General features: G+C 41.8%; 1 protein-coding gene and 2 long non-coding RNA genes across 7 annotated transcripts; 2 read left to right on the top strand and 1 right to left on the bottom strand.

Moving 5' to 3' along the window:
- The first annotated feature begins 32,964 nt into the window (after window positions 1-32,964).
- Window positions 32,965-42,574, top strand: LOC115783481 (deoxynucleoside triphosphate triphosphohydrolase SAMHD1-like). The gene is made up of 8 exons (XM_030734314.1): window positions 32,965-33,043; window positions 33,801-33,983; window positions 40,126-40,241; window positions 41,422-41,448; window positions 41,534-41,605; window positions 41,799-41,903; window positions 42,008-42,136; window positions 42,305-42,574. Exons 1-8 carry the CDS (start codon window positions 32,965-32,967, stop codon window positions 42,347-42,349), a joined length of 756 nt encoding a protein of 251 aa, XP_030590174.1. The 3' UTR covers window positions 42,350-42,574.
- Window positions 42,575-54,562: 11,988 nt separating this feature from the next.
- On the bottom strand, window positions 54,563-58,068 carry LOC115783606 (uncharacterized). 5 transcript variants are annotated; one of them, XR_004020224.1, is made up of 6 exons: window positions 57,800-58,068; window positions 57,326-57,661; window positions 56,338-56,941; window positions 55,730-55,882; window positions 55,207-55,416; window positions 54,563-54,816 (listed from the first exon to the last, which is right to left on the bottom strand). It is a non-coding gene; the product is annotated as an uncharacterized LOC115783606 (long non-coding RNA). The 5 variants fall into 5 exon arrangements; XR_004020225.1 differs by having other exon boundaries at window positions 57,326-57,506; XR_004020223.1 differs by having other exon boundaries at window positions 54,566-54,816; window positions 56,338-56,452; window positions 56,802-56,941; window positions 57,326-58,068.
- A 317-nt stretch (window positions 58,069-58,385) lies between these two features.
- LOC115782482 (uncharacterized) lies at window positions 58,386-60,366 on the top strand. Its single transcript, XR_004020151.1, has 5 exons — window positions 58,386-58,522; window positions 59,100-59,231; window positions 59,582-59,731; window positions 60,015-60,143; window positions 60,247-60,366. It is a non-coding gene; the product is annotated as an uncharacterized LOC115782482 (long non-coding RNA).
- Window positions 60,367-72,089: the final 11,723 nt, after the last annotated feature.

Here is a 72,089-nt window from a genome sequence, read left to right as displayed (position 1 = left end):
GAAGGATCCCTTCCCCATCAAAATATTTTTAATACTTTAATCCCTGATTTGTGACTAAATATAGACCTGCAGTAGAAATGTATTTAGGAGAATGCTTGTAAATATAAAGCATTACAAGATTGCACTCACGCAGCCCCTAGTTTTTCACGTGAACACTGATGACGCAACAGCAGCAGTCAGCTGATTTACGTGCAGTCTGTCTGCACAAGCGGAAAGAGGCGGAGCCGGCGCGCTCTGATGGAGCAGAAGAAATGTTTTTCTAGTGTCCAAAAGAAGCCTTTTCGTCCCTGTAACCTCCATTAAACCTTTACTGGGAAACAGCTGGAGATCCTTCATCAACCACCTGATCAGTAAGTGAAGAAATCCACCCTGTTTGTTTCACACAGGGAAAAACTGCAGTACGGAAGTTAAAATATGCAGATGAACTGTTAATATGAAAAAAAGTATTTCTTATCCAGTTACTTGGGTAATCAATATAAATAGAATACACAATTGCTAAAATAATCGATAGTTGCAGCCCTAATGAAATTTGCAACATGCTTCTCACACAGAAGCAACAGGTTTCAGGTGATAGTTATTGTTGTAAGTAAGTAAAGTTTATTTATATAGCGTTTTTCACAGACAGAAAAGCACTGTACAATAATGAAAACACAATATCACCCCCCCAGAAAAAACTATGTAAAAAACATAATAACATTACCATATTAAAAGAAAAGTAATAAAAATAAAGTCAGAAACCAGAAAGCCTGGTTAAACAGAAAAATTTTCAACTATTTTTTAAATGACGCCACAGAGTCAGCTAAATGGAGCTGGAGTGGTAAACAGTTCCAGAGCTTTGGTGCCACTGCCTAAAAAGCTCTGCCCGCCCTGGTCCTAAGTCTTGTATGTGGGACAACTAAAAGACTTTGATTTTGTTGTATGAGAGACTGTTGACTTCTTTTTTTTTTTTTTTTTTATGTTTTTAAATGCCTTGATCAATTTGAAATATTGGATTTATATCGGTATCGGCCGATATCCAAATGTAAAATATCGGTATCGGTATCGGTATCGGACATAAAAAAGTGGTATCGTGCCATCCCTAGTTAGGTCTGCATGTGTTAGGTTTGGTCACTTCCTGTTTTATTTGACAATCTTGTGTTCCTTGTGCTTTGTATCTCGGTTTACTTCCCCTTGTCGCATCAGTGTATTGTGTTCAGCTGTCTCACCTGTTGCTAATAAACTAATAAACTGTGTGTGAGTTTATAGGTTATCTGGCATGCTGAAAGGGAACAAACACATACAAATGTATAGACATTTGCATGTGTATTTTGACACCCAAATATATATTTAAATATCTACCTCAATATCAAGAAAACTTCTCCTCTGGACACGTAAATAAGCTGAATTTGATCTGATGGAAGCCAAGAGGCCTTTGGAGTATTGTGTGTAAAATATTTTTTCACCACAAAACATCTCCATCTTGACAAATGTGGTAAATGTAAGCCTATACATAACATTCCTTAGCCAGATTTGAAAGGATGCATTTTCTTGCTCAGCATTAAGACTTAATGTATAGATATAATATTGTTCTGACTTTTACTGTAAAGAAAGGGATCAATACAGTATCAACAGTCTTTGCACCAGCATTGATACAGAAAAGGGGAAATAACACCTCCTTTATATTCATGTGGATACAAGCTTTGATCAGCTATAAGGAGCTTTATTCTCACAGTCATGTAGATACCAGCCTGTTCACAAAGCAACACAAAATACTTCATGACCTTGAACACAGTTAACATTATTTTCACCTTTGCACACACTTTGTACAAGAAGGATAGAGTCAGAATGTACTATAGTACACAGAAGTTGAAATACAAATTTTCCACTACAGTTCCACCCTTTTGATTATATTTAATCATTGATAAGATGAAATTTGTATGTAAAATATAGTAGTAAAAATAATTAAAACTTCCAAAAATATCAGTGCTTACAGACCTGGAGTTTAAGTGAATACATCATGAAATGGAAAGTGAAATAGCCTCAGCTGTTTAGTAGGGAATCCTAAGGGCTTACACATCTTCATTTTTTACTGTCTGAGGAATTTGCTTTGGTCAGTTTGCCTGGCTCCTCAAGTCCTGCGTAGACCAGCTATGTGGGATAGTTGAACATATCTTCAACTTGAGCTTGAACTTGAGCTGTGGAACACATCTTGTGTGGTACCTGTGCCTAAAATGTATCTGAAGGACCTAAACAGCTACAGACGAGTGTCACTGAATTCACATCTGATAAAGACACTGGAGAGGTTAGTTCTCAGCCATCTTGGCTCTATTCCTTTTCACTCTGTACACTGCTAACTTCTGGTACAGTTCACAGTCATGTCAGCTCCAGAAGTTCTTGGATGACTCTGCAATAGTTGGCCTCATCACAAACAGTGAGGACAGCAAGTACAGAGGACTGATCTCGGACTTTGTGGATTGGTGATTAATGCAGGGAAGACAAAAGAACTGGTGGTAGCCTTCTGCAGGTGCAGGCATCCCCCTCCATCAGTGAACATCCAGGGAACACATATTGAGAGAGTGGACTCCCTCAATATTGAACTCAATACTTGGCTGTTTACGTAAATAAACTGGACTGGACTGACAAGAAAGGCCAGAGTAGGCTTCACCTACTCAGGAGACTGAGGTCATCTGGAGTACAGGGGGAACTCCTAAGGACTTTTTATGACTTAGTCGTGGTATCAGCCATTTTTATGGAGTAGCCTGCTGGGGTACCAGCATCATGACAGCAGACAGGAAGAGACTGAACAAAACCATAAAGAGGGCTGGCTTTGTCTTGGGATGTCACTTAGACCCTGTACAGGTGGTGGGAGACCAGAGGATGGAAGCAAAACTGGCATCCATACTGGGGCAGCTCCTTCAGTGAGTGACTGCAAGTGAGCAAGAGAACGTTATCGTAGGTCCTTCCTCCCTGCTGCTGTCAGACTCTTCAACTAGTACTGACCCACAGCAGACTAGTTACTATTCAGTATTTTATTCTTATTATTATTTATTTATTTATTTTTGTATTCTGGTATTTTTCCTCTCAGATTTTTGTAGAGAGGGGCTTACCATCAAGCCCTTTGGAGGGCTTAAACATCATCTTGTTCAGATTTTGAAAACAAAACATGTGTAATGCTGTTATGGATACTGTAAAAACCTCTGTACATTTGTCTTTTATCCAATGTACACTGTTTGTACTTTGAGTTTTAATCTTTTCATAAAATGATCTTGCAGATGAACTTTCCAGTGAATTGGGAATTGTGTGTCCATCCAGCTGTCAGACGATCTAAGCTGTTCTGCTTTGAATATATTTCCATCAGGTGATTTTACATAGTCCATGTGTGTTTCATTTTCCCGTTGAACACAGGGGAATTCTTTGGAAAGGAAAAGAAATGGAAATTTTTAGTCTCTGTGTCCATGCACTGGTTCTTACACAACATGGTTACAGTGTTTGTATATGCTGCTGGTCCCTCTGTAAGGTTAAGGGCAAAGTTGTTGTTTGGCCACCTATTGCTGACACTTGACAAGATGGTTTGTCCCCATTTTAAAATAATGAGTCTTTTTATCTCAGCTGTTGCTGGTTTGAATCCTACCACAAAAGACTAGAGTTGGGCCACAAAGTTCTCACTGTTTTCTGTTGGGTCTGGCAGGTGTTTTGCAGGCTCTTTCATATCATTTTCAGATCATAGTTGGTGAATTGAAACAGTATTTCCATCTGGGCCCATGATCTCAACCATGGGCAACGTGGTGATGCTGTCATCCAAACTCTTCACTCATTCCTGGATGAAATAAGTTTCCCAGTCCAGTGATATGAGGGCACAGTGCAGTTGCTTTGGAAGTATGTTGTGTGGGCTGGGGGAGGTTGGCTGATGTTGGAGCTTTTACAGTCTCAGAGTAGGGTGGAGGCAAAGCTGTGACACATTTAACCAAAACGTCGAGTCGTGTTAAATCAAACCTTTTTGAAGGCCTTGTCAAGAGTGTAGGTGCCGCATTCTGGATTTGTGTCTGAGTCAAAATTAAAAAATAAATAAAAATCCCAAACAATACAAAACTTATTGAACTTGTATTAAAATATATAGATATTAATAAAACCAGTGTTTCTGTAATTGTATGTAATGCTAATGTAAGATGGCGGCGCGCACAGACGCAGCAGCTCACGGCTCTTCCTTTCGGTGCTCTTTTTTGTACTTTTTGTATTTCATATTTGTTAGTTTTGGTGCATTTGTCTCTGCAAACAACTGCTACACACGCCAGGATCTTGTGGACATTGGCTACCGGCACAAGATATCAGTATCGAGTGATTTTCACTACACTCATAACATCCCAGACAACATAGCGAGACCGCCGGGGGCTCCGTGGATTGTTATCGGGTCTGGAAGGCGCCGCCGACGGCGGAGGGAGAGGAAGCAGAAGCGGGGCTGCAGGTCCGGCTCTATGCTGAAGCTGAAATGCCAACCACACAGGCCTCCTCTGCCGAGCCTGTATCTCTCCAACGCCAGGTCCATGGTAAATAAAACGGACAACCTAGAGTTAGAGCTGGCTGTAAATCGCTATGTTCGTGACTGCTGTGTAATGATTATCACCGAGACCTGGCTAAACCCCCACATTCCCGATGCTAGCGTGCAGCTAGCAGGCCGCACTCTGCTACGCGGAGATCGGACCAAGGACTCCGGTAAGAGCAGGGGAGGGGGTCTCTGTATTTACGTGCATGAGGACTGGTGTAACAACGGAACAATCATAGACAAACATTGTTCCCCAGACCTCGAGTACATGTCTGTAAGATGTCGGCCCTTTTTTCTACCCAGAGAGCTAACAGTAGTGATCGTCACAGCTGTGTATATAGCTCCCGATGCTAACGTTAGCATGGCGCTCTCTCTCCTGCTGAACGCCATTAACGAACAGCAGCGGGTCCACCCCGACGGTGTTCTTATTATCGCGGGAGACTTTAACAAGGCCAACTTAAAGACTGTACTCCCGAAATTCCACCAACATGTCAAATGCTCTACAAGAGGGGAGAACACTCTTGACCATGTTTACTCCAACATTAAGCAGGCTTACAGAGCCAAACCCCTCCCCCACCTCGGCCAGTCCGACCATCTTTCCCTGCTGCTCACCCCAGCATACACCCCCCTCAGACGGAGAGCCAGGCCTACTGTAAAAACACATTACAACCTGGCCTGAAAACGCACTCTCCGACCTACAGGACTGCTTTGCATACACAGACTGGGACTTATTCGAACACGAGGACCTAGAAACATTCACAGGGACGGTACTGGACTACATTAAGTTCTGTATCGGAAATGTGACTGTCAGCAAAAACATCCGGGTTTTCCCTAACCAGAAACCCTGGATGAACAGCCAGGTCCGTTCACTCCTCAAAACCCGTGATGCTGCCTTCAGGTCAGGCGACAGAGCTCTGTACAGTGCTGCTCGAGCTGACCTGAAAAGAGGAATTAAAAAAGCCAAAACGGACTACAGGAGGAGAATAGAGTTCCATCTGTCCAGCAATAACACACGGGAGGTGTGGCAGGGCATTCAGAACATCACAAACTTCAGAGGCTGTGATGTGACTGCAGGAGACCTGAGTGTGTCACTAGCAGAGGAACTTAACTGTTTCTTTGCAGTGAACCCCAGGAAGGCTACCGGACCAGACGGAGTACCTGGCAAGGTGATCAGAGCGTGTGCCCACCAGCTCACCCTGATTCTCACCAGGATTTTCAACCGCTCCCTGGCCCAAGCAGTCATCCCCCCCTGCCTAAAAACAGCCACAATCATCCCCGTGCCCAAAAGGTCATCTGTCACCAGCCTAAATGATTACCGCCCTGTGGCCCTCACACCGGTAATCATGAAGTGCTTTGAGAGGCTGGTTCTCCAGCACATCAAAGACCATCTGCCCCCCACTTTCGACACCCATCAGTTTGCATATCGTGCAAACAGATCCACAGAGGACGCCATCGCTGTAGCTTTCCACTCTGTGTTGAGCCACTTGGAGCAGCAGCAGAGCTACGCTCGCATGCTCTTTGTGGATTACAGCTCAGCGTTCAACACAATCATCCCGGACATTCTCACCACCAAACTGCACACCCTGGGCCTCCCCCCTCTCACATGTTCCTGGATCAAGGACTTCTTAACCAACCGGCCCCAGACTGTGAGACTTGGCCCCCATCTCTCCTCCACCCGCACACTGAGCACTGGCTCCCCACAGGGCTGTGTGCTGAGCCCCCTCCTGTACTGCCTCTACACCCATGACTGCAGTCCGGCCCACAATAACAACCTCATCGTCAAATTTGCTGACGACACCACAGTGGTCGGACTCATCTCGAAGGGAGATGAGGCAGCTTACAGAGAGGAGGTCTTGAAGTTGACAGCCTGGTGTTCAGAGAACAACCTGGTACTGAACACCATGAAAACCAAAGAGATCATCATCGACTTCAGGAAGCACAGGACTGACCCAGCTCCCCTCTACATCAATGGCGAGCATGTGGAGAGGGTCCACACCTTCAGGTTTCTTGGTGTCCTCATCTCTGCTGATCTCTCTTGGTCAGATAACATCACAGCTGTTATCAAGAAGGCTCAGCAGTGACTTCACTTCCTGAGGGTCCTCAGGAAGAACAACTTGGACTCAAACCTGCTGCTGACCTTCTACCGCTCATCCATTGAGAGCCTGCTGACGTACTGTATCACAGTATGGTACGGCAGCTGCACTGAGGCAGACAGGGTCAGGCTTCAGAGGGTAGTCAAGACAGCACAAAGAATCGTTGGCTGCCCTCTCCCCTCCCTGATGGACATCTACACCTCCCGCTGCATCAGCAGAGCCAGGAACATCATCAAGGACAGCTCACACCCTGGCTTTGACCTGTTTGACCTGCTGCCCTCTGGCAGGCGCTACAGGTGCATCAAAGCCAGAACAAACAGACTCAAGAACAGTTTCTTCGCCAGAGCAATCACCACCCTGAACTCACACACTCACCCACTGTAACTGTGCAATATTATATTATTCATACTGAACAATATCTGACATTCCTATATTGTGTAATATCCAGTATTCATTCACTAGTGCAATATTCATCATCTTCATTATTATATGTATACACATATTTACTTTTCTTACAATGTACAGATGCACCAATGTATGTATATATTTTTATACATTCTATTTTTTGCATATTTTACACATTGTTTATTTCTGTATATCTCTTGATTATATTGATCATACTAGATTATAATATTTTTATAATATTTTTATTTTAGAGAGTTTGATTTTCTGTTACATGGCACTGAACAGGAGTGGCCCTCCAATCTCATTGTACATCCTGTATAATGACAATAAAGGCATTCTATTCTATTCTATTCTATTCTATTCTATTCTATTCTATTCTAACAGTCTCGTAACGTCACCCATTGCTGGTTGTGTTCCCACCATTATCTCTTCCACCTTTGAGATCCATGGATGAGCACCATCTTGAAGGGTAGGGAGCTTCTCAAGTATATCTGACATGTCTGTATTCTGCCAGGGCTTGTACTCCATTGTCTGTCCCCTTATAATTACGGGACACATCTTTTCAGGCGTTTTTCTCTTCCTTAGACGTAATGTCATTGCTGATCTCTGAGATTCTTCCTTCTGAAGCTCTTTTTTCTGAGCCCTCAGTTCCTTTAGTTGATTTGTCAAAGCGGTTTGACTAGTTGAAACAGTATCTTTATCAAAGTATGACAAGCACTCATCGATACTTCTTTCAATATCTCTTAATGTCCTCTGTCTGTCTTCTTCAATTCTTGTGCTGGATGCAGATGGGAGGAACCTTCTTGAAGAAGAACCTTTGCTTTCCAATTCTTCATCACTATCTCCATCCACACTCTCCTCAGAAGTGCCGTCTTCTGAGTCATCTTTTTTCGTCATCTTTCCTCCTTTCTTTTCTGTTTTCATTAGTATCCACCTGATTTGAGGATCATATCCACCCACAGTTCTTTCCAGGTCGCTTCCCTCATCACCTTGTTCCTCCATCCTTCTGTTCCTAATCTTCAAGGTTGATGTCTTCTTTTTACTTTTAGAGCTTGGAATCAGTTTTATAGTAATCTCAGCTTGTCCCACTTCAATTACTCTGTCATTGTCATCCTTAATGTGATAGTTGCCATCCTGGTTAACCACTGGAAGCTGAGGGTATACTTTTTCAAACTTAAGCTCCTTTTCGTAAGAGGGGGGCTTGTCCACTGAACTAAGAATTTCAGCCATCAGTTTCTGCGTTGACTTTGTATTCTTCTCAATAATTTCCAGGCTTTTATTCTTCTTGTCCTTAGTTGCTTGCATCAGTTTCTGCCCTTCTTTTTCAAAAAGCTGAAGGACATCAAGTTTTATTTGCCTTTTGTGTTTTCGTCGTTCTCCTTTCTTCCCCTTCTTTTGTTCCGCTTTGTATGTAGAAACAAGCACCCGTATGGTTTGAATTACATCTAGATTTAAAGTTCCATCTTTAAGCCGGGGTTGATCAATATGTGGCCATCGTTTATGCCATTTTTCTGATGTCTTTGCAATGAGTCATTTTATTAATGAATTACTCCGTTGAACTACCTCTACTGGGGTAATTGCTTTCAAAACTTTAGTATCGTTGTCAGACATTTTAATGAATTCTCAAATTTCCCCCCCTTTTTTTTTTCTTTTCAAATAATTAATACATTTTCAATGAACTTGTTTTATTTCCAATTAATCAATTTTATTGTAATCAGACAATTTTATTTATCTGTTTATTTGTTTATCATTAAGAGTACTGGGCATAACAGGACATAGCTGGAAAGCTACCTCTACAATATCACAATAGGTTAAGGCCGACACAGGCTACAGAAGGCCTAATTAAAATAAAAAAATAAATAAACTTTTTCCCGGGATTCCCGGGAAATGGCTCGTCATTTCCCGGGATTTGATTCATGTCATTTTCGGGAAAAATATTAAACCCTAATCCACTGGCCTTCAGGCTCCGGCCAGATGTCAGTCTCCTCTGGCTGTAGCTATGCTGTCCCTCCCCTGGTCTCTCATGCAGGGCAAAGAGAAAAGACAAGGATTAGTTCAGGTATTAACATATAAATCACACATACATATAAAATCCGTCCTCCACATATCATTTTAGTATAACATCAACTGAGCAAGTTTATTACACAGTCAAGCATCTCACACACCCAAACCATTCATATCCAGCTCTCAGAATGTCCTTCTCTGTGGGGCTCATAAAAACATCTCTCTATAAACCCATTACTTTAGAATCCACTTTATTTCTTTTTCTTTTTCAAGGAACTATAAATCTAACAAAATCCCTCCAAAAAGGAATTATGGGATTCTGTCATCAAAGACCTCTTACATAGAGATTCACAAATTGTAAGAGCACAAAAAAAGATCATTAAGACATGTAAACTATAAATCCTTCAAAGAAATGTCTGAATTTCTAACAATAACAGACAACTCATGTGTTGTGTATTTTATCATTACCAATAATATAACATCTATAACCTCTATGTTTAATTACCAACCAGCAGCAATCTCATAAAGCAAGATGCCACACCCACACACACAGAAATTTTCAAAGCGTTGGAAAAATAAAAGGAAGGAGGGGAAACTCCTCCTCATAAACACACAAAGGACAAGCCCAAATTCACACACACCTCGCCTTCACAAAATGGCGAATCCACACACCCAAAAACCAAAATGGATGCTTGGCCAAAAGACCCACAAAACCACATGTGGATGATTTAAAACTCTGAGCAGACAGAGGCCTCACAGCTCTGTCTCTCCTCCTGCTCAAATCCTGCACAACCACATGTTCTATTTACAGCAATATATGTAACATACTCCAAAAAGCAATATTCACAGCAACAAATGATTATTTTCATGTACAAAACACCACTATACACACCCCTACAAATCCAGCCAGTTATCACTTTTTCAAATGTTAACACCAATTATCAAATCCCCTACTCAAACTATTCAATTTTACACAAACTTTTACTTCTCTTTAAAGCCAATTAAACTTAATTTGTTAATCACACACCACTCTGCTCTTCAGAGGAAAAGAGGGACAAAACTTTTTCTCCACAGGGGCAAACACACACACACACACACACACAGACACCCAAGAACATACACAGACATGAGAAGGGGGGGTGATAGGCTCCCTCTCACACATAGCGCACACACACACAAGCTCAAGTCGATTTCATTCATACCAATAGCATGCTTTACTAATGCCGCTTCTTTCGTTTGGACAAGACAAAGACAAAACTCACAGTGCTCAGTAGACAGAATCAATTAGCTGCACTGTAAAGGGGAATTCACTGCAAGGTGGAGGAAGCCGTTTTGCATCATTTGTAAGGGGTAAAAGAGGCACCAGAGCCTCCATTATTTTTTGGAATCAAGGTTCAGTCACCGAATCTATTTAATTCAGGCAGTTTAATTGTTACACCAACTACTTAAAAAAAAAAATTCCATTCTTGCTTGGGTCCCACCAACCACTGGAGCTCTAGTTAGTTACTTCTTCTTTTCCCCTTTAGAAAATATAGCCAACAAGCACAAGTTAATAGCAAAGGAGTTTTTATGTTTGATAACACAAAACTCAAACAAGCTGTGCCTCTTATTACTGGGGCTATCTGATGGTCACAGTATCACAAATATTGCATTTACTACCATGGAGGAAGCAAGAGTTGATCACTGTGGTGATAACTGAGATACCTATTTGGATATCAAATACAAATATTTAAATATCTATCTCAGTGTCACTGACATTTCCTCTCAACACAGAAAAAAAAGCTGGTATCAATCTGATAGGAGCCGAGACAACTTTGAAGTGGTGTGTATAAAAACATGCAAATCAGAATCTTTTATATGACTGAACATCTCCAGGTTCACTTCTACTTTAGACAGATGGGGCACTATAGAAACCCTGGCAAAATATAAAGTCTTTTCTTTCTTTTCCCTTCTACTTTTTTACATTTCATCAAATCAGCAGATCACAGATATGATCCAGAACTATTTTTGTTTAATAACTGAACATTCTGGAATTTCTGAACCACAAATTAAATCAATTTAAATTAGATAAAATAATGTTAAATATTTTGTAAAAAACATATATGGAACCACTTGATGTTGAGGAAAAAAATATGGAATCATCAAAAACAAACAAACATCACAATTACTGGAGAGTACACTCCCTGATCCTGGTTCTGCTGGAGGTTTCTTCCAGTTTGCTCTCTCAAATACAAATTCTACAAGGCACATTTTTAGAGAACAGAAAAAAATTATTCATAACTTATGTCAGGGTGATGCCACAGATGTTATTGGATAAAGACTTTTATAGACTTGTAATGTATGTGGACAATCAATTAAGGGAATTATCATTATTGTGGAACTGTGGCCAAAGTAATAATTTTTTTTTTTTTTTTTTTTTCAAGATGGCGCCGGTGAGGTCAGCAGCCGTCGTACCTGCTCCTACGCTTTTTATGCTTTGTTTGTATATATTAGGTTTAGCTCTAATTTTGGACTTTATAATTCCGCCTGCTCTGTGTCATATCACGTATGACAGACAGACTCTTTTTAATATCAGAATACAGCACTCTGGCTGTATTCTGACACCTTTTTCTCCCGACCCGACTTGGCCTCAGGAAATACTGCGTTTCCAGTGGGCCAGCTCAAACAAAGGACCCAGGTCAAGGACAAGGCCCCGAGGGAAAAGAGCCGGCGTAAGAGAGAGGCTGAGGCGCAGAGCGCACCAAACGCCACTGCCGAGCATCCTGTTGGCTAATGTCCAGTCACTGGATAACAAGCTGGACGAACTCAGGGCCAGGATACAGTTTCAGAGGGACATAAGGGACTGCAACATCATCTGTCTCACGGAGACATGGCTGACTCCCCTCATACCGGACCACGCCGTACAGCCGTCGGAGTTCTTCAGTGTTCATCGCACGGACAGAGCGAGTGAGTCTGGAAAATCAAGAGGAGGAGGTGTGTGCTAGGGTTTAATCCCGGGATCCGGGATTCCCGGGAAATGCGATCAGAACCATTTCCCGTTTCCCGGGAAACGTTAGACGGGAAACCGGGAAAAAAGTCGCGCGCGTCGATTTGACTTTCAGAAAGAAAAGAAAGCTTCAGAATGTTAAATTTAAGGAAATATTGAGAGAAGGGTTCGTTTAATGCGAAAAGCATTACTCTTCATTTCAGGCACGTTCAGCCTCCGTTTAAGGCTGGCTTCAGCCTTCATCTCAAGCGTTTTAATAGAGGTATTACACAGTTGTGCTTTTTTCCTCTTTAATTTGTTGAAATCGTAGGCAATGTGTTTACCCTAAGGTATTTTGTATTATATAATTTTATATTATTATATATTGTTATATTGCATTATATAGCCTATAAAATATGCCTGCCCTGAACAATAAAGAAATATCTGTTTAACTTCGAGTGTTTCTTTTCCTCGTTTGCAGCCGCTTACTCATGAATTAGGATACGGGCCTAATGTGTGAAGAAAGTATCATGAAATAGATTGCTTTAACATATTTCGCTTTTAAAATGGAGTTGAGTAAAATGTATATTTTTTAGGCTATAAGGATTGGCCAGTTTTTCAAAAGACGATTCACAGCGAACCTACTTTAACCCTCAGACACGGTGTTATAAATTTGCTGTTGCCAGAATGGCAATGACCAAGTTGTAGTGCATTACTCAAGGCCCTGTGTTATGCCATATTATAGTGTAGTACGGTAGTTAACTTTTCAATGACTATTACAGCGTTCCACTGGTGGAGATATAGTGCAACAGATGTCGCCACGACAGCGTGGCTGAGCCTTTATCAATGCTGTGGAGATGAACCGTATTGTTTTGCACCAGCAATTGTAAAATAGCTTGGTATAATTCCATGTACAATGGAGGAATATTCGAATTATATTTGTTAAGGGAGTGTTGAGGAACGATACAACACCGCATAGCTCGAACACTCAAATGTCGAGATGTAGGTTTTATTGCGTTAATCAAGCTGACGTTACCCCCTACTGGGCATAACAGGACATAGCTGGAAAGCTACCTCTACAATATCACAATAGGTTAAGGCCGACACAGGCTACAGAAGGCCTAATTAAAAATAAAAAAATAAATAAACTTTTTCCCGGGATTCCCGGGAAATGGCTCGTCATTTCCCGGGATTTGATTCATGTCATTTTCGGGAAAAATATTAAACCCTAGTGTGTGCCTAATGATTAATAACAACTGGTGTGACAGTAGGAATGTTGTCCTTCTGAAACAATCATGTTCACCTAACCTGGAGCTCCTAACCCTGAAATGCCGCCCCCACTACCTGCCCCGCGAGTTCACTTCGGTCATCTTCAGCGCCATCTATATTCCACCTCAGGCGGACACAAACACTGCACTATCCGAGCTACATGAGGCGATTTCCACCTATCAGGCTAACCAGCGTGATGCGGCTCTCATCGTAGCCGGGGACTTTAACAGTGCAAACTTGTAAAAGGTAATACCGGAGTTTATTCAACACATCGACTGCCCCACCAGAGGAGAGAGGACCCTAGACCTCTCTCCATTCAAAGATGGCTACAAAGCAAAGCCTCTTCCGCCTTTTGGGAAGTCTGACCACACCTCTGTACTTCTCATGCCGAAATACAAACAACGGCTCAGGCAGGAACCCCCTGCTGTGAGAGAAGTGACACGGTGGTCTGATCAAACAGAGGCCGCTCTGCAGGGTGCGTTGGATTCAACTGACTGGGACATGTTTCGCAGCAGCGCAGGCGGAGACATCGAGGAGTTTACGGAAACTGTTGTGGGATTTATTGGGAAAGTTGTTGAAGACACTTCACTTAGGAGGACCATCAGGACTTTTCCCAACCAGAAGCCGTGGGTGGATAAATCTGTCCGTGACGCCCTGAGGTCCCGCACCCTTGCCTACAACTCCGGCCTCGCCTCTGGGAACATGGAGGACTACAAGGTTGCATCATACAACGTCCGCAGAGCGGTGAAAGAGGCTAAACATCGCTACGGCCGCAGACTGGAACAGCAACTACAACAGTCTGACTCCAGGGGACTGTGGCAGGGACTACGCACCATCACGGACTACAAAGCACCACACACACACCCGGTGAGTGCCGACGCTTCTCTGGCTGATGAACTCAACATCTTCTTTGCGCGCTTTGAGTCGGGAAGCTGACAGCCCGCTGCGCTCCCGGCCGGAGGGGCGGAGACACTCACTGTGACGGAGCGCGACGTGAGGAGGGCGTTTAGACGTGTAAACACCAGGAAAGCGGCTGGACCAGACGGTATTAGTGGACGTGTCCTTAAGACCTGCGCTGACCAGCTGGCACCTGTGTTTACACTGATATTCAACCTCTCACTGAAACTGTGTGTGATTCCCACCTGCTTTAAAAAGTCCATCATAGTCCCTGTCCCAAAGAAACCTCACCCCAGCAGCCCCAATGACTTCAGGCCCATAGCACTCACCTCTGTGGTGATGAAGTGTTTTGAGAGACTCATCAAGACATTCATCACCTCCTCACTGCCCACCACCCTCGACCCACTACAGTTTGCATACCGGCCAGACAGATCCACAGACGACGCCATATCCTTCCTCCTCCACAAGACCCTTTCACACATAGACACTGGTAAGGGGAACTATGTGAGAGTGCTGTTTGTAGATTACAGCTCAGCATTCAACACCATAGTTCCCTCCAGGCTGGTCTCTAAGCTGCTGGACCTGGGCCTGGGCCCATCCCTGTGCAGGTGGGTTCACAGCTTCCTGACCAGCAGACCACAGGTGGTACGAGTGGGTCACCTCACCTCATCCTCCCTCACCCTCAACACTGGATCCCCCCAAGGTTGTGTGCTCAGCCCTCTGCTGTACTCACTGTACACCCATGACTGCGAGGCCACGTCAGAGTCCAACGTCATCATCAAGTTTGCTGACGACACTGCTGTTGTGGGACTAATCTCTCACAATGAGGAGACAACCTACAGGAGAGAGGTCTCCCGCCTGGAGAACTGGTGCCAGGAGAACCACCTCCTGCTCAACATCAGCAAAACAAAGGAACTGATCGTGGACTTCAGCAGGAAGCAGCAGAGGGACTACCATCCACTTGTCATCAGTGGTGCTGAGGTGGAAAGAGTGGACACTTTCAAATACCTGGGAGTGACCATCTCACAGGACCTGTCCTGGACTCATCACATAAACATCACTGTGAAGAAGGCCAGACAGCGTCTCTACCTCCTCAGGCGGCTGAGAGACTTCAAGCTCCCACTCAAGGTGCTCAGGAACTTTTACACCTGCACCATCGAGAGCATCATGCGTGGGAGCATCACCACCTGGATGGGAAACTGCACCAAGCAGGACTTCATGGCCCTAAAAAGGGTGGTTCGTTCAGCTGAACGGACCATCAGAACCACCCTCCCCAACCTGCAGGACATTTACACCAAGCAGTGCAGGCTGAGGGCCATGAAGATCCTAAAACAGCCCAGCCACCCCGGACACTCTCTCTTCTCCCTGCTCCCATCAGGCCGGCGTTACCGCTGCCTGAGGGCTAAGACTGAAAGGTTGAAGAAGAGTTTTTACCCACAAGCCATCCGTCTGCTCAACTCTGAGCCCTAACTGGACCATTATTGCACAATGTAAATATTATAATTTATAAAAGTGTGTATAGTGTATAGTATATAGAGTATAGTGTATAGTGTGAATTACTTTTTTTTTTATTTTTATTCTTCTTATTTATATGTGTGTGTATATGGTTGCAGGTACAAAATACATTTCACTGTGCATTGTACTGTGTATAACTGTGCATGTGACAAATAAACACTATCTTAAATCTTAATAATTGTCATCACTATATTGCAGATTTACCGTTCTCCTTGGCTAATGGTGATGAACATCAAGGAGGTTTCTTCCAGTTAAAAGGGAGTTTTTTCCTTCCCACTGTCACCAAGTGCTTTCTCACTGGGGGGTTGTCTGATTGTTTGGGTTTTTTCTGTATTAATGGTTGCCTGCCATTTTTCTTTTGTGTACTCTATTCTCAAATCTCTTTGCCATAAAAGTTTAATGTTTGACGATTCACTACTCAAACTTTAATTTAACAATTTATAAAATTGAGAAGTTGTGTGTCTGTCACAAGGCATCCTAATATAATCTAGAGTATCATTTTCTACAGTGTCTTTAAATTTTGAGGTAACATAATGTCTCATCTGTAAACATTTCCAAAAGTTAGCCCTACCTTCAAATCAAAAGTGCAGTAAGTTCCTCGTGGGATATGAATTGTCCATCTTTATACAAATTGCTAATGGTGCATATGCCACTCGAATGCCACTGCTTCCAAAACACAGATGTTTTACCAATACATATAGCAGAGTTATTCCAGAGAGACACATGTTTCTCCACCTGATTTGAAAGCTTTAACAGTTTGTGTACCTTTGACCAGACTTCACAAGAATGAATATAAACTGGGTTTGTTGTATCAATCTTTTGGGGGTTTTCTCTGTATTAATGGTTGCCTGTCTCTCTGTGTTAGCCCTGTGGCAGGCTGGTGACCTGTCCAGGGTGTACCCTGCCACCCACCCTATGACAGATGGGATCGGCTCCACAACCCTGAAAACAAAAAGCAGAAGAAAATGGATGGATATCAGAAACCGATAAAAATTGGGCAGAGTCTGAGCAGAGCACATTCAATATGTGGTCTGGGGTGATTTGGGTTCTGCAGAAACAAGTGTGCTATTATTACATCCTTCATCAGGGAGGGAACACTCTCATACATGAATGAATACACACCTCTCTTTGGCATTCATATCAACACACACATCTTAATTTTTGTTGCAAGCATTGTTTTTATTTTCTTTTAAAACCACCTAAAGCAAAATGAATACTTAAGGGAGTACACTAAACTGTGTGTGAGTTTATAGGTTATCTGGCATGCTGAAAGGGAAAAAACATATGAATGTATAGACATTTGCATGTGTATTTTGACACCCAAATATATATTTAAATATCTACCTCAATATCAGGAAAACTTCTAATCTGGACACGTAAATAAAGTGAAAACTGGAAGCCTGGAAGTACTTTGAAGTATTGTGTATTAAATGTTTTTTCACCACAAAACATCTCCATCTTGACAAATGTGGTAAATTTAAACCTATACATAACATTCCTTAGCCAGATTTGAAAGAATGCATTTTCTTGCTAAGCAGTAACACTCAGTGTATAGATATAATATTGTTCTGACTGGTACTGTGAAGAAAGGGATCAATACAGTATCAACAGTCTTCACGCCAGCATTAATACAAAAAAGGGGAAATAATACCTCTTTTATACTCATGTGGATACAAACTTTGATCAGCTGTAGGGAGATTTATTCTCACAGTCATGTATAGGCACCAGCCTGTTCACAAAGCCACACAAAATATTTCGTGACCTTGAACACAGTATACATTTTTTTTTTCATTTTTGCACACACTTTGGTTAAGAGGGATAGAGTCAGAGTGTACTATAGTACACAGAAGTTGAAATACAAATTTTCCACTACAGTTCCACCCTTTTGATTATATTTAATCATTGGTAAGATGAAATTTGTATGTAAAATCTAGTATTAAAAATAATAAAAACATCCAAAAATATCAGTGCTTACAGACCTGGGGTTTAAGTGAATACATCATGAAATGGAAAGTGAAATATCCTCAGCTCTTTAGTAGGGAATCCTAAGGGCTATAAAGAGATTTACACATCTTCATTTTTTACTGTCTGAGGCTTTTGAATCTTCAGAATCATGATAAGGAGGTATCCAGTCAGGTACAAGGTTTAAATCAGATTGGTATGTGTTCAAATCATTTACGAGAACCTGGGCAGCTAAACATGCTTATTTATTCCCAATATTACAATTACTGTCAGCAGACTCCCCTGTCTCTGGACAGCTGACACCGAGCTAGCTAGGGAACATTTCATTCTGATCTTGCTTGGGGCCCTTCAACCACTGGAGCTCTGGGTAGTCACTCCCTCTTTCCCCCTTTCCCCATTCAGACCCTAGTATTTTGAACAGCATTTTCCCAACCAATATTTGAACTACTTGTGTTGTGTGAAGTCATTCATTTTGATCTGCCTCTAGACAATATAACTAACAAACGCCACTTAATTGCAAAGGAGTTTTTATGTTTGATTATGCATAACTCAAACAAGCTGAGCTGCTCAGTAATTGGGCTCTCTAAAGGCTCACAGCACAACAAATATTGCATTGCAGAAGCGGAAGCAAGACTTCGTCACAAGGACATTGTGGGGTCTGTCAGTCAAGGCAGGCAGGGTCTAGGAGTCATAACCAAGGCAAGGTGGAGGTACTCTAATATCACGGGGTGACACAGCCTTGTCCAGGAAGAGCTGTGCCTGGTGGAGGAAGAACATCATGAAGCAAAGGCAGTGTCCATGAAAAGCCAGGGGAGGTGGTCATGCTGGGGTGGTGTTCAAGGCAGGTCTTTGGGGTGGAGGGATATGTGGGGGGATGGATGAGAAGTGCATAAAATTTCTCCTGTGCTCCACATATTATGTTTTGCCAACACCAGTGAGCCCCCACCCTTGGGGACTGGCTGAGAATTCAGGGTGCATGCTGTGTGGAAGACCAGCCAACCTAGGACATGTTTTGTCATTATGCCAGACCAGACTGGCTGATGGCAAGTTTAGATGGAGGCATGAGCAGATATTGGCTGAACTGGCTTCAGGTCTGGAGAAAGACCCGTAACATTTCAGGGACAGCAACCCCTCACTTAATTGGGTTCATCAGTGCAGGGAAGAGTTCTGGCAGGACATCAAGTGGCTCAGGAATTCTGGCATCTGCTGCTGATTGGGAAATGAGAGCTGACCTCAAGAGAAAACTTGACTCAGGTGAAGTCTAGTACCCACTGGGGCATCCAACCTGTTCCTGCCAAGGTGGACTGAACACTGTTTGCGGTTGTACAGGAACTATATTGCTCGTAGCAATGGGACAGCTATCCCATACTCCTGAAGCAACGTCCAGAGTATCAAATGGCTCCTCCAAGTCCACAAAGCACATGTAGACTGGTTGTTCAAACTCCCAAATACCCTCCAATATCCTTGAGAGGATAAATCGCTGGTGCAGCATTCCACGACCAGAACAAAACCTGCATTGATTCTCCTAAATCTGAGATTTGACTAACACATGGACTCTCCTGTCCAGCACTCCAGCATTGGATTTATCATCTTTATTTAAAAACATATATATATACTAGGGGTGGGACTCGATTAAAAAAATTAATCGAATTAATTACAAGCTTTGTAATTAATTAATCGAAATTAATCGCATTTTAATCGCATTTCAATATTTAACATGATAAATATTAATTTAAGTTTAGTTGATGAATGAATCAATATACATAAGCTTAAACTTCAAGATTTTGTTTATTTTCCCACCAGTCTGCTACACAGACCAACGAAGGGTGGAAGTGCTCCTGTGATAAGCAAACTCCTGAAATTAAAGTTAAGCATCATAACAGGATAGTTTTATTCAACATTAATGTCTCACTTAATATAGTTGGAAATTAATCTTTCTCTCAGCTGTATTCCTTGATGTTTTAATGTGTTATGCTTGTTTTAACAGCTTATTTTGAATTAAAGACTTAAAATTAAACCACAAAAAGGAGAAAAAGTTCGTTCTCCGTTTAACAGCTGCTTTACACAGCTGTGCTTCGCAGTCACGGTTGCTAGGAAACATGAGCTACGCAGAGGTGACGACAGGCGACGCTGATATGAAGGCTAGACGCTCACTTCCGGCCTTTGTGGGCTGCGAAAGACGTGAGCCGGGTCCTTCGCAGGATGCAGCCCCTAATTTGGACATTGTGTGTCTATATAATCTGTATGCCTGGAACTCGTGCACTGAGAAACGTTCCAGGGTGCAAAGTGCGATTAAAATGCGTTAAAAATTTTAACGCGTTAATTTCCCTGTAATTAATTAATCGAAATTAACGCGTTAAAGTCCCACCCCTAATATATACATGTTCATCCATCCATCCACTCGCTTCCGCTCATCCTGTTCAGGGTCACAGGGGGGCTGGAGCCTATCCCAGCTGTCCTAGGCCAAGGGGCAGGGTACACCCTGAACAGGTCGCCAGCCTGTCGCAGGACCAATATAGAGAGACAGAAAACCTTTCACACGCACATTCACGCTCTCATTCACACCTATGGGCAATTTAGAGTAGTCAATTAACCTAACCCCAGTAAGTGCATGTCTTTGGAATGTGGGAGGAAACCGGAGTACCCGGAGGAAACCCATGCAAGCACGGGGAGAACATGCAAACTCCACACAGAGAGAGAGGGAGAGGCCTTTATATACAGTATAAATAGCGTGTATGGGTATAACTAATATGTACTTTTGTGTGGCATGCGGAGTCACACCTGTTTATTTAAATGACAGACACACCTCAGGTTCAGACTGTGAGATCTATTTTGTTTCAGTTTTTTCTGAAGCATTTTTTCAACCTCTTTTTAACTTGACTGGATATGTCTCATGACAGGAACGATTATGCTAATAACCTAACCCGGACACACGTCTCTTCATGAACCGTCTTTGCTTCTCTTGATTGCTGCTTTGTTTCTTGTATATAAAATTATTGATTAACAGTGACATTTTTTTATTAAATGTCCTAACTTAATCTTACTGTTGTCACAGTCCAGCTCGAGGGCCATGACAAATAATAAGAGACACCAGTTAAACCAAATATTACCAGTTTATTTGTCCAAAAACAATAAGGTAAAAACAACAATGCTTCATATTCTCCTGGCATCTGATTCTGGTGACTATGTGGTTCTTGTTCTGCTTGATTTAAGTGCTGCTTTTGATACAGTTGACCACGATATCTTAATATCCCATTTACAGTATCTTGTGGGTATTCGCGGCACTGCTCTGGAATGGTTTAAATCTTATTTAGCAGGCAGAAGTATTTCAGTTAACTTTGCTTGCTCTGATTCCTCCTCTACCCCCATGTTATGTGGGGTTCCACAGGGCTCAATTTTGGGGCCTTTGCTTTTTTCACTTTATCTATTCCATTGGGATCCATTCTTAGAAAACATGGAATCTCCTTTCACTGCTATGCCAATGATAGCTTTGAACTGCTGTGTAAAAAAATGCAAATCACAATCCTTTATATGATTGAACATCTCCAGGTTCACCTCTATTTTAGACAGATGTGGCACTAAACAAACCCTGGCAAAAATCTTTTTTTCTTTTCTTTTTTACTTTTGCTTTAAAAGGCAGTTTTCTCTCTCCAGTGAACTTTTCCATCAGGCACTGAAAGTTATTAAAAGGGTTCGCAATGCCCTGTGGCATTCTGTTCCTAGAAGCCCAGGAGACATGAACACAGTTTTTTCATAATAACCAGTAATAACCAGATTTCAAGTCCATGACAGAAAACCATTTTGCACACTTAAGATTGATAATTTTTCCTCAATATTATAGACGTGGACAAACTGCATGGAGAGCTTGGTGTATTGCTAGCAATAAGTCGGACTCATTTCCTGTGGGTTTTGGACTTCACCGGGGCTGCCCTTTGCCTTCATCAGGCTTCATCAGGTGATGGCCTCCAGCTCACAGTGGAATGGTTCGCAGCCAAGTGTGAAGCGGCTGTCATATGAAACAGCGATGAGCTTTGGGTAGTGACTGAAAGAATGAGATTGCGAATACAACCAGGAGAAATGAGCTTTCTCCAAAGGGTGGCTGGCCTCTCCCTTAGAGATAGGGTGACACACAGGGACGGGGAGACACACTTTGTAAAGGTCACTGTTATTGTAATGCTGTGTACCACCACATGGTGGCACCTCTTGCCTGTTTTGACTGTTGAGTTGCCCTTTCTTCGTCGTTCTGTAGAGAGAGAGAGAGACCTTACTTTTGTGTGTGCGCAGAATGTTGTGTTTTCTCAGTAGTGTGCAGCTTAGCCAGTGCTTTATTTTATTTTATTTTTGATGTTGGAAATAAACCACCATTTTGTGGAATGTTACCAGTCATTGCTCTTTTAGCTATCCACCTGCACACCTCCGTGGCTGGCTTCACTTCAACTCCCGTTACAACACACACACACACACACACACACACACACACACACACACACACACACACACACACACACACACACACACACACACAGAGCAGGAATCACCGACGATGACACAACAAAGAACAGAACAACTGAGGGCTTAAATACACACACTAGGTAATCAGAGTTAAATGGAAACAGTAGGGAACAACAGGTGCAACAAATGAAACTAATAACACAGGAGAAGTAAAACTAAACACAAAGTACAGGGAACACAAGACTGTCAAAATAAAACAAGAAGTAAGCCAACATGGTACACACAGACTAAACAACACAGAGGACTGGGACACAGACGGAACTAAACAGGGATCAAGACATGGGGAAAGAGACAAAGAGAAACACAGACATGGGACAGAGACGCAGACTAGTTACAACACTGGGAATAATACTCAATACAAAAAAACACAGGAGGCCAGGGACATGAAAAATGGACAAAACAGACAAAAGAACACAGACCCTGGGGAGACAGGAACAAAGGGAACTAGGAAATCAAACTGTAACAATAACAAGACAGGAACTAAGATGAATGATCAAACCAAAACAAAGTAGGAACATAACAGAACTCAGTGAAAACAGAACCTACAACAATAAAACACAAAATGCTGGGCGCACAGCCCAGGACCATGACACTAGGCTCTGGAACCAGTCTGCTGGAGAGGGGCTGGCCTGTGTTCCAGTTTGGAGTTGCCCTCAGTGAGAGACGGTGAGCTGGGGTGGGTATTCTTGTATCCCTTTGGCTTGCTGCCTGTACGTTGGAGTTTTCACCAATAGACGATTGTATTACAGACATTTACTAGTAGAATACAATGGAATAGAATAGAATCTTTATTATCATTGTACACACAAGTTGCGCAATGCAATTCAAAGTGCAGTCTTTCCAGGTGCCTCAACGATAAATAATTCAATTCAATTTTATTTATATAGCGTCAAATCACAACAAACAGTCGCCTCAAGGCGCTTTGTATTTAATAAAGTAGTTAAAACACAATACATAGTAAAATCAAAAGAAACCACAATACACACACACACACACACACACACACACACACACACACACACACACACACACACACACAACCACCACCACAACACCACATCCCTTTCAATTTAACAGCACAGAGGTCAGTTCAATGATGGCTCTGGCATAAAAGCTGTTTCTCAGTCTGTTTGTTTAGTCCTAATTGCAAATGAGTTTTTATGTTTGATAATGCAAAACTCAAAGGAGCTGGGTGGGGCTCTTAGTAATGGGGCTCTCTGATGGCTCACAGCACAACAAATTTTGCATTTACTACCATGGGAAAAGGAATGGCAGATCACTGAGATGATACTTTAAATACCTATTTGGATAGCAAATACAAATATTTAAATATCTACCTCAGTGTGACTAACCTTTCCACTGGTCACAGAAAAAAAAAACCCAGATGTCAATCTGATAGGAGCCAAGACAACTTTGAACTGCTGTGTATAAAAAAAATGCAAATCACAATCCTTTATATGATTGAACATCTCCAGGTTCACCTCCATTTTGGACAGATGGGGCACTAAACAAACCCTGGCAAAAACTTTTTTTTTGTTGTTTTCTTTTTTACTTTTACTTTAAAAAGCAGTTTTCTTTCAGAATGAGAAAACTCAAGTGAACTTTTCCATCAGGCACTGAAAGTTTCCTAGAAGCCCAAGAGACTTGTATACAGTTTTTTCATAATAACCAGTAATAACCAGAATTCAAGTCCATGACCATTTCAAGCCATGGCTGGCCTCTACCTTAGAGATAGGGTGAGGAGTGCGGTAGAGTCAAAGTAGAGCTCAAAGTAGAGCCGCTACTCCTTCACATTGAAAGGAGCCAGTTGAGGTTGTTCGGGCATCTGATTAGGGTGCCACCTGGGTGCCTCTTTAGTGAGGTGTTCTGGGAATGACCTACTGGGAGGAGGCCCTGGGGCAGACCTAGGACACGCTTGAGAGATTATATCTTTTGGCTAGCCTGGGAATGCCTTGGGGTCCCTCTGTATGAGCTGGTGGAGGTGGCTGGGGAGAGGGAGGTCTGGGCTTTTCTGCTGAGCCTGCTGCCCCCCACGGCCCAGCCCCAGATAAGCAGAAGAAAATGGATGGATGGATAATTCTGTTGAACCACAATTCAAAAGCAATATTGGATTTTCATGAGTTAATTTTCAGTAAATTTTTATTTATTATTACTTTTGTCACTTTCAAGTTATTTGAATTACCACTGTTGGTACCTTTCCTTAAAAGAAGGGTACCAACAGTTTTGTCAACATCTGTAAGAACAGCATAAGCTTTTTTTTTTTTTTTTAAATCTTTATTTTGTCCAAGTTTAAGTGTACTAGTAAATGAATGTGTTTTTTAAATTGTGCAGGCATTTAGTTTCCTTTAGTTAACACAGTTTTACTGTTCCATTCTATTTCCTGACCAAACTACTGGAGATACTAAGGGGCTTTCAGATTCCCTAATTGTCAGAATATTAAGAAGCTCTTGTGTCGTTTCACATCTTCCCTGTAACTGGGGTGTATGTATCTTGTCTCAGTTTCATCTCATAGCCTGATGTGGTGTTTATTTGCAGAGTTGCGGCCAATAGACATGTATGGTGGCTTGCAAAAGTATTCATAGCCCTTGAACTTTTCCATATTTTGTCACATTACAACCACAAACATAAATATATTTCACTGGAATTTAATGTGAAAGACCAACACAAAGTGTTATACAATTGTGAAGTGGAGAGAAAATTATACATGATTCAAAACATTTTTTACAAATAAAAACTGAAAAGTGCGGTGTGTAAAACTATTCAGCCCCCTTTTCTCTGAGTGCAATAACTGCATTCAGGAGTTGCCTGATGACTGCTAATGACTAAAAAGAGTCCACCTGTGTGTAATCTAATCTCAGTACAAATACAGCTGCTCCGTGACGGCCTCAGAGGTTGGTTAAGAGAATATTGGGGAGTAAACAGCATCATGAAGTCCAAAGAACACAGCAGACATATCAGGAATAAGGTTGTGGAGAAGTTTAAAGCAAGCTTAGGCTATAAAATGATTTCCCAAGCTTTGAACATCTCACAGAGCACTGTTCAATCCATTATCCGGAAATGGAAAGAGTATGGCACAACTGTAAACCTACCAAGACAAGGCCGTCCACCTAAACTTACAGGCTGAACAAGGAGAGCACTGATCAGAGATGCAGCCAAGAGGCCCATGGTGACTCTGGACGAAATGCAGAGATCCACAGCTCAGGTGGGGGAATCTGTCCACAGGACAACTATTAGTTGTGCAGTACACAAATGTAGACTTTATGGAAGAGTGGCAAGAAGAAAGCCATTGTTAAAAGAAAACCATAAAAAGTCCCATTTGCAGTTTGCCAGAAGCCATGTTGGGGACACAGCAAACATGTGGAACAAGGTGCTTTGGTCAGATGAGACCAAAATTGAACTTTTTGGCCAAAATGCAAAACGCTATATGTGGCGGAGAATTAACACTGCACATCACTCTGAACACACCATCCCCACAATAAATATGGTGGTGGCAGCATCATGCTGTGTGGCTGCTTCTCTTCAACAGGGACAGGGAAGTTGGTCAGAGTTGACGGGAAGATGGATGGAGCCAAATACAGGGCAATCTTGGAAGAAAACCTGTTGGAGTCTGCAAAAGACTTGAGACTGGGGCGGAGGTTCACCTTCCAGCAGGACAACGAACCTAAACATAAAGCCAGGACTACAATGAAATGGTTTAAAACCAAACATATTCATGTGTTAGAATGGCCCAGTCAAAGTCCAGACCTAAACCCAATCAAGAATTTGTGGCAAGATCTGAAAACTGCTGTTGACAAATGCTCTCCATCTAATCTGACTGAGCTTGAGCTGTTTTGTAAAGAAGAATGGGTAAAAATTTCAGTCACTAGATGTGCAAAGCTGGTGGAGACAAACCCTAAAAGACGTGCAGCTGTAATTGCAGCAAAAGGTGGTTCCACAAAGTATTGACTCAGGGGGGCTGAATACCTTTGCACACCGCACTTTTCAATTTTTTATTTGTAAAAAATGTTTTGAATCATGTATAATTTTCTTTCCACTTCACAATTATACCACTTTATGTTGGTCTTTCACATTAAATTCTAGTGAAATATATTTATGTTTGTGGTTGTAATGTGACAAAATATGGAAAAGTTCAAGGGGTATGAATACTTTTGCAAGCCACTGTAATCAGTAGCAAAAACATCTTTAATGGAATTGAGGTTGTCTATAATTCTAGTTTTCCATTCTTGCATGTGAAGTGGATTCTCAAGTTCTCAAACCTAGGTGCTGGTTGATTAGAGCCCAAATAACAGAATCTGCCACAGATATCTCTGTCATGGTCCTGGGCCGGTGGCCCAGTATTCTATGTTCCGGTGATTTAGTTCTGTTTTATTATGGTTTCACTGTTTCTGTTCCCTTGTGCTCTGTTGTGCTGGTGTCGGTTATCCTTCGGTGTCTGTATTCCCAGGTGTTCAGCCAGTGTGTACTCTGTTAGGTTCTTTCCTGTTTTATTTTGGTAGGTCTTTTGTCTGTGCGCTTTTGGTTTAATTGTGCTTCCTGTGTTTCCCTCCCAGCTGTTTCCCATTTGCCCATTACCTGCTGTGTTTATATTGTCGGTGTTTTCACTTTGTCCTCGTCGCGTCGTCGTCGTTCGCTCCCCTGCTGTGTTCCTCTGTGATTCATTTTTGTCCTGGTTTTGAGTTCTGGTTTTGTTCCTGGTTCCGTCCTGCACTTTGCCAATTAAAGACTGTCTGTTCCATTTACCTCGTCTGCCTTGGGGTCCCCTTCTTTCCTGCCACACAGCTGATCCATGACAGTACGACGCGACCATTATGGACCCCGCAGACATGGAAAAGTACCGCGGCACTCGCTGGGCTCGGGGGGGACCGGCGTCTTTGAGAGGTTCCCGGCGACGCCACTCACCTCCTTCGCCTGAGCCGTGGACTGTTCGGACCGGCGGAATTTTTCTGTCACCTGCCACTCTGCTCACTGGCTTCTCCCTTCCTCAGCAGTCGCCGCAGCCATGGAGGAAGGGGAGTCCCCGGCAGCAGCAGCATGATTCGTCCACACCACGGTTTTCCACGCCACAGCAACGGAGGACGAGACCCCAGGGGAAGCAAAAAGATGTTTCCCCGGAGCCGACGCCCGGAATGACTCCGGAGGAGTCATTTTTCCGATTCCTGGGACACAGGGGTCCCTGGCCTCCCAGCACTTCTGCTTCACCGCTGCCTGCTGCTGAGGGAGGAAGGCCAAGCTCCCGACAGCATCGTAGAGAATCGCCGCGGGAGCAGAGCGGGATAACGCCGCGGAGACGGTCACCACAGCCTCCAGATTCCACACAGCCGTCGCCGCTTCATACTCAGTCACCAGGTTTCGTGAGTAACTCTGTTGCCATGCCTGTTAATGTAAAGACTGAGTTTCTTGACATTGGGCTGAACAAAGGAGCCGCTAAAGGACATGTGTTTTTTGAGCAGGCTGTAAAACCCAGCCCCAAATTCCCTGTTTCACTGACAGCCAAGGATAAAGACGTTTCGTGTTTGTCTACAAAGAATGGTTTCCCTGCTGAGGGCTCCCGGTCGGATGTGTGTAACTTTGTTTATAAGCTGTGTGATCTGTGGCTTGAACTTCATTGTGAAAGGCAAAAGGAAGCTATAGTGCAGAGGCTACGTAATCTGTTGTCAGTACATCCCTGGCTTTTGGACTCTCTTCCTGCCCTAGTTAGGGCCTTTGTCATAGAGGTCTGTCATTCTGACACCCCTGAACTGGCTCCTAAGAAATTAGCCACAGAAAGAACTGGGAGTTCAAAGACTGATGGCTTCGTTCCTGTTTCGCGGGTGGGGGCAGCCACGGACGGGCTGACCTCTGCACCCGTTCCTGTTTCGCGGGTGGGGGCAGCCACGGACGGGCTGACCTCTGCGCCCGTTCCTGTTCCGCGGGTGGGGGCAGCCACGGACGGGCTGACCTCTGCGCCCGTTCCTGTTCCGCGGGTGGGGGCAGCCACGGACGGGCTGACCTCTGCGCCCGTTCCTGTTCCGCGGGTGGGGGCAGCCACGGACGGGCTGACCTCTGCGCCCGTTCCTGTTTCGCGGGTGGGGGCAGCCACGGACGGGCTGACCTCTGCGCCCGTTCCTGTTCCGCGGGTGGGGGCAGCCACGGACGGGCTGACCTCTGCGCCCGCTCCTGTTCCGCGGGTGGGGGCAGCCACGGACGGGCTGACCTCTGCGCCCGCTCCTGTTCCGCGGGTGGGGGCAGCCACGGACGGGCTGACCTCTGCGCCCGCTCCTGTTCCGCGGGTGAGGGCAGCCACGGACGGGCTGACCTCTGCACCCGCTCCTGTTCCGCGGGTGGGGGCAGCCAGGTCCAAGCCTTCACAGCAGTTTTCAGTGTCGTCCACAGTGCCTCTTCAGCCTGTCTCTCAGTCAGCTGTAGCTCCAGCCACCTCCCAGTCTCAGTCAGCTGTAGCTCCAGCCACCTCCCAGTCTCAGTCAGCTGTAGCTCCAGCCACCTCCCAGTCTCAGTCAGCTGTAGCTCCAGCCACCGCTCAGTCTCAGTCAGCCTCTGTAGCTCTCCCCGCTTCAACTTCCCCAGTGCCAGCTCTCCCCGCATCAGCTCCCTCAGCCTCAGCTCTCCCTAGCTCTCAGGCAGTTTCCACGCAGTCAGCTCTCTCTAGCTCTCAGTCAGTCTCCACGCAGTCGGCTCTCCCTCAGTCCGCTCCCACGCAGCCAGCAGCTCTCCCTCGCCCTCAGTCAGCTCTAGCTCCAGTCGCTCTCCCTCGCCCTCAGTCAGCTCTAGCTCCAGTCGCTCTCCCTCGCCCTCAGTCAGCTCTAGCTCCAGTCGCTCTTCCTTGGTCCCCAGTGTCAGCAGTTTCAGTGCCCTCTCAGTCAGTTCCCTCAGCTCCTGCCCTCTCTAGCTCGCAGCCTGCTCCCACGCAGTCTGCCCTCTCTAGCTCGCAGTCTGCTCTTTCTGTCTCTCGGCCTGCTTCCACGCAGCCAGATCTCCCTAGCTCTCGGCCTGCTTCCACGCAGCCAGATCTCCCTAGCTCTCGGCCTGCTTCCACGCAGCCAGATCTCCCTAGCTCTCGGCCTGCTTCCACGCAGCCAGATCTCCCTAGCTCTCGGCCTGCTTCCACGCAGCCAGATCTCCCTAGCTCTCGGCCTGCTTCCACGCAGCCAGTCGTCTCCCGGCCTGCTTCCACGCAGCCAGTCGTCTCCCGGCCTGCTTCCACGCAGCCAGTCGTCTCCCGGCCTGCTTCCACGCAGCCAGTCGTCTCCCGGCCTGCTTCCACGCAGCCAGTCGTCTCCCGGCCTGCTTCCACGCAGCCATCTTCTGACATACCCAAACTGTTCCCTGAGCAGCCCCTGCTGCCCAGGATGACGCCCACTCAGCCGGCACCATGGCCCTCTACAGTCCGCTCAGCTCCTGCTCCCTCTGTAATTTTGGTTCCCTTAGCTTCCCCAGTGTCAGCTTCCCCGATTCCAGTTCCTTTCCAGTCAGGTACCCAGTCAGTCTCAGCAGCGTCTCTGTCTCAGCCCCAGTCTCTCCCGTCGACTGCTGTAGAGTCCCTGGTCTCTGAGTCAGAGTCCCAGTCAGCTCCCCTGTCGCCATCAGACTCACCTAACCTATGCCCTGCAAAGCAGCCCCAGCCTGCGCATCCAGTGTTCGAGCATCCGGAGGATCCCGCTCAGTCGGAGCCGCCAGGGGGTCCCGCTCGGTCCGAGCGCCCGGAGCCAGAGGGTCCCGCACCGGAGCCAGGGGGTCCCGCTCAGTCCGAGCCGCCAGGGGGTCCCGCTCAGTCCGAGCACTCCGAGCCGTTGGGGGTCTCCGCTCTGTCCGAGCCGTTGGGGGTCTCCGCTCTGTCCGAGACGTTGGGGGTCTCCGCTCAGGCCGAGCACTCCGTGCCCGAGGGTCCCGCTCAGTCCGAGCGCCCCGAGCCAGAGGGTCCTGCGCCGGAGCCAGGGGGTTCCGCTCAGTCCGAGCCGTTGGGGGTCTCCGCTCAGCACGAGCGTCCGGAGGGTCCCGAGGGTCCTGCGCCAGAGCCCGAGGGTTCCACGCCAGAGCCTGAGGTCGCCCGTCTCCGCCACCGCATGCCCCGCGGCCGGCCTCCAGTGCCTTCTCCTCGTCGTTGCCGCCGCTGTTGGGAGCGCGGTCAGCCTCCCTCGTTTGGACTCTGCTTTGTGGCCCTTGGCCTGTGTGGCCCCTGAACTGTGTTTTTTTTGTTTTGGGATTTCCCAGTGGGTCCTCCTGGACACTATGTACTGTTTTCCTGGGCCCTGTGTTTTTGTTTTTCTGACCCCTATTTTGAGCGTTGGCGCTCTTCGGCCCTGTGCCATTGCCTTTTGTTTTGGTCCTGTTTTTTGTTTAGTTCCTGGACTGGTTTGTTTTGTTTTGTCTCCTGGGTTTTGTTTGGTTCGGTCCCTCCGTCCGGTTCCCCCTCCTCCCGCCCTGGTCCGGTTTTGGTTTTTCTTTGTTCTTGTTGTGGGCCGTCGGGAGCCGGCCCTTAAGGGGGGGGTACTGTCATGGTCCTGGGCCGGTGGCCCAGTATTCTATGTTCCGGTGATTTAGTTCTGTTTTATTATGGTTTCACTGTTTCTGTTCCCTTGTGCTCTGTTGTGCTGGTGTCGGTTATCCTTCGGTGTCTGTATTCCCAGGTGTTCAGCCAGTGTGTACTCTGTTAGGTTCTTTCCTGTTTTATTTTGGTAGGTCTTTTGTCTGTGCGCTTTTGGTTTAATTGTGCTTCCTGTGTTTCCCTCCCAGCTGTTTCCCATTTGCCCATTACCTGCTGTGTTTATATTGTCGGTGTTTTCACTTTGTCCTCGTCGCGTCGTCGTCGTTCGCTCCCCTGCTGTGTTCCTCTGTGGTTCATTTTTGTCCTGGTTTTGAGTTCTGGTTTTGTTCCTGGTTCCGTCCTGCACTTTGCCAATTAAAGACTGTCTGTTCCATTTACCTCGTCTGCCTTGGGGTCCCCTTCTTTCCTGCCACACAGCTGATCCATGACAATCTCCCTAATGGCTGCAAGGTGACACTATCATCTGAAATGTTCTGAATGACAACTGAAGTCTTGCTGGTTACTTTCCCAAAAAATGGTCAAACGTGCACATTCAGCATTAGACCAGCAGGCAGTTGAGAAAACTCAGGTAACCTGAGAACAAAAGTTTTTTGGGGTCTTGCTCACTCTAACATCTCCCAGTAACAGGACTCTTCTCATGCAGTTTGATAAGGCAAAATTTGCTTTCACTCCTATCACTGTGAGCCACATCACAACATGTCTGACCTCTTCAAAAACTTGGAATCCCCTCTATAGTGCACTGGTACAACTAAACCCTTTCATTCTATTTATGTGTCATGTTAAAATCATAAATTATAAACTAGGGATGGCACGATACCACTTTTTTATGTCCGATACCGATATTTTACATTTGGATATCTGCCAATACCGATCTTTTATTATTATTTTTAAAAATTGTTTTTAAATGCCTGGATTAATTTTACATAAGTCAACAGTCTCACACAACAAAATCGAAATCTTTTAGTTGCCCCACATACAAGGCTAAGGACTGGGGGGCACAGCTTTTCAGGCAGTGGCGTCAAAGCTCTGGAACTGTTTACCAATCCATCTCCATTTAGCTGACTCTGTGGCATCTTTTAAAAAACAGTTGAAAAATTTTCTGTTTAACCAGACTTTCTGTTGACTTTATTTTTATTCTTTTTCTTTTAATATGGTAATGTCATGTTTTTAACATGGTGTTTTATCTGTATTGTTTTTGATATTGTGTTTTAATTATTGTAGAGCAATTTGTGACTTCTTGTCTGTTTAAAGCGCTATATAAATAAACTTTACTTCCAACAACCACTCTATCACCTGAATCCTGTTGCTCCTATGTGAGAAGGTGATGCATTGGCTTATAGTATGTTGCAAATTGAATTAGGGCTGCAACTATTGATTATTTTAGCAATCGAGTATTCTATCAATTCGATTATTCCATCAATTACCCGAGTAACTGGATAAGAAATACTTTTTTCGTATTAACAGTTCATCTGCATATTTTAACTTCCGTACTGCTGTACTGCTGTTTTTCCCTGTGTGAAACAAACAGGGTGGATGAAGCAGCTACAAAGTTCTCTTTTCTTCACTTACTGATCAGTTGGTTGATGAAGGACCTCAAGCTGTTTCCCAGTAAAGGTTTTGTAACTGACACTGAATTGTTTCTGAGTGGCCGTCCGAGGGCAGAGTGTCTGCTGGGGTTAGGTGAGGGCTGCGAAGAAGAAGTCGTCAGGTCTTACAACCTTCACCTGCCTTCAGTTATTAGTTCTACCTCATTTGTTTGCCTCATTTGTTTCCCATATCACCCCAGTAGAGCACTTTGCTCTCTTACTTGTGGTTCCTAGGATACTTAAGAGTAGAATGGGAGGCAGAGCCTTCAGCTTTCAGGCCCCTCAGTAGTAATAGGGAGGCGGCACTTCACACCTAGGTGTGAAAAAAGCAACGTGCGTGCATGAGAGGTGCGTGTGCGTGTGCGTGTGCGTGTGCGCGTGCGTGATCGCGATGATTTGTGATAATGACGTACAAGGTGTCCGATCAAAACAATCGACTTCACTGTCTCTTCCTCCTGCCTCTCCTTACAAGGGGTTTTCCCACATGGTCATCAAAGAGGTTCAATTTCGCTACACAGTGGTTAATTAAAAATACAAAGATAAATAATCTAATATCCGAGCTCACCTGTCGAGCATAAAACAGACAACACAGTGGTTAATTAAAATACTATGGTGAAATAAGACAATGTCCGAGCTCAGCTGTCGAGCATAAAACACACAACACACACCACAATACTATGGTGAAATAATAGACAATGGCCGAGTTCACCACTAGGCTGTTACGCTACATCACTTACATACAGAAAGCCGGAGGGCCCAGGGCCCACATCAAAGGTTAAAAATATCTTAGCAGATTCAGCCTGAAACTCCCCCAGCTTTTTATTTACACACACACACACACACACACACACACACACACACACACACACACACACACACACACACACACAAATTAATTACATAATCGGTCTTACTAAAAGTCTATGCAGTGTTAAAATAAATAAATAAATAATATACTGACATCCACTACATTTCCCATCAACCAACTCAGCAACGTGTCGCATTTACAACGCCACAACCCAGCGACAACAGATGGTTGTAGTGTTTAGTGTTTTCACATTTCAGCGCTAGTTTCTTAATTCGCTTTGTAGTTATTTTTAATCTGATTTTCCCATCGGAGACTTCTCAGAAAATAACAACTGACATGTTGGAGGGTCCATTCTTCCATGGTAAACAACTGGATCGTGAAAAAAGGACTGGGACGGTTTCAAAACAATGGATCATTCACTCATACAAAAGGTCTCTTCTTATAAAACAGGGGTAGTGGGAAGGCCGTCTCAAATGCTGGTTGTGAAGAGGCTCGCGTGGTTTCTTTTTCCCAAAGTTTTTTAACTGACTCCGGCGCATCGCTACACTCTCTGTCTTTTAAATGTATTCAGGTAAGCATATTCTTTTACACAAAATTATGTGAAACAAATTATATTCTGTATAGCAACTCATTTCTTTTTTAAAGAAAAATAAATAAATAATGGTACGTTTGTGTATTTTGTGTATATTACATTAATGATAACTAATGATGCTTGTTTTCCAGACGTTAAAACTTCACCACCTGCTACACCACCAACATCACCACCGCCACAACCATCACGGGTGATGGCCGTTCCTCCTCCTGATTCTCCAACTTCTTCACCTCCACCATCTCACCAAATACCTGAACAGCAACTGTCGCGGTGCGGGGTCACGGCTGTTAAGCTCGCCACACTACGCATTCTGTGTAAGGCCGTGCAGAACTATCATGAAGAGATATGCTACGGATGTCAACTCAAACACCCTAGCCATGATCAGCACAGCTGTAAGCAGGATATTCCTGATTTCTTCTACACAGTGCAATATATGTTTAAACATCTTTTCATTCATTCATAAAATATCAAATACTGTGCCCCAAACAAAAAAAAACTCTGGTTAAAGCAATAGCTGTGTATTTTCCTAACTAAGGTAGGGAAAAAAAGAGTTCTTACAGCATTCTTGTATTCTATTTGTTATCACATCTGCATTTTCTTAAAAAAACACTGACTCTAATTTTCAGGTACAAAGAGGTCGGCACTCACACAACGCTCATTAGGTGAACTCTCACCCATGTACACTTTAACTATTCATCCCCAATTACCAGAGTGTGTGTTACTTTAGTTTCTGTTTTTAAAATCCACAGTTAAAACTTCTGAATACTCTGTTTTTTATTCAATAATAATAATAAATCCGTCACCACTGTGAAAAGTATTATTGCATTAGTTTCTCATCATCCACCAACATTATAAATTTGACTCGATAAAGTTAGAACATAAAGTAAAACATCACAGGTTTAGATTAGTATTACTCAAATAGATGTACGGCCTTAATAAACACCTAAAAAAAAGCCCCAAAGTCTCAGTCATGCGAGGCCTAAATTGTTTTTATTCATAAAGAAACAAAAACTTCACATGCACCGTTGTTTGTAAGCTCAACAAGATCCCCTGACAGGAGGAGTTGAATAACATCAGGAGCTATTTCCCTAAAACACTAAGGAGTGTAGAAGATTATTTAATCATTAAAGATATGCGTTTTTCACACACTTTAACCACAGTGTGCATTGAATGACACCATAATCTTCTGTATCACCCCCTCCTATGACCACCCGCCATTCCTGTGTACGATTTAAAATCCACAACTTGATGGTTAAGCCTGTCTTTTGACCTGGATAAATAAGCTTAAACTACTTTTTATTTTACCCAAAAGCATTTATACCAGCTTTCAGCATCATAGAGCATATCCTCTAACCATTTGCCTGCAAAAAGAGTCTAAAGTCAGCACAGAAATATGCTGTGGAAACATCACAACTTAAAATACGTTTGTTTGTTTGTTTTTTTCTGTATCATAGTCTGCATAGTGCACACAGGGTTAGAGGCAGTCAAGGATGGGCCTCGTCAGAGCAAAGGATCATGGGAGTTCTCATTTCGGTGTTTATGTGCTTAGTTACAATGTTGTCAGTTATGTTTTGCTGCTAACATAGATATTATTAGTTTGAGATGTGAATTACGCACGTTGTCTGGTATGGAGGCTAGCTAGTAATGGAACACCGTGACCGAGATGGCTGTAGCCGCTAATGGCCTATGGTCACCGTTACTGCTTCGGCGCATGCCATGTACTCTGTGTGAATAAAACAGCAGTTCCTGCATATGACCAGTAGGACAAGGCCAGAAGTTAGGTTATAAGCTTGGTCCTGCAGTGCTTGCACAGTGAGGATTTTACAATGTCACAAAAGTATGATCTGGTGGAAGTGCACAACTTTCCTGTGGAGACGTGTCAGCTACACGCGGTCGTGTTAGACTTTGTGAAACTCACCGTCAAATCCATTCTAAACATGCTTATTCAAAAACACAGAAGACAGATTTGCGCAGGTTGCCAAACCTCACACCCCTCACAAAGAAGACACACCTGTGGGTCTCCTTTAGAGAGGCACTACTTTTTCAAGTATTATGACCACCTATCGAAAAGATTTTGGAATGGACATTTTATCCCTAAATTCTCCGTTTGGAAGGCTTCACCCCGGACACACACAGGCTTATGGGTGCTACGGAGGCTTATCTTCACGAGTTAAGAGAGGTCAATGATACTGAACGTGCACTTTTTGAAATGGAGAACAGTGTGTCAAACGATCATCTGTTGACCAGGTGTTAAACCAGAAGTATCATCTGTGGAATTAACTTCATTGTGTGCATTTAAATCGAAACTGCATACTTTCTGGCTGATTCCATCGTTTGTACTTGATTTACTTAATTTATGTTATAAATGTTTAATTATTTTATGTCTATGAACATGTATTTTAACTATGTGATGTTTGTAGTTTGATTTCACTATAGCAGACTTACCGTATTTTCCGGAGTATAAGTCGCACTTTTTTTCATAGTTTGGCTGGGGGTGCGACCTATACTCCGGAGCGACGTATATGTGACATTTATAACACATGAACCAAAATACTCCAGCCACTTGACATCTCCGTGAACTGCAGCTTTAAGGCAGTCTTGCGTAACCTGTGGGCGCAGTGGATGGAGAGCACAGCTTAACGGCAACTGGGGGAATGCGCCACCCAAATTTCCTGGAAGTCATTGGATGGATCAAGAAAACATGGGCTTCAGTGACAAACCATCCTGTTGGGATTCAGAAAGGCTGGAATAATTGGAACTGCAGCTGACGACGAGTCTGACTAACGCGACACAGAAGAGGAAGCGGCGCTTCGTCTATGGAGTGTACGGAGTTGTTTAGAAGTGACACCGAGGATGAAGAATTCAATGGATTGATGGTTTGGTTAACTTGTTAGTATGTTCTTTATGCTATGGCTATCTGAATAACTTAATGTTACGTTAACATACTGTAGCGATTCTCTTAGTTAGAGAGCGTGTTGATGTTGTGGGATTTCGGACTGTTCGGGAGGTTCGTGAAGGCAGCATGGAGAGAGAGAAAAAGACCGAGAGCTTGCCTGTGTGTGTGTTGCTGTTCCGCTGTTGTAGTTGTGGTTGGCGTGGCTGTGGCCTACAGCAGCCGTTTTTCTGTTAATAAAGACGACCTTTGTTGTGAATATCGCCGACTTTGGAAGTGTGTTTACAACGTAACAATACCGAACACGTGTTCGTTGTGCGTCATGTAGCTGAATGTGCTACGTTAGCATAACGTAGGTGTAACCGTGTTCGTCCTGTTCTTTAATCCATTATTATTTTAAATTGCCGTTCAAGATGGAATTTGTGCTCTGAGTCTCGGATTCTATCAACCCCCCCCCCCCCCCCCCCCCCCCCCCCAAAAAAAGTGCGACTTATAGTCCAGTGCGACCTATATATGTTTTTTTCTTCTTTATTATGCATTTTTTGGCTGGTGCGACCTTTACTCCGGAGCGACGTATAGTCCGAAAAATACGGTAAGTATTTTTCATAGTATCATATCACTGTTTGTTGATGCACAAAGTCTGCAACAAGATGTTTTTAAAAGTTTGTAGTGCAGTACTGGTGAGACAGCAGCGGTTTTATACACAAATCTGCACACTGTCTCCTGTCAAAGTATTGATCAGACACTCGATGGGGTGTATAGTTATGATCCATGCTACAATGAGCAAACAGATTCTGGGTGCTGTGAGTTGGCCTTCTTCATTCGGTCTTGTTCAAGCTGGTTTTTCATGACCCAGATTACTCTCATTAGCGATAGAGCTATAAAGCAGATCTTCCTGATGTTTTAATTTGTCATACAGAGCAATCTTCTCCAGATTAATAACAGAACATGGTGACGTTGGTGATGTTTTAACCGAACCTCCATAATAAGATACACTGAGATAGAAAAGTTAGTCTGACACTTTGTCTTTTGCTCTCTGTCTAACGTATTATTTAATTGTTTATTATTTGGTTGATCCACTGTTTATTAATTAACTTACTGGAGTTTACTTTTAAACATTTGTCCTTTTATTCATTGAGTAAAAAAATAATCCCTAACAAGCATGACGAGTCACTTTGATCAGCTTGGCCCACTCTGTCATCATCATAGACAGCATAAAAGTTTGTTATAAAATATATAATTTCTTTTATAATTTCTGCTGTCATTATTTACATAACTTGAATCATCATCAGATGAAGCTGAATCCTAATTTTACATTTGATCTATAAAATCTAATTATTCAGCTGCAGCCTGATGGATAAAATGCAGGAGACAGAAAGTGAAGATAAAAAAAGTGGAGAAACAGCTCAGACTGAGGGGTGGAGCTGCCCTCAGGTCAGTTTTTATTTAATAAAAACTGTTTTTGCTGCAGTTTATGACAGTTCCGTTTATGACCATTTAATTGTTTAAATAATTATACAGTCAAAATTTAATCTATTGATAGAAAAGCAACCTCACTGTATTCATTTCTTTAATTGAGAATTTCATTATTTCTGCCATTACTGGATAAAAATGAGTAATGAGACTTACAGAAAAACTGCTTTAATGTTCCCAGTTTAACCTTTTCTAATCTGATCTAAAATCAGCTTCACTGATAGATGACAGCTCTCTGGCAGCCACAGCAGAGATGTGTCACTGAGTTACTGTTAAAGGTCAGAGGTCAGTCATAGTTTCATATTTAGCTGAAAACATGCAGGGCAGCTTTCCAAGTCTGTAATGAATGTAAAGTTTTACCAGTAAAGGCAAACATGTTATAATGAATGTCTCAGCTTTATAGGTTTTAAATATTTCAGTGCAGGTTTGGGAGGATGAGACATTTTAATTAAAGGATGCAGATCATGTTGGAAAAATGAATCCATTATGAATAGATCCAGACTGGATGAGCTGGGAAATAACTGGAGCCTGAACTGGATCTGGACCTTATCTGAATCCATGATCCTGGATTGTAGACGCGGGAACAAGGACGCAGACCTGACACAGGGAAACACAAGGGACTAGAAATAAACTGAGGACCAATACAAAAGAGAACTAATAATCAGAGTAATAACGCAAACAGAACCAAAAGAACACAAAACACTGGGCCACCAAACTAACATCTAACTGGGATTTCAATGCTTGTAAAAACATCTGCAGATGCCTTTTCTCCCTGATCACTCTGACAGCGACTTTATGAATGAGGAAATGAATCGGAGAGTCAGACAGGTGGTTCAGATGCAGCAGGAGGGGAGAAAGACGAGTTTGTTGGCTAAAACCTGCCAGTTTACAGTTTAGGTGCACAGAGTCTGTTACCCCGGTAACTGACTCAGAGTTGAAGTTAGCTCTCTTTCTGAAACAAACCCAGAGTTGTTAGCTAAACCTGCTTCCTGGAATAGGACTCTTAGAAATACACACAGACCGGAGAGCACACAGTGAGAGGGAAGCAAATGATGACGTCACAACAGAGGAGTGAAGAAAACACTGAGAATATGTAACACACGGAGTAATCAGGGAGATAGGACACACCATGGAGCACAGCTGAACAGGATCTAACTAACAGGACAAATGAAGCAAAGCTGACTATAAGGCAAACAACACAAACTGCCAAAGTAAAACACCAAGTAGCAAACTGTGACCCAGACTAAGACACATGAACTTGATACAAAGACAGAAGATAAACAAAACAGAAAAGAGACAGACTAAATGCACGGCACAGAGAAGCAGAGTGACACGAAGACAGAAACACAAGTGATGCAAGAACACACAAGAGAATAACATAACCAGAACCCATGAACAGAACTAACAAACCAAAACCCTAGGAATATAAATATCAAGAACCAAATCAGGGATTATAATACAAAAGGTACCAAAACTGCAAAATCCATAATAAACAAAGAATCAAACAGAGACAAAAAGAACTTGAAAGTCCAAATCAGAAAACACAGAACCACGGCATCTTTATTAACGTTAAATATTTAAATGGATCCCATTTAAAGTTTCAGAGCTTTAATGTGTATTATCACCTTAGAAATAAACGGTAGCACTAATTTTTACTAGCACTTATTTTTACCCCAGATGCCATTCCTGACACAATCCCAAAGGGATTTGGGTGTCCTCCCGGGATCAAACCAAGCATCTTTCTCGTATTATTCAAATGTGTAAACCCCTATCATTTATTAAAAGTAACTGTTAGGTGGAGAAGTTTGGAATAATAATATATTTGATGAATAAATGCTTAGGCTTCAAATGTTACTATTGTAAATAGGGTTCTGTGATGATGGTAGTGATGTGACAACAAATCCTATACAATACAAAAGTGTAATGAACTTTTGAAAGCTCTTATTAAGTTTATTACATAGTTATTGTTTCTTTTATGACTTAAAATGTAGGGTAAATTTATTTCTAAGACAATACTGATTAAAATGTGAAACTTTCTTTGGTTTATTAAAACTAACCTATCGTCCATGTTTCCTCTGTTTGCCCTTTAGATCAAGTGGTTGAAGAAATATCTCGATCCACCTCAGAGTCTCTGAAGGATGCCAGGGAGATTATAGAGAGGATCATGACTCGGAAGCTGTACTGGTGTGTGGGTGAAGCAAAGCTAGTGAGTAAGGCTTTTGTTACAAGTCGACTACTGACAATTTAAGATGATGTTTTCTTATCTGAGAACTGCAGTCATGACCCCGAGAATATAAAATTAAGTATGTAGGTTTTTGAACAGTAACACATTGTAATGTTGCCTCTTTACACCACTGCAGTGGATTCTGAATCACTGAATCAAATGATTAAAATGCTGAATTTCAGCTTTAATTAAGTGGTTTAGGAATCAGCTATTTTGAAGTCCTTCATTTTCAGAGGCTCAAAAGTAGTTGAAAAAAGTGTCACTGTCATTTAAACTCCATTCAGACACAATTTGATATTCTGTTAAGTTGTGTCTAGCTAGCATAGCTAGCTTGACCACATGCATTCACAGAGATTCATAGATACCTGCTATTAAAATAAAATACAGATTTCACTTCCATAATCTCACTCCAAAATCTCTTTGTCATTGCCCTGGTCATTGTAATTATGTGAATTCTTTGTGGATGGTATTGCTTGACAAAAGTGACTTAAGTCCATAGGGAGTCTTTTATATATAGTTATCTGCAATGTTGAAAAAATAAAAATGCAAACTTTGTTTTTGGACAAAATCAGTATCACACACAATACATGGCGTGTGACTGACTATAGCCTACTGACATTAATGAGAAATCATACAGACAGCTATCTGAATGGAAAGCTTTCCACCCTACAGACTCCATATAAATGGGGACTGAGCCCCACAGGGCTGTTTACACAGATACTCACCTTTGGTATCCACACACTCATTGGCCATTGTTTACATTTCATTCAAACTCAACTGCCATTCCATGCTCCTACAGGGACTGCTGCACCTGCTTGATTTCCTTTCAGCATATTGGATAAAGCGGAAAAGCAGGCTCCCCACTCAGAGATACTGCAATATAACAAACATAGCTATTCTTACTTTCCTTACTGCACATAACCAGGAAGGCCTAGGCTGTTTCATTTTCCATGGATGCAGTAAAGCAAGTATTCTGAAGAAAGAGTTGGAACAGCTTGATTTTAGGTGGTGGGGAAAAATGTGTTTTAAAGAGAAACTGAAAAATAGGAAACACAGATGCTTTCTAACATGTGGATTAATGTAAAGGTATTTTGCTGTGTTTCCAATATATTAATAAATTCCTGTCTTCTCCCTCCCACTTCTTTCCCTTTCTCATCTCAAGAAACAAAATCAAAAGAAAATATCAGAGGTAAGAATGAGAACTGATCATAAAAAAAGATTAACAAAACACAATCATAACATTGAAAGCATATGTTCTCTCCTCTTTGCTTTAGGAAGAGAAGGAAAGTCTGAAAACGAAACTCAATGATGACGCTTCAAACTTCAAAGATAACTTTGAAGTTAAAGTGAGTTTTATTTCTAATCAAGCAAATTAACAACAAAGAATTAAAACAAAATAATAACTAAGATTTTAAGAAAATAATGAAGGCATTAACTTTTTTTTTTTTTACTAAATCTTGAGTTCTGTTAGTTATTTGATGTAAAAGAGGTCATACATATGAATATAAACACAGGCTTCTTTGTCACATTTCTTATTAGACTATCACTATGGACTATGGGATGAAGAACACGGACCCCATCAGCAAAACATATTTCTACAAAAAGACGAAACCTGACAGGGCATTCAAAATCCCCAAAGCAAAGGTCAGAACTACAACATTTTTTTTTACACGAGCTGTGTTCTTTCTGTAAGACCATTTTGGCTGTGTAATATTGTGTAATTTTTATGATGCTGTCCTTTATGTCAGGTGTCCATGCTTCTCCCAGAGTACTTTTCTGAGACAATCCTTAGGGTTTACTGGAAAAACCCTGAGGATGGGGGAAAAGAAAAAAAGAAGGAGAGCTTCAATCAGTGGTGCAAGGAAAACAACTATGAGGTACTACTTTATTCTATCTAATGGCAGTGATAGACATTACTACATAACAAGCAATATGATGGAAGTGCAACTTGCAGTTAAAGACTGTCTTATCAGAAACCCGAGTTCAGATTACACTTCCATAACTGTCAATATGTTTGTACTAATAAACTTTATGTATAAACACAGGTTTACGAAGAAGAAGACGAAGCAACTGCAGGAACTGACCAATGAATCTGAATGAAAGATTCAGATATTAAGATTTTTGTTACTTAAGAGATTGAAAAATGAGTGAATCGTATCAGGAAGTTACAGTAGTTTGGGCATTTTGAATCTTTTGTGCTTTTTTTTTTTGTTTTTACATTTAATCTTAACTGTGTGATTTAGTTTGGAAACACAAATATCAACATATTATTTACATACTGAATAACTCATAATGATTTCTTTATGATTGACATGGCTGTGATGTGGTTATTTTACTATTTTACTTTGTGAGGTATCAACATGAAATGATATCTTGACCATCTAAAATCACTTATTGCTATGATTAAACTATATATCATATGTTTTGACTATAATCAAACCAAATAGCTCAAATTGGATTTATATGGTTAAGCCACTTATTGCATACTGTTGTGATGTTCTCATTGTGTGAAAATTCATTATCTATCATGTAGTGGGTCTCTAAATGAAAATCCACCAAAGGTTAATAGAATCTTTCAGCTGTTTTCTTGATTAGATTTGTTTATTCCTGATTTGTGGTCAGTTCAAAATTAAGCTTCTTTTCTCTTTTTGTTGTGTACTATTGTGAATATATATATATATATATGTAACGTGTATAAAGCAGTAATACACGCACTCACTACTCTAGATCCTAAAGGAGGAGTATAGGTGAGATGAAATCAGACAATTGCTTGTAAGTAAACAAAGCCGGCATTTATTCAACAACCAAATGAATACCAAAAAAATTAATAATTTCTTTCTTTTCCTGCAACCCTTTGTTTAGTTCAGTTCTTGTAATTCAGTCCTTACACTTTATATATTCACCATGTATTGTCCTTTAAATCCTTCTTTACATTTGTTTCAGTCTTTTACCCAAAAAAAGAGGATCCAAAAATGGATTATAAAATGTCCACAAAATAATAAAAAAAATAGCTCAGAGCTCCAAAAATATAAAACTACCCGGGTAGTGTGATTTTGTGCACAATGGTTCAAGCTTATCTGTCTGGGATGAGGGCTGGAATACGAATGGGTCCACTGTGGAGATATTTTAGGGCATCCAGTACGTCAGCGGCTCGCGGACACAGTCGTGGCTCCACATCTAACCAGTCCCAACTTGAATCAGGTAAACAAAAAAACCAACCTGCACAAGCAGGTGAACATTAACATCAATATCACTCTTTTCAGACAGAAATTAATAACACCAGATCTGGTAAAACTCATTCACAACTGCAATAATCTATGCAGCAGTTTACAGGTCATTACACAGTGTCATACTACTGCATCACGTTGCACACATAGCACTAGCATGTCATGCGGTAGTGTAACTGCCTGCTTATGATCATTTCTTGTCATCAAGTTCTGTCCTACACATAGTTTCACACTTTCTCCGATTGGTTTTAAGTAATCATTTCACAGTATAATGCAGACAAATACAATTACATCAAAACTTGTGGTATGGTGACGCAAGTCACCATAGCATCGCTAGCTTGGTTTAACTAATCGCAGTACTCTGATACACAAGTCATATACAACACTCACCGGAGAACAGAAATCAAAAGAACTGGACAAATCCTCGTTCTTCAGTACCTCTTGGGATCAGGTATGTCATCAAATGCCAAAAACTACCACTCTAATAACATTTTTCTTTACACGATCTCATCTCTCTGTACTCAGTGCTCTCTCCCGTCAGTAATGCGTTGGACTGACGTTTTTCCAAGATGGCGGTAAGTGTGTCAGTAGCACATACATCCCATCTACTGGTGAAACACAGATACTACACCATAAAACAAAGAAAATAACTTTAGACCTACAATGGACTGACTTAGGTGGGTTACATCCTCCCCCCCTAAATCAGCATGCATCCTTGCATGTTGCACACAGCACTATTTTAAAGGGAAAAAGTGTTGATAGCTATTGGGTCAAAATTGAAAGTGTCAGTCAGGGCTTGGTCTAATCCCTGCAAGATTGAATGCATAACAGTCACTAATGGGTTCCCCAGCGTGGGGTAGGTTAGCCTTCGTGGGGCTACTCTTTCTCTGGAAGATCTTCTTAGTTCTGTTTCTGTGTCACAATCACTTTGTGTCAAATCTGCATGCTCATTTCCACTGTCATTTCCACTGGCATCTTCCTTTCCATTTTCCACCCCTTTGCAGTGACTATGATTTTCGCTTGGAGTATTTACCGGCGAATCAGGAAGACTACCATCAGTTAAAATAGTTTGATGGACAGGCGTTGGCTCATTTTGTTCAACTTCTGAAGGTAGCATTGGTTGGAAAATTGTAGCCTCAGGGTTCAATGAAAATGACTGTGAACCTGTGCTTTCAGTTTTACCTTCTGATTGTTCAGGTGTATTCTCTCCATGTAAAGCAGTTTGGGGTGGTATTTCAGAATCTGGATTTTCTGCTAACCCAGCATCCTCCAAAACTGGGTCTCTTGGTTCATAGTTTGTTTGGGTGTCGTTTCTCTCATGCTGGTCATAAGAAGAATAATACTGAATTCCATCCTCAGTATCAGGTGGGTCCAGTTCCTCCTCATACCCCAAATGAACAGGAAGCTGGGACTCTTTTTGTACCACTTTGGGTTTTGAGTTACCAGGGTTCACTTCCTCAAAGGTAGATGGCAAAAATCCACAAGGTAAAAGCAAATCCCGATGAAGGACTCTCTCAGGCCCATTCCCATTCTCGGGGACAACAACATAAACTGGTGAGTCCGGTATCTGCTTAACAACACAGTATATTGTCTCACTCCAGCGATCTGCAATCTTATGTTTGCCTCTGAGGCCAACATTCCTCACAAGGACTCTGTCACCTACAGCCAGAGTGGACTCTCTCACTTTGTTGTCAAACCTTCTTTTGTTTTGTAAGGCTTGCTTTTGGCTATGCTCTGTAGCTAGCCGATAGCTTTCTGTTAGGCTTTCTGTTAGTTTTTTGACATATTCAGAATGGGACACGCTACTACACCGATCTGGGTTTAGCCCAAAGGCTATGTCTATGGGAAGGCGCGGCTGACGACCGAACATAAGCTGATAGGGGGAAAAGCCGGTGGTATCATTTTTAGTGCAGTTGTACGCATGCACAAGAGGCTGCACAAAATCTTTCCACCTAGCTTTGTCTCCCTCTTCTAGTGTTCCCAGCATTTCAAGAAGGGTTCGATTAAACCGCTCCACGGGATTGCCACGTGGATGGTAGGGTGTAGTTCTAGTTTTTTTAACATGGAGCAGCGAACATAAGTCTTTAATGAGAGCGGACTCAAAGTCACGGCCCTGATCACTATGTAAGCGCTCTGGGAATCCATAATGAATGAAGAAATTGTTCCAGAGGGCTTTTGCCACGGTTTTTGCCTTCTGATCTGCTGTCGGGACTGCTACTGCATATTTAGTGAAATGGTCAGTTATGACCAATATATTCTTTGTTCCTTTTCCGTCTGGCTCGAGCGAAAGGTAGTCCATACAGACTAATTCCAAAGGACGACTGGTTTTAATATTTACCAGAGGGGCACTCTTTTCAGCTCGTGCTTTTCTTCGCACACACCTTTCACAGGTCTTGATCTTTGTGTTTACATCCAGAGCCATACGGGGCCAAAAGAACCGGGTGCGGATCAGATCCAATGTTCTATCAACACCCAAATGTCCAACAGCATCATGAAGGTGTTCAAGGGCTTGGTGTCTGAAGTTCATTGGGAGAACGAGCTGATAACAGGGTTTACCCTGATCAAAACGCTTCCTGTACAGAACCTCATTAGTCAACACTAATTGATTCACTGCTCTCAGCAACAACTGAACCTCTCGACTTTCATGTTGCCTCTTTTTGTATGAAAGGCGTTTTCCTGCCTTTACAATGTCAATCACACGGCTTATAACCGGATCGTGTCTCTGTTCACGTGCCCAATCTTCAAGAGACATCTTTGGCAGAGTACAGGATCCAAGTATATCTGTTTGGCAGAACATGTCAGGTAGTGCAGATGCCTCAATGGCTAGGCATTCTACTGGCACAAGTGGCTGTAGCTCTGTTTCTGCATCAGGTCTTGAGTTAAGCTCATGCCTCTGACACAGTGCTTTTACAGCCTCAGCAGGGAAAACGGGATCTTTATCATCCTGCAAGAACTGATCAATGAACCTTTTGATCCGATCATCTTCATCTTGCGAACTGATATCAGGTATGTTAGTGTCTTGTGGGTGTGGACGCCTCGAAAGACCATCTGCGTCTTGGTTCTTTTTGCCAGCTCTATACTGGATGTTAAAATTAAAGCTGGAGAGTGCAGCCCACCAGCGGTGGCCTGCTGCATCAAGTTTGGCAGATGTCAATATATACGTCAGTGGGTTGTTATCTGTCACCACTGTGAATCGCGCTCCATACAAATAATCAAAGAACTTTTCGGTGACGGCCCATTTAAGAGACAGGAATTCTAGTTTGTGAGCAGGATATCTCCGTTCACAGCGTGAGAGTCCTCTGCTTGCATAGGCTATCACCCTCAAGTTGCCCTCTTGCTCCTGATATAATGCTGCACCAAGACCATGCAAGCTGGCATCGGTGTGGACAATGAATGTTTTTTTAGGATCCGCAAATCCAAGAATGGGAGCTGTTGTGAGTTTTTGAATAAGAGTCTTAAAAGCATCCTCACAAGCAGGAGTCCATCTCTCATCAAATGGTTTCTTGAACTCTGCACTGGTGGAGGGCTTAGTGTTGTTAAATGACTTTCTCTTTGGTGGCATATGACCAGCAGTTAAGTCATTAAGAGGTCTTGCAATTTTGGAGTAGTCTTTTATAAACCTCCGATAATATCCAGCAAAGCCAAGAAAAGACTTGAGCTCTTTGATATTATTTGGTCTGGGCCAGGTGGTAAGGGCTGCTATCTTGGCTGGGTCTGTCTCAACCCCTTTTTCGGACACAACATGACCCAGGTATTTGACAGACTTTCTGAAGAACTGGCATTTTTCAGGTGACAGCTTTAAGCCAAATTCTCGGAGCCTATCAAGTACTTTTAGGAGCCGTTGCTCGTGCTCCTCAAGTGTGGCAGAAAAAACAATAAGGTCGTCAAGGAAGACCAAGACCTCACTCAAATTCATGGGTCCCATGCACTTCTCCATGACCCTTTGAAAGGTACTTGGAGCATTCGTAACCCCCTGGGGCATTCTGTTAAACTCCCAGAATCCCATTGGTGTCACAAAAGCAGTTTTGCACTTATCTTCTTCCTCTACTTCCACCTGGTAATATCCAGACTTCAGATCCATAATAGAGAACCATTTAGAACCTGTCAAGACCGAGAAAGCTTCTTCTATGTTAGGCAATGCGTAGGCATCCTTGATTGTTTGGCTGTTTAGCTTGCGGTAATCAACACACAACCTAATGGTGCCATTCTTTTTCTTCACCACAACAATAGGAGAAGCAAATGGGCTCTCTGATTCTCGGATAATGTTAGCATCTTGGAGCTCTTTCAAGTGAAGTCTGACAGCCTCATAGTCAGAAGGATGGATTGGCCGAGGCCTTTGTTTGAATGGAGTAGGGTCGGACAATCTGATTCTGTGTTTGACTTCAGTGGTGTGGCCATAATCAAGGTCATTTAATGCAAAAACGTCTGACATTGAATGGAGTTTCTTGGTAACTCTCTCTTTCCACTCCTCCGGTAGGGGTGAATCAGAGAAATCGAAAGTGAGTTTACAAGAATCAGACGTCTGCATTGAACTGCATGCTGCAAGATTTGGTGCGAAGTGGGGTGATTCATCTGATGTACTCTTAGTGTCACTTACTGGCAGTGGTGTTACAGCCTTTGGAAGTGAGACCTCTGCTATCACGTAGCCCGCAGGCATTCTGATGTCGTGTGCAGTTTCATTTTTGACAAGGACAGGTAACTTGAAGGAGGAACGTGATGGACTTGTCATGATGTAGCTGCAAAACAGGAGACCAGCAGGTAAGTTTGACTGAGGAGGTTCAACTAAGAGAGTGGTACCCTCTGCTACTGGGACCCTTCTTATGTATCCATTTAACACTGCTCTTTCCCCTGCAGGAATTTTAATACACTCTTTGCTTTGCAGCTTGACACTGCCAACAGTCCCATGTCTCTGGTTTATCCTAAACCTATGATACAAATGTCTGGCTAAAGGGGATTCATGACTGCGCTTGGGTGGGTGAGCGATGTGCTCATCCAAGGTCAGTGCATACCTTTCATACAGAGGGTCCAATACGTTCGTGCCTATTAGCAACGGAACGTGCATATTTGATCTGTGGTCAGGAACAACAAGTGCAAGTGTGTCTACTTTGTCTGGTGCTCCTGTGATATTCTCTGGGAAATCAATCGAGACTTGGATATATCCCAGGTAGGGGACTTCCTGACCACCAGCACCTTCAAGATCTAAAAGGTCTTGTATGGGAAAGATGGGCTGGTGTGCAAGATGGTTGTCATGAAATGATTTTGAAATGGTTGTCACCTGGGAACCCGAATCGATTAGGCTGCTGCACTGGACTCCTTCAATAGTCACTGTGGCTATATACTTCGGCCCTACTAATCCTTTTGGAAGTTTACTGTTACATAGCTCAGTCGCAGAGTGACTTTCACAAGTGGTTGGTGTGAAATTTTGGGTTGACAAGGGACATTGTTCTTTATTGGGTGCAGTCAGTCCCTCCACTGCGACCCTTTCCTGTTTAAATGACCATAACGGTTTTGCCATTCATCCTGCCGCTCCTTTAACTCTCTGTACTTTTGGTCCACTAATGACTTGTTAGCTGGGTTTGCACATTCACGAGCAATATGCCCATCATTGCCACATTTGAAACAGAACCATGCTTTTGGTCGTGGTCTAGGCATGATGTGCTGGACTTCAGCCTCAGTTACTCCAACTGGGGATGGTTCAGGCTTTAGGTGTGTTTCTTTAGCACCTTTCTGTTTCCGCTGTTCTCTCTTTTTGGTAAGCTGCATTTTTAGTTCAGCTACCTGTTTCCTTAAGTCCTCTGTCTGTGTGATGTATGTCTGAAGAATACCAGTACTTGGTTCACAATTGGGAGTTGTCTCAGGCACCAGCTGCACATTTACAGTTGACTTGGTTTTTGTGCCCCCTAAATGGCGTTGCATACGATCATGCTTTGCAGCTCTCCTGTCTTCTTCTGTTCGCAAGTGCAACAAGAAGTCTGAAAATTTAGGGGGTGTGTCTGATTTGAGCTCTAATTGTAATGCAAGGAGTAGGGACTGATCCCAACATCCCCGCTGAAATTGTCTGATTAAGTGCTTGCTAGCGTCTTTGTGTGTTACTCCACCTCTCTGTATGGCTGTAGTCAGCAGAACTTGCAGTCGCTGTAGAAAGTCAGAGGCCTTCTCACCTGCATTCTGGTGAGTGCTTAGAAAGCGTGCAAAGATCTCTTCTCCATCTTCAACTAGTCCATACGCTGATTCAAGAAGTTTGACATACTCACTGGGGGCTGCATATGGACCAAGCTGTCTCACTAAGTCAGAAGCGGGTGGGAGTAGACTTTCTAGCATTTTTCTTCGTTGCATGTCAACATTTGGGTTATCCTGCATCATAAGTTCAACATGGAGGGACCATGTTTCAAAATCAACCTCATTGGGAGGCTTTGGAAACTTGCCTGAAAAGGGACGAAGCCATTTTGAGCTTTGGCTCTGTGTATTGGAGCTGTCATTCTTAATCACGTGCTCTACAATAATTTTCTGAACTTCAGGAGGGTTAAGAATGTCCTTGTCTGAAGTTTTTTGATCATTCGATGTAGTTGGCTGAATCATGTTTGCCCAAAGTTTTGCCTTTGTTCCAAAATTAGAGGTGTCTTGTTCTGTGAGGTCAATTTTAGTGCGTGTTCTGGGCAGTAAAGGTGTTCTGCTGTCATCAGAATCTGCTTCACTATCTGAGTTTAGGTGGTCTCCATGGCCAAAAGAGGCTGAGGACCCAGCAGGGGTGAACTGCTTAGGGGTCCGATTGCCTTTGTAGACTACATCTACACGCCACATAATATTAGTATTCTCAGTGCTGGGGTAAAGCTGTGGGAGGGTAGGAGCTAATTTTGTAACTGATTCTTCAGATTGGAACTCAACTAAAGCTTTTACACCAGAACTCTGGCCTGTTTGTCTTACCCTCAACACTTTGTTTACTGGCCCAAAAGTTGAACAGAACTCAGAAATCTGTTCATCTGTGTCAGATGCGGCAATACCTTCAACATACACACACTTCTTCATATCCATACCATACTCTGTTTCAAAATCCATGTTTGCATGCAATAAAATGTTTTGTTTCCCAAAAAAAAATATGAACACTTGGACAAGGAAATAAACTGGCAATGTATACCGGCAAAAAAAATAGATTTAGCTTTAACTTCTCATTTTAAATCCACCTACTCCTCCTGGCTGGCTCGCCACAGAAATGGATGTAACGTGTATAAAGCAGTAATACACGCACTCACTACTCTAGATCCTAAAGGAGGAGTATAGGTGAGATGAAATCAGACAATTGCTTGTAAGTAAACAAAGCCGGCATTTATTCAACAACCAAATGAATACCAAAAAAATTAATAATTTCTTTCTTTTCCTGCAACCCTTTGTTTAGTTCAGTTCTTGTAATTCAGTCCTTACACTTTATATATTCACCATGTATTGTCCTTTAAATCCTTCTTTACATTTGTTTCAGTCTTTTACCCAAAAAAAAGAGGATCCAAAAATGGATTATAAAATGTCCACAAAATAATAAAAAAATAGCTCAGAGCTCCAAAAATATAAAACTACCCGGGTAGTGTGATTTTGTGCACAATGGTTCAAGCTTATCTGTCTGGGATGAGGGCTGGAATACGAATGGGTCCACTGTGGAGATATTTTAGGGCATCCAGTACGTCAGCGGCTCGCGGACACAGTCGTGGCTCCACATCTAACCAGTCCCAACTTGAATCAGGTAAACAAAAAAACCAACCTGCACAAGCAGGTGAACATTAACATCAATATCACTCTTTTCAGACAGAAATTAATAACACCAGATCTGGTAAAACTCATTCACAACTGCAATAATCTATGCAGCAGTTTACAGGTCATTACACAGTGTCATACTACTGCATCACGTTGCACACATAGCACTAGCATGTCATGCGGTAGTGTAACTGCCTGCTTATGATCATTTCTTGTCATCAAGTTCTGTCCTACACATAGTTTCACACTTTCTCCGATTGGTTTTAAGTAATCATTTCACAGTATAATGCAGACAAATACAATTACATCAAAACTTGTGGTATGGTGACGCAAGTCACCATAGCATCGCTAGCTTGGTTTAACTAATCGCAGTACTCTGATACACAAGTCATATACAACACTCACCGGAGAACAGAAATCAAAAGAACTGGACAAATCCTCGTTCTTCAGTACCTCTTGGGATCAGGTATGTCATCAAATGCCAAAAACTACCACTCTAATAACATTTTTCTTTACACGATCTCATCTCTCTGTACTCAGTGCTCTCTCCCGTCAGTAATGCGTTGGACTGACGTTTTTCCAAGATGGCGGTAAGTGTGTCAGTAGCACATACATCCCATCTACTGGTGAAACACAGATACTACACCATAAAACAAAGAAAATAACTTTAGACCTACAATGCACTGACTTAGGTGGGTTACATCTATATATATATATATATATATATATATATATATATATATATATATATATATATATATATATATATATATATATATATATATATATCTTAGGGGTGGGACTCGATTAAAAAACTTAATCTAATTAATTAGGAGCTTTGTAATTAATTAATGGAAATTAATCGCATTTTAATCACATTTAAATATTTAACATGATGAATATTAATTTAAGTTTAGTTGATGAATGAATCAATATACATAAGCTTAAACTTCAAAATATTGTTTATTTTCCCACCAGTCTGCTACACAGACCAACGAAGGGTGGAAGTGCTCCTGTGATAAGCAAACTCCTGAAATTAAAGTTAAGCATCATAACTGGATAGTTTTATTCAACATTAATGTCTCACTTAATATAGTTGAAAATTAATATTTCGTTCAGCTGTATTCCTTGATGTTGAAATGTGTTATGCTTGTTTTAACAGCTTGTTTTGAAAAAAAAGACTTAAAATTAAACCACAAAAAGGAGAAAAAGTTCGTTCTCCGTTTAACCAGCTGCTTTTACACAGCTGTGCTTCGCACTCCCGGTTGCTAGGTGACATGAGCTACACAGAGGTGACGGCAGGTGACGCTGATATGAAGGCTAGCCGCTCACTTCCAGCCTTTGCGGTGTTCGTGGGCTGCGAAGGACCTGGGTCTACGTGGGCCGGGTCCTTCGAAGGATGCGGCCCCTGAATTTTTGACATCGTGCGTCGATATAATCTGTATGCCTGGAACTCGTGCACTGAGAAACGTTCCGGTGCAAAGTGCGTTAAAATGCGTTAAAATTTTTAATTCGTTAATTTCCCTGTAATTAATTAATTGAAATTAACGCGTTAAAGTCCCACCCCTAATATATATATATATATATATATATATATATATATAGATAGATAGATAGATAGATAGATAGATAGATAGATAGATAGATAGATAGATAGATAGATAGATAGATTTTTTTTTTTTTTATAAGGTTTATATAAAGTTATGGTCTTAAACTTTTGATCAGCTGAAAAAAAAACATGTTTGAGTGTAAATGCAGTTTTCAATAAATTCCCTGCTCAAAAGTTTTTGTCTCTTGTGCCAATTTCTTCTTTTAGCATTGTGAAGCTCTACTTAGAACCTTCTTAAGCTCCAATAATGCAAAATGCAAATTCTTGCAATTTTTTAACTGGTCTTAAGATTTTGATCAGGAGTGTATTACAATCATGCCATTTTGTTTGTTTTCATGTTGTTTTTAATTCTAATCAATAGGTTATTAACCATAGAGGTATTAAATTTGTTTCACACCGTCCAGGTGTGAAAAAGGAGGGAGTTGTTAGGGATTATTTTTTACTTGGGGCGCCTGGGTGGTTTAGTGGTGAAGCCGGCGCCCACATACATCTGCCGCGTTGCGGTGCGGACAGCGGGGGTTTGAGTCCCGGCCCATTGCCAATTTGCACGTGTCTTCCCCTGTATCTTTTCCCCGTTTCCCGTCTCTCTTCACTGCCCATAAAAGCCGCTTTGGCCAAAAATGCGAAAAAAAAAAAAAAGGGATTATTTTTTACTCAATGAATAAAGGACAAATGTTTAAAGGTAAACTCCAGTAAATTAATTAATAAACAGTGGATCAACCAAATAGTAAACAATTAGATAATACATTAGACAGAGAGCAACTGATCAGAAAATTCTTGACTAACTCCTCTGTTTCAGTGCATCTTATCTTGAAGACCGGCCACCGAACGTACAAACATCACCAACGTCACCATGTTCTGTCATTAATCTGGACAAGATTTCACTGTATTGATTAAATTAGAACATCAGGAAGATGTGCTTATGACTGAGAGGAATCTGGGTCATGAAAAACCAGCTTGAACAAGACTGAATGATGAAAGACAACTCATAGCGCCCAGAGATTGTTTATGTTTAGATAACAGGCAAGCTGTTATGGTTAGACAGGAACATGGGCTCAGAGAGAGAGAGAGAGAGAGAGAGTGCACACTCTTACTGAGTCCCCACATGCATGTGTCTATTTTTTCTGATTCTTTAACCCTTAGCAAAAAGTAGTATACTTAAAGTTCATTTTATGAAGTATACTTAAGTATAAGTATAGCAAGTATACTATAGACCATATACTTTAAGTGTACTAGAAAGTATACCAATTTAATACTTTTTCGGACTAAATTGGAACATTTCAAGTTTATGAAAGTATACTTTAAAGTTCATTTTAAGTTTGCAAAAGTATACAACAAGTACACTCATATATATACTTTGAGTCCCTATTTTTATTGTATACTTTAAGTATACTGTTATAAACGTTGGTTATTTCACTAGCTTATTTGTTATACTTTAAGTTTGCTTGGCACATTACTTGTAGCTTACTATTTATATACTGGAAATATACTCAAAGTATTCTTAATGTTTATGAAAGTGTGATGCATTTACAAAATCACAAGACAGAATGTTGAAAACAAGTTTTATATATTTTCAGAGATTTCAAACATTTAAAAAACAAAGACCTATGAAATCAAGTTCTTCCTTACTGGAGAAAATGAAAGGAAAAAGTGCACATTTGCATGTAAAAATGTAAACATAATGGTCTCTCCAAGATCAAGTCCTTATTTGTAAAAAGTGGTAAAGCAAAACTTGTGCATATGCTTGTAAAAATGTAAACATAGCATCTTCAACTGAGAAATAAAGTCCTTCCTTGTCAAAAAAGGTAAAAGAAAAGCACACCTTTGGAACCAAAAATAAAAAAGACAGAAAAAAAATCTGTACTTTTATGACTTCTTTTCATTTACTTGTTGGCGTAGCTTATGTTGTTGCATTTCTTTCTTATGATTCGTCTCACATCTTGCATGGTGGTGTCAGGAGATTTCACCTGGGCATGGTCTGTGAGTGAAAAAACACATACAGAACAAACCATTACCTCAGTGTTATTCTTATTCACTGTCCACAATTAACACACACATTTCTGAACTTAAATGCAATCAGCAAAAACTGTTATAAAGGGATTGCACACACATCACACCCCAGTCAGACTGAATAAGGCAGAGTGTAACTGAGTGGCAAAACAATGGGCAGCGTGCTGGCAGTGACATCACGTGTAAATCCTCTGTAATTTACGACAACTGAAAAGCATTGATTGTTTACCATCATATAGAAGCATTAGTATGTATTGTTTTTATTTTATTTTATTTGTAGTACTGATAGTGTGTGATTATAACTATAACTATGTCTCTACCTATTATTCCAGTTTTGCCTTAAATTAAATGCGCTCACCAAATATAGCATCAAGCTTGGTGTTATCCAGTTGTGGCTTTGATTCCACATCTTTGTGGGCCCCTAACTGCCTCCCGGTCAAACTTGAGTTGGACAGCGTGTCTACCATAGATGAACACCGCAAGATCCCACGATGCTGAACTTGCAGTTCGCAGAGACTTCAGCTTTAGTCTTGGGACTTTTACATCACAACCTGGCATATAGAGGCACCTGCAAAACATTTGACTATTACTCACCAAATAATGATTAAACAATTACATAAAATTTATTTGTAAATCTATTCATTTATCAGTGCAATGAATATGCATTGGCCTATAGTCTATAGACTAACTCCATAACATGAGAAATTTGGGGGGCATCATCATAGCATTTCCAAATCAATCATTATTTGTATACATCCAGCACAAAGTTGATTAATATGCTTTCTTTTTAAATTATGTGTATAGTCACAAGGTGTAGAGGGAAATTGTATTTCCCCACATGGATAAACACATACCCTATCAATGCATTTTGAGGTATTTACCATATTATGAGGGTCAGACAACACTTGAGGAGAGCTGGGTGGTCAAACTTGTTGGTCTGGTGTGGGTGTTGACCAGGTGGATGCAGGAGTTGAGATCTGAACTGTGATTTTTTTCTAAAATCTCTTTCAGCGTTGTCACTACTGCTGGAAGCTCTGTAAAGGGAATGAAAACAAAGCAACAAAAGCTTTGTGTCATTACTGTGTTTTGAGACCATTTAAAAACATTAAATTAGTCATTTTTGTTATGAAGTCCGTGACTGGAAGTGGCGCTGATTAGGCAGAAACAGGAAGCAGGAGGAGACTGAATTAGCCATAACCTCTAAATGTCAGGTTGAAGCCAGGTGTGGACCTTTTTCCACACTTGGCAGCAGATCCCAGCTCTCCCTGCCAGTAATTGTTTGTCTGTGTGATTTGTGAGTCTCTTTTTTCAGATTTCAATGCTTCAGTATGGAAGTATATGAAAATTTCACTTGTTTAGTTCATTATACCTGACCTGCACACCCAGTGTTTGTCTGACTTCAGGAATCAGTATAGGCACATATTCAGTCATTAAAAGCTGTTGTTTTATAATTTGCTTTAGGCTACTTGAATTGATAAAGAGAAAATACCTCTGACAGCATCTAGTATCTCTTTCCCATAGTCTGCTTTCATTCTCTCGATTTCTCTCTGAAGCTCTTTCACTTTCTTCTGGGCCCCACTCCAGTTTCTGGGCAGCTGCTTCAACTCAAAATACCACAATAGTCAAATATTTTACCTCTGAAGATATTTTGTTTGCCAGCTGCTTCTTCAGCTCTTCTATCATCACTCTGACTTCTTTCTCTTCTGTTAAAATTATAATTCAATTTTATATGTTTATAACAGGCAAATATAATAACATCCATGGTAATGATGATTTACTTGCATTCACAGAGTCAACTGCACCACTGATGGATCATACCTAGATTCAAAAATGTGTAACTCAAAACAAAAATCATGTAACTATGGAGTTAAGTATTATGCACACCAGAAATGATAAAGAAATGTCACTTAGAATCAACTGGTGCCATACCAAGGTATTTATCAAGGTACCTACCTTTTGTGATGGAACTTCATAATCCTCTTCCACATCTTTCCACTTGCTATTCGGCTTACTCTTCCTCTTGGTTGCTTCTTGCCAGATGTCTTCACCCTTTATGAATTCCTAACTCTTCTTGCAAAGATCACTGTAGTTGTCTGTGTAAGAAACAAGATTAAATTAAATGTTCGTTGCCATACTCGTCGGCATCTAACGCCATTTTAAATTGTAAGTAACAATAATAGCTGCTAGTTGACAATGATATTACAAATTAGCCTGCTCAAAAACAAACTTTTGTCATGGGGATTAAAAAGATGCTGGGTGCTGGGTTTTCGTTTTTTTTTTTTTTTTTGGGGGGGGGGGGGGGGGTTGACTTTAAAAAAAAAATAAACACTCTGGTCAAGTCTTTTCTGTAATTAAAAAACTGCCAATGTGAACACCCGTTTAGCTTTTTCATATAGGGTATAGATGTAAATGTCCAGGCCCGACTTTGAGAAAAATGCTATCAAGCTAACTGAGAAACAATACAATTAACAACTTACCACCAACTATCAAAACCTTTGCTGGGAAAAAGGCTGCTGATTTTTTTCTGCCTTCCATGTCCCACTGTATCTCTATCCATCCGTCTTCTTCTAGATCAGGGCACTGAATGATTACTTTTGGACATTGTTGCTGGTCGTCAGCACTAATCCATGAAATCTTCCCAACTTCCACAGTCTTTTCCTTGAAATAATAAATGGCAAATGGCATTGTGGTATCTAATGCTGAAAATTAGATTTTAGCTAGTGTAACCGGTGGCTTCTACAGCTCTCTGCGTTGTGTGCATCAATGATCAGATCAGGCCACCGACGTGATTTGGAGGCGATCTCCTTTTATTTCTGACCAAACAGTAAACAAAACATCACAGTCTGGTTGGTGACGATCGCTTTAAGCCCCGCTCCCGCCGAATGCCACAGGAAGAAGGGGGCCGTACACAGCAACACATTAAACACAACAATCGATCATACAAAACATACCTGACCAAACAGTAAACAAAACATCACAGTCTGGTTGGTGACGATCGCTTTAAGCCCCTACACAAACAAAACACACAAAGACATTGTTGTCTAGTACAGCTGGATTTACCATTACTAAACTTCCTAAACTTTCACTCACCGCTCCTGCCGAATGCCACAGGAAAAGGGGGAGAGTGAGCGCGAAACTGCTCCTTATAAAGGAGTTGTCCCAGAAAACTAAACGTAGGGGTACAGAAAACAATAACAAAAGAAAGGTTCCGCACACCAACCGGAGCTACACAAACACGTCAGGTAAATTAAATAAAATAATCTTTGTGAAATTCTACATAAATAAATATGAACATAACTGGCAGAGACAACTGTAAACTATAAACACTATTAACAAAGGACTGACATTGTTACACTAGGATATGTCTTCTCCTTCTCCTTTCCTTGTTGATACTGGTTGAGACCGTTATTTATTTATTTTTTTTGCAAGGGAGACCTTGAATTGGCACCGGTGAGTGCTAATTTAAAATTGGGAGGCTCCCATTGGCTGCCAGGTAGGGGCGGGACCATGGCCAGAAGTGCCATACCAGAAATTTCTGTGGTGATACTAGCTGGAAGAAGCTGAGCTAGCTCATTAGAGCTAACGTGGCTAAACAGTGTGGACCTTATCAAAGATATTTAGAGGATTACACAGCAGCGATTCCAAGGACTACCAAGTACAGATGGAAAGTAAAAGTAAGTAACAGATAATGAATTCGCTTGCACATAAAATTCTGTATTGCTCAGATGTTTCCAGTTAGGCTACATTAGCCGCATTAGTCACGTTGGAATGTTAGCAGCTTGTAATCTTAAATGAAAGATTACATGGCTGCTACCGTTAAAGTTAGTGGTTTTGTTTGACTATGAGTGACAGACTTGTAAGCTAATGTCCGAATGCAAGTTTGTGTGAGTTGTCTTTTACAGTGATTGTTAGCAGCCAATGTAACCGGAAGTAAGTGAGCCGTAGTAAAAATATTTTTATGCAAGGAGTCTATTAAAACTGTTATGTTTTAATGTTTGATGTCTAAGATCTGAACACAGCTAGCAGCTAGCTGCTTACAATGCAGGTGAGATTTCTTTTCAATTAAGTTGGCAGAATAGGGAAAGTTGAATCTGGTTTTAATTTCAAAGACAATTGATTATGTACAGTCTCATGCGGAGGCAACTTCCCAAAATATGTTGGGATGATCTTAAATGCACTCAGTATACCCAAAGGGAATGAAAGGACCTGAGTAATAATTTACATTTATGTTTGAACACCCCACCTTTTCAGGATAGGGCAGAACTACAGGACAACTCACAAGATCACATTAGTCGGCCCACTGCTTCCCATAGAGAAGTAACAGATGATGTCAACAGTGGGAGCTCTTCCACACCTGGGCTTTTGGATTCTGCCCTTCAACAGGTAAATATGCAAAAGCACGGTTTCAGTCTAAGTGGAATTGTTGTGTTGCCAGTATACATTCCCCCATGTATCTGGGTAATCTTCATATCCTGCTTGATTCAAGTTTAAGAATCTTTCCTAAATTGTGCTTTCAGCTCCCCAACTAGGTACATTATCATTAGCACCTGTCATATGCCACATCACTGACTTATTTTTCTCCCATGACACAATAAGCAGTTGAGGTGGAAAGCACTGAAGTTGTCAGAAAATTAAAGTTTACACTTACTCAGTTTATGATTTGATGATTGGACTTGACATAAAGGGACTTAATTCATTCAGTTGTTCATTGTCTTTCTCTTGTTAAACTGTAGAATATCAGTCATGATGACATCAACACAGATGGTCACATGACTTACACTTCGACCAGTGGAGAGGAAGAACTCAACAATTCCAGCAGTGAAGATGAACTTAATAGTGAGAGCTCTTCCACGGACAGCCTGTTGGATATGGACATTCAAGAGGTACATTGGGGTAGGGTGGGGGAATACACTAGGCCAAATTTGTTAGCATAGTAATACGCTTCAGAGGGCCTAAAGTGACACTCTCGGGGAAGTGTCAACAGTGCACACATTTTCCAATACATTTAGTTAGAGGTTTGCTGTAATGGTTGAGTGCATTCACACCACACTTATGTGCATTTTGAGCTATCCTCTAGCTGAACCAAAGTGTAGACAAATGACAACATTGCCAGCAAAAAAGCAAAGGTTACATTTTTTTTATTCTCTTTCCTTTGTTCACACGTAGAATGGTATTGAAGATAACCACATTGACACAGAAGACCACTGGAGTAACACTTCCAGCAGTGAAAATGAAGATAATGAACTCGACACTGAGAAACCAACCACAAGCCAGTTGGATGTGGACGTCTCAGAGGTGAATGCACCATTCTATGGGTTAGTTTATATACGCTTCCTTTAATCTTTTAATTAATTACTTCAAGTGATCTTTTCCCTTGTCAACTTGTAAAATGATGAAGCTCTGCCACATTCTGAAGAGGACTTGATTGGTGCTGCCATTGATGAAGCTGAAAACCATGCTGATGACGAAGACGTGATGGAGGGGAGTACAAGAGGAAATGAACCTGAATTTCCAGTGGTATGTAGACAGTGGTTCAATAACACATTGTTAGTAGTTACTGTTCGCACATTACATACAATTGGAACATTTGGAGACAGTACTACATAATAATAATGATGATAATACACACTGTATGTGTTAACTGTTACTCGTTCTAATTTATACATGCTTTTTCTATCTTTTTTTCCTATATCCTTGGGCATTGAAGACCACAAAGATGGTGACAAGCCCCTATATCCTGGTGCACCTGTTTCAAAGGGAGAACGTTTATTGATGCTGATGTCCTATGTGCTGCATAACAACTTAACAGGCAAAGCACTTACTCATTTACTGAAACTGTTCAATCTAATGTTTCCAGGTTTGATTCCACCCTCACATTCAATTCAATCTTTTGTTGAAGAACTTTACTTTAGTAAAAAGGAAAACAGAAAATTGTGAAATGCTAAATGAAAATGTCAGAGGTTTTGGTCACCTCCCGGTGCAAACAAGTATAAAAATGTCATATAGGCTTGCCATTGTGGAAATCTAAGCAACTGCTTTTGGTCTTAGAACTGTTTTTTGGTCGATGGACTTGTGTATTACAGTCAAAACTATGACAGACTAAAGAAGAGACACAATAGTGCTGCATGCTTGAAAGATGGTATATTTTGTTTAATTACTGACTTGGTTATTTTTAAACAAACATGTTCACATCAAATCCCTGCTTTTTGTTCATGTGGCAGACTATGTTGTGTTTTAGTTGAGGTACTTAGTAAATCAGACAGGCCTGTATGTAAAGATTCACACATCAATGTACAAAGTACTTTCGTACATGTTAAAAAAGCTGAAACTGTTAATGCTGTCTGGCCTGACATGATGAAAACAAAATGTGTTCTTGCTGAAACAGCTGATGCTATGTACATAACACCATTGCCAAACCCTTATGAAAGGGACTCGCTTGATCAATAAAGTCAAGTCAAAGGTTTTCTGTTTTTGTGTATGATTTTTAAGGTACATAAAGATAATGCAATTGAGCACACATACTATATACTGTAAAGTTTTAAACTCCAGCATTATATTATCAATATATAAATTAAATGTTAAGCATGAGTCAATGACTTGACCTTATTATGCACTTGGAGCAAGATATAGTAAGTATTAGTACTTTGTGGCAGAAAGATGTAAAAAGTATACTAAAGTATAAGTCCAAGTTTTAGTATTAAAGTATAAGTGTAAATCTTAGTATTAGTGTACTTAGTCTTAGACTTTTGTTTATACTTTTCAGTATAAGCCAAGTATACTTCATTATACTATTCTTAAGTATATAAAATATAGTTTATAAAAAGTCACCTTCAAGTATACTTTCTCAGTTTTAGTAAAAAATAAGTATACTCAGTACACTTGAATAAACTTCTTTTTGCTAAGGGAAGCTGACCTCACACACTAAATTGCAGTATTTTCATATAATCTTTGAATTACATAAAGTTAGCATACCTCCATCTGGTTTTTTTGGGGTTTTTTTGCTGTCCTCTTTTTTACATCTTTCTCCATCTCTGAGTGAACTTCTCTCTCTTTTCTCTCTCTAGAAATACAGCAGCTGGTCTTTTAGCTAGCAGACACACTGTGTGACAAACTGCAGCTACTTTTTGTGTGTTTGCTGATATTTTTTGAGCGTTTAGAAATGTTGCATTTAAAATTACCTGCCACACCGTTATTTTCGCTCCTCTTCAGTAGTGCTAGCTAAGATGCTGGAAGTACTGGTGATAACAATTTGCGGAAATCAGCACTCAGTCTGGCCCACTGTAACCCCTGAATATAGCGCTATAAATGATACATAAATTATATGGTTTTGCCTCTTTAATCTCTTTGTATGCAGTACAGTAAGCCCCGGTGATGGAGAATACACCTGCAGGATTGTCTATGTGTTATTGTTCTGCCATTTAGGCTCAGATCATTTGATGTTTGACAGCACAGTGAACAGAAATGCAAAGTTCTCTCAGACATGTTAAACTTAAAGTAACAAGTCTGTTTTAAAAATGTAAAGAGTAGAAGTACAGATATTTGTGTAAAAATGTAGGGAATAAATGTAGTCAAAATAAATACTCAAGTAAAGTACAGATACTTGAAAAATAAAAGTACAGTAACAAAGTATTTGTACTTCATTATTTTCCACCTCTACACATAACTAACAGGTTAAGAATGGTTTAGCTATCGACAGTTGAGCCATTGTCAGATATGCGATAGCTATCAAAATTACTCAACACAACTTCACAAGTTACTTTCAGAAACAGACAGAAAGAAGTACTAACAGCAGCAGGTCCCTCTACAAATGTTCAATAAGGAGAGACAATTAGGAGGAATTGAATATGATTTATTGATATGCAATTTAATTAGTTATTTGCTGATTAAACTCTGGTGGCCCATTGACCAGAATGAAATCCCACAGAGACAGAAATTAGGGCAGGACCCCCCGGAGTCTAGTCGCTGGTGGTGGCAAAGACAAAGACAGAAGCTTGGGCGGAGAAAGATGGCTGGACTAGAAGCGATGAAGTCAGCATTGAGTTTGACAGTGTGGGAAAGTGGAAGTGATGTAAGAAATGGACAAGCAGTCACAGTTAGGCTGTGTAGCTGGCAGGGGTGGACCCAAATGCAGGACGCATGAGGCAGAACTAAACTCAAAACAACTTTATTTGCTGGAGGCTCAAAGGGTACAAAACTCAAAATCCAAAAACTAAATCTCAACCAAGGCTGAAAAGGGCAAAATACCAAAACAGGGGAACACACAGCTGTGAGGAACACAGGCAACAACGCAACAAAGAACTAAACAACACTGAGACCTTAAACACAAAGCACACAGGACAAGGAACTGCCAAAATATAACAGGAAGTGAACATGATGAAACGGAAATCTAAACACAACACTATAGAAAACAACAAGAGGTGACGTTTAAAACACAAAGCATGGGACAAGGGCCAAGACAATGCCCCCAGCAGCCTGAGCTGATAGCAGCATAACAGGGTCACCTGATCAGCCCTAACTATAAGGTTTATTAAAAAGGAAAGTTTTAGGCCTACCGTATTTTTCGGACTATAAGTCGCTCCGGAGTATAAGTCGCACCAGCCAAAAAATGCATAATAAAGAAGAAAAAAACATATATAAGTCGCATGGGGGATTAATTTGATACAATCCGAGACCCAGATCAGACATTCCATCTTGAAAGGCAATTTAAAATAATAATGGATTAAAGAACAGGGTGAACACGGTTACGCCTACGTTATGCTAATGTAACACATTCAACTACATGACGCACAACGAGCTTCATCCTCGATGTCACTTCTAAACAACTCCGTACACACCATATGTAGACAAAGCGCCGCTTCCTCTTCTGTGTCGCTTTCGTCAGACTCGTCGTCAGTTGCAGTTCCAATTACTCTGGCCTTTCTGAATCCCGACAGGATGGATTCGGTTGTCACTGAAGCCCATGCTTTGTTGATCCATCCAATGACTTACAGGAAAGTTGGGTGGTGCATTCTCCCAGTTGCCGTTAAGCTGTGCTCTCCATCCATCATCCACTGCGCCCACAGGTTACGCAAGACTGCCTTAAAGCTCCCGTTCACGGAGATGTCAAGTGGCTGGAGTATTTTGGTTAATGTGTTAATAATTTCACATATAAGTCTCCGGAGTATAGGTCGCACCCCCGGCCAAACTATGAAAAAAAGTGCGACTTATAGTCCTGAAAATACGGTAATTCTCAAAGTAAAGATGGCGTCTTTCTCTTCAGCTGGTTCCACACAAGAGGGCTCTGAAAGCTGAAGGCTCTGCTTCCCAGTCAGGAAACTGAAAACTGTTTTGTTGCTCCTAAATTCTGTGAGCTGTGGTATTTAACAACATTTCCTATTCCAACTACTAATTACATATTGTCAAATCAATCAGGACTGAAATATTTGAGATTGAGGTTTAGCATTATAATTTAAGTTAAAAAAGAAAATTTGATGCTGAAAGTGTATTTTGTGTTTGTCTCAAAACAGGCTATCCCTTGTATTGATTGATGAAGGGGCTCTGTGTGGGCAAGCATTGTAATCTGGCAGGATAGAGTTCAGGCTGAGACTGTGGAAATATGGGATTGCCACTGGTTGCAGAATCATCTCGATATCTCTCTGGAGATTGCACCTGGGGTACCAGAAGCTCAAAACAGTAGTGAAAGAATATTACTAAACTTGGGCCTCGTGTGTCTCAGGATGAGATGGAGATTAACCTTTTTCTATTGAAATACATACATCACTTGTCTCACTGCAACATCCCTGGGTCATTTAGAAATCAATCATTTTTTGTTTGAAGAGGTCTTTCCTGCTACTCTCGATGACTAGATTATTATTAAACTACCTACTTATGTGAAGCTTATAAACTTAAGACGGTTTGCTAAATTGGAACAGCAAATCTAACTTTAGCATAAAATCTGTTTTTGCATCAGGCTTCATAAAACCAAAGCTGCATGTGAAAGCTTTGATAATATATGTCTGGGCTCAAAACACAGTGAAACTCTCAGTTCTCAGAAGTGATCACTGAACAAATTCTTCTTCATTTCATACAGTTTTGTTCAGTCTCTCATTCTTCTCTCATTCATTCCCTTTGTTCAATAATATAGTGGAATTTATGGCAGAGAGAAAGAGATGCAATCATGATCGTGTCAAGAACATTTTTTCATTGCTATTTTTTTGCAAGTTCTCAAACTTCAGTCACGTCAGTTTCTTTCTGTCTTTCGGTGCTTACTAGTGAGATGATCAGCTGGCCTTGTTTTCTTTGTTGCCTGTGTGTCTCTTTCAGGTCATTTGTGAGTGGAGCTGATTCAATTTAAGCTGCAGCACACCTGAGCAGATGGGGCTCATTGTGCCATAGAGCAGCCCCGCCAGAACTTTTTGGGGTCCCATTTTTTTATGCTCCTGTCCTGTCCTCATGTTGACTGGCTCTTTTGTGTTTTTGCATGCACACACTCACTCACTCACTCACTCATACATTTACCCTGCACTCAGACATTGCATACATGATGGCTTCATCTTTGGTTTTTTATTTTATTTAATTAAACCATTTAACAGCATCCTAAAACTATGTGCAGTCTCTCTTTTTGTCACATACTTTGAGCTGGGTTGTGACACTAGTTATTTATTAAACACTGATATCAAATCATACTCCCGTACAGCCTACTTTGTTGCTAACACAATATTAAAACAGTTATCACTCAGAAAATAAGGAGTAAAACTACAACTTTTGGTGCTGTAATCATTCTGTTGTTTCACACCTGCAGTGAAAACATCTTTTCTCTGCTTTTTTTTATATCTACCCATTGTTTACTACAATTTCTCACAACAATTTCTGCTTTCTTTCCAATTTGTGTCAGTATATAAATGACCATAATAATATTCTTCAGAGTATCACTAAGTTGTGGCTGGTTGCCAGTGGCGGCTCCAGAAATATTCTTCTGCAGGTGCTAAGGGGTACTCCGGGTACTCCGGTTTCCTCCCACATTCCAAAGACATGCATTTACTGGGGTTAGGTTAATTGGCTAATCTAAATTGCCCATAGGTGTGAATGTGAGCATGAATGTGAGTGTGAAAGTTCGTCTGTCACTCTGTGTTGGCCCTGCAACAGGCTGGCGACCTGTTCAGGGTGTACCCTGCCTCTCGCCCTATGACAGCTGGGATAGGCTCCAGCCCCCCCGCGACCCTTAACAGGATGTGCGGAAGCGAATGGATGGATGGATGGATGGAGGTGCTAAGGGGGGGCTAAGCATTTTGCTGAGGGTGCTATGAAGGATCATTTGTTCTTTCAGTTCTCAGCACACACAGACACAAGCTATTTTCTTGGGGGTGCTACAGGGGTGCTATGACTTTTCTAGGGGGAGCTATAGCACCCCCTATCCCCCCCCTGGTGCCGCCACTGCTGGTTGCACAACAAGGAAAGACAAGTCAAAACATGTGACAAGGAAGACTGTGGTGTAAAATCAAGAAGAACTTGTTAAACAATCACTCAATCACTGAGTCTTTTTTAATTTTTTAAAGTCACGCTGTTGTGTTTGTCTGCTGTACCTGGTATCTTTAGTGCATTCTTTTGTTTCATACATTAGGTGTGTCCCACTTGGTTCAGTTTTGTTTTACCAGAGGTTTATTGACCTCACACATATTTTAAGCAAGTCACATGTTTGAACGCATTGAGTGTTTATGTATTAATATTCTAAATGTCCTTTTACCTCAGGTTTTCTCCTATGAGAGTTCCACATCACATTTAGTAAATATGTCACTGAAAAATGTATTTATTTATTTTTTTGTTATTGTTACTACATGATCAAGAGTGCTGTTAAATTAAACCTCTTTAAAGTTCCCATCAGGACTGTAGATGCTGCGTTTTGTTTTTGTAAATCTTTTGTTTCTGAGTCAACTGAAAAACAAGACTTGCCAGTAGGATAGGTAGAAGATTTATTGCTGAACCATCAGCTGATTTGGACTGGTCTTAAGATGAGCTAATAAGCTGGGAAGCTTGATTCTGGGACCTGCCAAAATGAAGAAAGTCAGTACACTTTGGTACACGAACAGGGGTGACTAACTTCTATTCAGCTATCTGCACCCTTTTTTTTGTAGATAATTGATAGAATTAATTATTTGCGATTGATTTTTCCAAGTACACAACAAGAGCAAATACTCAGGGAGCTGTTCATGTTCAACTTCAAATCCTATCAGTAACTTTGGTCATGTTCTGTTCATTATTTCACTCATGCTGTGTTTAGAATTTGTTTGATGTGGTTGCCGGTATTTCTGTGGCTGAGACCAGTTTAGCTAGGTTTAGCTTGCTACAGACCACAGTGACTGAGACTCCTGTAGAAATGAAAGGTTCCTGGTCAGTGTCTTTGTTTAAAGATCTTTCTCAAATGTTAAAGTTACGTAAATTCAACAATGCGTAAAATACTGTATAATTACACCACCCTCTGAGAATATAGCCCTCTATTGGAATTCTTTGTGATATGATGGGGCATAGATTTTCGGGACTTTGTATGTGAGGAGAATAATTTAAAACTGAATTGAGTCTGAAATGAGTAGCCAGTTCTATTCAATTCCATTTTATTTAAATAGTGCCAAATCACAACAGTCACCTCAAGGCACTTTATAGTGTAAGGTAAAGACCCTACAATAATTATAGACAGTGCCGGTCCGAGACATAGGTGACATACACAGCATGAAAAGTGGGCTTTTCGACAGTTACTGGTATGTAATATTGCCACACACCTTGAGATTTAAGGCTCTCAGCAGGAGGCTTTGGTCAGAACAGAAAACTGTAGGGAACTGCCGTGGACTTTCTGTGTCAGTGTTCCCCCAGCTCCCCCCCTCTCCTCAGGTCTAGAGCAGGCTTTCATATGTAAAGGAGGTTTCTGTGAGTCATACAAATGCAAATCAAGTACTCACCAGTGGTGACCAGTACTCACCAGTGGTCTACCCCTCCCAACCAGGCCCGGTTCTAGCCCACTGTAGTTGGGTGGGCAGACTGAAAATGTAGGTGGGCAAGTATATATATAACATGACACAAAATATTAGGCTATATTTGTTTGTTTTTTGGGAGTTGAATACAGTCCTAGTAGGCACAAAGTTATACATATACCCTCTCCATTTATCTGGGTTTGGGACATCACAAAAAGTACACAGATTTGTGAACCTTCTGTGGCTTTTTTTTAATTCTTTTTGTTTTCTTTTTTTTATTATACAACAGTACAACAGAAAGAGAACAGCAACTGCAAAAAATACAAAATGTGAAAAAGTACAGAATCATTCTTCTCGTTTTTTTGGGCAAACTTTGTGACAAATTCATTCGGGAAGCAGAAACATGTGTCCTGAGCCACAGAGTATTCCAGCCAAGGTCTAGTGCGGTACCACACCGGGTTGAATGAGCGGAACGTTTTGGCGAAGGCACGATAGTTAGCTAGTACTGGCTGTGTGGGCCAGGGTTATAATAGTTTTGTATTTTTACATTATTGTTTAATTTTAGTTAGTTTTTACTTTTTTCTCTAATTCAGTTAGTTTTAATTAGTTTTCAGAGTGGTTTTACTTGTTTTTTTTTAGTTTTTATTTTAGGTTTAATGCTTAGTTTTAGTTTAGTTTTGTTAGTTTCAGTATTAGGTTTAGTATTTTCACACTTTGTCAGGTGCAAGATTCAATGCACAAAAGTGACTATTGTGTAATAAAAACTCAAGATACCATAAAGAAATATATTCAACAACCAACAGTTCACAAGACAGAAGCACTACGTGCTAAATGTGTAATAATTAGGACACACATGAACACCAACAGGGAGAAACAAAGAAAAATATGAACTCCCAAACTCAATAAATTCTACAATAAACTCCCAATAAACTCCAGTGTCAGTGCAGTAGATTAACAACACCTACATGTGGTGTTTGACAAAAACAAACTCTTTGAAGGAGTCAAAGGTCAAATCCAGCTGCATCCTGATGTTCTCCACCACCCGAAGCTGCTTCTGTTTTGGAGCTAGCTTGGTTAGATGCTCGCTGATTAGACTTGCAGGGTCTTTGCAGCCTCTGTACACAACCTACAGAAGCGTCCGACCTCATGTCCGCATTTATGCTTGTGTAGCTGTGTGTGTTGTGTGTGTTAATTACCTTGTGGTCGTGTGCTGCGGTGCCAGCTGGGACTTTTTTTGGTCCTTGCTCTTTGTGTTCAGTTTTTTGGCTGCAAACATATTTGTCCCTGTTTTTCCACTTCCTTCATTTCCTCACATCCATTCCAACAGCAGTCTCCCTCCAGGAATTTGCTGACATTTGTGAGTCCTTATACTGATGCTTTGATTATTATTCCTGATTGTTATTCTCTCACTGATAAAGTAGACAGAAACACACAAGAACTGAACAGGTTCATCACAGCGTTGCGGCAGCGTGGACCCGCTCTGAACCCAGTCGGTTCAGAGCGACTCTGCCGCTTTCTCGTGCACACGCACGCACACAGCTGCCCGACAGCGCTCCCAGTTTAAACTCGGAGAGCGGAAAAATTATCAATCCACAATAATTTCAGTTAGTTTTAGTTAGTTTTTTAAACTCACAATACAGTTTTAGTTAGTTACCATTTTTTCCTTTTAATTGTAGCCTTTATTTATTTCAGTTAACGACAATGTTTTTTCAATTTTAGTTTTCGTTATTTCGTTCATTTTCGTTAACTATAATAACCCTGGTGTGGGCACAGTGCTATTCAGGTCCACAACGGTAGGACCTGGCGCTGAAATGGCCAGAGGAAGGACCTGCTTTGGGTCTGGGGATGTGGCTAGAGTAGGACTAGCATCAGGGGTGTTTGTGCTATTACATGCAGAGAAACTAGTCGGTAGATTGTCTGCTGATCGGACAGAGGAGGAGACGGAGCAGGTAACCCGCTCAGGGGGAGATATTTCAGCACGGGCAGCAGCGGGACGGGAGCTGTTGGGGATACCCCAGTGCTAGATTTACTGATAGACGCGATACATGCTCATGGTAAAAAGAAGTAAAAATATTAACATGGAAATTAGAGTGTGACCCAGATTAAGGAAAAGCACGAAACGACGGGGTGCAGCCCTGAATCAGGCCTCTTTCCCACCAACAGGGTTCCGGAGCCCGTGCCATAATTTGAACCATGAGGCGGGTTTTTCCGCCGAAACACTCGGTGATCGGCCAAAAAACGGGTTCAATTCCGGCCCCGCAAACTAGCTGGTCTCGAACCACGAATGCGTGACGAAAGCGTATGAGAAAGTCAAAGTGTGGAAAATAAAAACTATTGTAGGCGTAGCTTGATGGGAGTACAATTCGCTGCCCGCAGGCGGTATGGGAGATTTTGATTGGGTGGGCAAGAATCAGATTTGGGTGGGTTGAGCCCACCCTTGTTATGATGTTCTTGTGCAGTGTGTCGAAACTCTGACTAAACACCAAGTTAAACCACAGTCAATGAAGACTGAGTCGAAGCAAGTTTGACCATTTACTGTCGAATTCCTTCATTAACTTTTCGGTGAAAACTGCAAACAAACAGTACAAAATATTTGGCTTGAAAATATCCAACCACATATAGCTCTATACATAGCCTTTAGCATAAAGTATATCCATATTAGTAGCATTAAGAAGCATGCACTAGGTCTGCCCATAACAAAATAAAAATGTCTCCTAAATTCAACAATATACAAAAATATATATTCTCAACACTTATCAGAATGTATTTCAACTTACGGCATTGCCTCTTTAACATTTTCCCAAGTAGATGGCAACGGATAACCTTCAGAGCATGTATGCATGCTTGCCATGTCCAATGTGATCAACCAGGAAGAGAAAACCCCAAGTGACCTCCCGGATGTGATGTCATCCGGCGATCAGATTTCAAAATAAAATCACAAATCCCAGAAAAGACTACAAAACACATTCAAACATATTCTTTACTGAAATTAACCACAACAGTACTAACTTTATGTGAAAAATAAAATGAGAAGCTGCATAAAGGCAGCACACTCCCCGCCTGGCCTCTGTGAGGCCACCCTGTATCAAGAACTATGAGAAAATCCAATCAGTCCATTTACCCTTCACAAGGCAGAAGTAGTATGACTTCTGTAACTGGTCTTAGAAATGTCTTAGTGGTACCTTGCTCAGTTATCTTCACATTGACCTTCCTTACACATCCATCCTTTCCAGGGTGTGCCGCTGTGACTATACCCATAGGCCAATAGTTGCGGGCAATCTGTTTGTCCTTGAGAAGAACCAGATCTCCAACTATGAGGTTCCTTCGTGGTACTGTCCACTTTTGTCGTCGTTGCAAGGAGGGCAAATATTCTTGCCTCCACCGTGTCCAAAACTGATTTGCAAGAGCCTGCACTTGCCTCCATTGTTTTGTGTATAGGTCCTTGTCTGAGAAAACTCCAGGAGGAGGTGGAGCGCCTGATTTCTGCGTGAGGAGCATTGATGGTGACAGAATGAAAGGTTGCTGTGGATCTGTAGACACTGTAACAAGGGGACGTGCGTTTATGATGGCTGTGACTTCTGCCATCACAGTGCAAAGCACCTCATGGGTGAGGCGGGTCTTTTGCTGCAGGAACATGGAGTCAAGAATTCGCCTGGCAATACCAATCATGCGCTCCCATGGCCCTCCCATGTGTGAGGCATGCGGGGGGTTAAATTCCCATCTGCATCCTTGCTCCCCTAGGTATTTTTGCACTGACTTTTCCATGCCTAGCTCCATGCAAGCTCCAATAAAATTGGTCCCACAATCAGATTTGAGCAACTTAGCAGGGCCTCTGAGTGCAAAGAAGCGTCTGAGGGCATTAATGCAGCTGGATGCATCCATTGACTCAATCACTTCAATGTGCACAGCTCTCGAGCTAAGACAGCTGAACATGATGGCCCACCATTTTGTCTCTGCCTGTCCACCTCGTGTACGTCTGGTTGCAATGAACCAAGGCCCGAAAACGTCAAGTCCCACATATGTAAAAGGCAGGCAAGCTTCTAGACGTTCAGGTGGTAAGTCAGCCATATGCTGTACTTCTAGCTTCCCACGCAACTTCCGACATATTACACATTTGTAGAGAACTGAATTAATTAGCTTCTTGCCTCCCAAAATCCATAGTCCTGCTGCCCTCACTGCTCCTTCTGTTAGGTGACGACCTTGGTGTTTTACCTGCTCATGAAAATGTCATACAAGAAGTAGGGAGATGTGATCCTCCTTGGGCAGAATTACCGGGTTCCTTTCCGCGGGTGTAAGGCAA

The sequence above is a fragment of the Archocentrus centrarchus genome, chromosome 7 (genome assembly GCF_007364275.1).
Source record: "Archocentrus centrarchus isolate MPI-CPG fArcCen1 chromosome 7, fArcCen1, whole genome shotgun sequence".
NCBI classification, from domain to species: Eukaryota; Metazoa; Chordata; class Actinopteri; order Cichliformes; family Cichlidae; genus Archocentrus; species Archocentrus centrarchus.
Note: the sequence above shows the minus strand (reverse complement) of the source record. Positions and strands in the feature narration are given on the sequence as shown.

Bases quoted from the DNA above. Each gene is read 5' to 3' on its own strand.
- LOC115783481 (XM_030734314.1), top strand. From the start codon at position 32,965: ATGGCCGAGTTCACCACTAGGCTGTTACGCTACATCACTTACATACAG. The intron at 41,449-41,533 runs GTAAGAATGAGA...TCTTTGCTTTAG, and splicing joins ATCAAAAGAAAATATCAGAG to GAAGAGAAGGAAAGTCTGAA. The intron at 42,137-42,304 runs GTACTACTTTAT...GTATAAACACAG, and splicing joins GCAAGGAAAACAACTATGAG to GTTTACGAAGAAGAAGACGA.